Source organism: Myotis nattereri, assembly GCF_964212035.1.
Source record: "Myotis nattereri genome assembly, chromosome: 15".
Taxonomy (NCBI): Eukaryota; Metazoa; Chordata; class Mammalia; order Chiroptera; family Vespertilionidae; genus Myotis; species Myotis nattereri.
In genome coordinates, this window is record NC_138090.1 from 43,589,552 (window position 1) to 43,661,640 (window position 72,089).

Sequence of the window (72,089 nt, forward strand, 5' to 3'; positions counted from 1 at the left end):
AACTAATAATTAAAGGGATCAGGGAAGCAGTTCCCCGGTTTCAGAACCTAAATAAAGCCTTTAATATTCAACAAGGCAAAGAAGAAGGGCCTTCTGAATTTTACCAAGGCTAAAAGACCAAATGAGAAAGTACTCTGGGCCAGACCCCAAGTACCTGTTGGGCCAAGGAATATTAAAATTACATAGTGTCACCACTAGTTGGCCTGACATCTCAAGAAAACTTCAAAAGTTAGAGAACTGGAAGGATAGAAGTGCAGAAGAGCTGTTAAAAGAGGCTCAGAAGGTCTATGTACATAGAGTTAAGAAAGGCAGAAACAGAAAGCTAACATAATGTTCACAACTGTAGAACAAGTGGCCCAGAAAAGGGCTGGCCCTGAGGGCCAGAAACAGAAGCCACAACAGTATGGACATCCCAAAAAAGGGGGAGCATATGGGTCAAAGAGAAAAAGGAAGGGACCCCTCACTGAGCCTTTAGAATCCCAAGCATTCTCACCCCCTTTCCCAAAGAACAGTTTCTTTACTTAACAATCCTAATACTATCAGAAGCTGAACTTATTATCACCCAAACCTTAGCATGTTATCGCTAAGGAAAAATGTGGCAATTTTAAGTCCAAGCAGCTGGGGACCTGGAAACTGAGTCCTAGAACAGGCTGCAGGGCCTTTTCCCTCCCCCCTCTGCCTTTTCTCCAGCCTCATATGCCTAATTGGTAACTTAAAAACTTTGGAGCATTGCTGGGTTACATAGAAAAAAAAATAATACCTAGGTATCTATAATAATAAAAAGCATAATATGCAAATCAACTGAACCGCTGTACAGTGGAACAACTGTCCGGACAAAGCTGAGGCTGCAAGGGCCGAGGCAGTCAGGGCTGCAAGGCCTACTCTTGCATGAGTTTCATGCATCAGGCCTCTAGTTTTGAAATAACAGGATACTGAAACATTAATTAATATGAGTTTGTCTCCGCTAGAGAATCTAGAGGATAAAATTGAATCTGTTAATGAATAAGTCTTGTATTTTATTTTTACTCTCTCTTAAAATATGAATGTAATTCTAACCTGGGAAATGTTAATTACTTACATATCACCTAAAAATTAAGGTTAAAATTTCTAACTAATTGGAGAGAAAGTATGGCTTTGGTGTAATAGAAAAAGTATAAGGCATGGAAATGCATTTTGAAGGAGAAAGAAGGCAGTTTCTAAAGCTGGTTATTTCTGAAAGTTGTAAGGTTTTTGAAAGTTGTAAGGTTTCTGAAAAAAGATTTATAAAAGTTGTAGGATGTTTGTAAAAAGAAATGTTAAAAGGAAATTGAATAAATAACACAGGCCAGTGAGCCAGGATAAGTAGAATAGAGAAACTGAAATGGTTAAACAGCAATTTGAAGACATCTAGTAAATCCTATCTTCTCTAAACCAAGGACACTTCAGAGTAAATGATTTGCATTTTGCCTCCCTAAACAGAGGGTAAATAGCTTGTGTCAATGTACTCAGGGAGACTGATAGCAGAAATCCAATTAATGTCATTTTTTGTCCACACCCAAGGACAAATGAAGTTAGAAAATAAACCTTATTTTGGTTAGTTCTTTTCTAGTAAAATGGTTATGTTATATTAATCAGGTATTTAATTTTTAAAAAGGCCATCTTGTAATCATGGAAACTGAAGTTTGCTAGCTTATGTTTGTGTCTAATACACTTTGATATATGGTCTTTTGGTAAGATCAAGTTTGACAACCCTTCAAGGGTTTGAATTTTAAGAAACTTTCTTCAGACCTAGAATTGGCTTTAGATCATCCCAATAGGCTCTGAAATGCCTAGAATGTTTGTTTTATCTCTCATGAAGGAAAATTTTATACTGAAGGTACATAAGAACCTTTGTCAAATCTATAATAGTAAAAGCATAATATGCTAATTAGACTGAAGTCCTTCTGAACAACCTTCCAGACAAAGCTGGGGCTGCAGCTGTGGTATTGAGGCAGCCACCACAGCTGCAAGAAAGGGATCCAGGGAGCCACTACAGCTGCAAAGGCCTTTTCTTGCACGATTTTTTTTTTAAGTCTACATGGTAGGTTCTAGTTAAACCTTCTTTTTTTCTTTATATATTTTATTGATTTTTTTACAGAGAGGAAGGGAGAGGTATAGAGAATTAGAAACATTGATGAGAGAGAAACATCGATCAGCTGCCTCCTACACACTCCCTACTGGGGATGTGCCTGCAACCAAGGTACAAGCCCTTGACTGGAATCGAACTTGGGGCCCTTGAGTCCGCAGGCCGACGCTCTATCCACTGAGCCAAACCAGTTAGGGCTCTTGCACAAATTTTGTGCATCAGGTCTCTAGTATAGTTATAGCTACTGGTTATCATATATAATAAAAGCCTAATATGCTAATATTAGCCAGTCAGCCAGTTGGCCGTTCAATGAATCAATGCATAATATGCTAATGATATGTTAAGGCTGCTCAACTGCTCGCTATGATGTGCACTGACCTCCAAGGGGCAGACAGTCAATCAGTCAACCAGTTGCTATGATGTGCACTGACCACCAGGGAGCAGATGCTCCAACCAGTAGGTTAACTTGCTGCTGAAGTCTGGTTGATAGGGATTGAGCAAAACAGGCCAGACACGCCCTGGAGCCCTCCCATGGTCCCTTCAGGGTGGCAAACCTCCCACGTCCCTCCCTGGCTCTAATCATGCACCAGTGGAGTCCCTCAGCCTGGCCTGTGCCCTCTCATAATACAGGACTTCATAGGGAATGTCAGAGAGCCAGTTTTGGCCTGATCCCACATCCAGGCTGAGAGACCCCACTGCTAGCCAAATTCATGCACTGGGCCTCTAGTTGGTTACAATATTGTAGAATGTTGGGTTTTGCAGAAAGGATAACATTCCACGTAATCTGCATTATAATGGAATCCATAACTGTGTCATTTTAAATTTCTTCTTGTCATTTGGAGACAGCTACTGTTTTATTACAATGCATTTGGAAAAATGTTACATCTTCTGAAGACTGGCAAGGAAAATTAGAAGATCTTAAAGCAAGTTAGTGTATTTTCCTCCCTATATGAGCCCTCCGAAATTTGGCAATTCTTAAAGAGTGAATCGTGGCAATGTATTTCTTTGCATAAATTCAATAAGACCAGTTACCAATGGTGGTTTTATTGGCCAATAACTTTAACTGGAGTGTCATGTTTAAAAGATTCATGTCTGGACTATGAAGACTTGAATCCAATAAGTGTGCCATGGAAAAAGCCTGGTATCTTGCTTGGTAGCCCTGAAAATTGATGGCACTGGAACTCCAGGCCCATACCCTGCCATCACTGGTGGATGGTCAGAGTGGAAGGAGAGCAGCGAGGGTGCCTCTGCATCCATGCTGAACTCCCACACCGTCTAGGCCATGACAACTAGGAGGGCTTCTGAGGTGAGCCTTGAAGCCTAGGGAGCAGTCCTGGATGGAGCCCCTGCAGGTACAGATCTTGGTGAGAAATTCACCTAACCCAGCATATATTGCAGGCAGGCCTGATGGCAGTGGATGGCTTGGCTTCTCTGCCGTGAGGGGCACATTGAGACTCAATCATGAAATTTTGGCAAAGGTGGTTAGTTGCCATTCTTGTTGTGTTTATGCAAACGATCAGGCCAAATTGAAACTAGACTTAATGCAATAGATAAATTGGTCTTTTTTTTAAAATATACTTTATTGATTTTTTACAGAGAGGAAGGGAGAGAGATAGAGAGTTAGAAACATCTATGAGAGAGAAACATCGATCAGCTGCCTCCTGCACATCTCCCACTGGGGATATGCCCGCAACCCAGGTACATGCCCTCGACCGGAATCAAACCTGGGACCTTTCAGTCCGCAGGCTGACGCTCTATCCACTGAGCCAAACCAGTTTCGGCTAGATAAATTGGTCTTAATTTAGCTCTTTAATAAAAATAAGGGTGATTTTAAGGAGAACATTTTTATTTCAATAGGGAAATATTAGAACTGAAATGTTTTCTTTTCCCTTCCACCAGACCATTTGTTGTAATTCTTGCTCTTCTAATTGCTCAATAATGCTAAATTTTATAATACAGTTTGTCTCTGCCAGGTCACAAGCCCACCTCCTTCTGTGCCCAGGGCTCATCGTCCCTCTGACAGAGAGCAAGGATCTCTTGGCTCTGAGAGAAACCTTCGCCCCTCCTCAGCATGGAAGCAGTTAAGAGGTCACTGACACCCCCTTTCCCTGAAAGAATTTAGAGCCAAGATCCTTGAGGGGATGTGTTAGGCAGTTAGACAGATATGAGCAGAGCAAGGATGATGGGCCAGCTGGAGGAGAAATGGACGGGACCCTGAGACATGCTTCTCCCCACTGCAACTGCTCTGAAGCTGGAAATACAGAAACCTGTGTAGATTCTCTCTCCCTCTCCCTACCTCTAAGAAAGCCTACAAATTTTAGAACAGCTAATGAAGATAGAATCAGTAATCCCTGAAGCTCCAGATGTTACTCCAGATGTTACTCTGGAATGCCATTACAATCTCTTAGGTGAAGAAGACTCAAGCTGCTGAACCCCCACATCATTACTCCCTAACTTTGAGTCATCTATTAAATACCCAAGGCTGTAAATCAGCTTGTGGATCAAGAGGGGTGAATGTGAAGGCAATTTGGAGTGGCAGCCTAGGTCTGTGTCCAGTCAAACCTGCATTCCAACACCGCTTGTGTCCTAGCCAGTCTTGCAAAACCTGTTTCCCTGAATGCTTATCTTTTGTTTTTTAAATATATTTTATTTATTTTTTACAGAGAGGAAGGGAGAGGGATAGAGAGTTAGAAGCATCGATGAGAGAAACATCAATCAGCTGCCTCCTGCACAGCCCCTACTGGGGATATGCCCGCAACCAAGGTACATGACCTTGATCAGAATTGAACCTGGGACCCTTCAGTCCGCAGGCCAATGCTCTATCCACTGAGCCAAACTGGTTAGGGCCTGAATGCTTATCTTAATAGGAGCTATAAACCATACACAGCCCCACCACGGGGTCTGAATGCCAGCACCAGATACCAGGGCTTTGGTGGCTATCTCACTTTCCGCCTTACAACCATCACAGGGGCTGCAAAAGCCCGCAAAAAGTCTGGAAGCCTAGTCCATATTTGGGAGACAAAGAAACTAAGGGAATAAACTAAGGGCTCCGCCACATTTGGCATTCAGCTTTGGGTACCAATTCCCCAGGGCCAGCACCAGTGCTTCCTGTAATAAAAAAAAAAATGCATTTTCTGAATCTTCTCTGTGCCTGCAGTGAAAATGAGTATGGAATGAGAACACTTTTTATGGTTAGGTCATGTCTTCTCAGATCTGGTGCAAAGGCCACTCAGAGGCAACCTGGGAAAGATCTGGGGAGTCAGACCATCTCCTGCTGTGAACCCCACTTCAGAAGAGAGGAAGAAAAGTGGGAAACCTTTATTTGGAGGATTGTAGCCTCATAAGGAAAGAAATGGGAAAATTTGAAAATATGATAAGGATTGACACTGTAAGATGACAGGTTCAGCTAATTACAGGTTGATGATGTCAAAGTAAAACTTGATCCAGACAAATTTAGGGAGGCAAGAGAGTCCTTATTTAAGACCATGCAATAGGGCAGTGAGACTGACCTCAACACCCCCCAAAATAAACAGCTGGGGAGATTTTAAGAACAGGAGAAGGAATCATAGGCATCTGCATTTGCTAACTGGGTTGATAAAAAAGAAATAAAACTCACAAAATCTTGACAGGAGGGTTTTCATTATTTTTTATTTACCAGTATTATTATTTTCAATTTTCACCCGAGGATACGCTTTTATTGATTTGAGAGAGGGGAGAGAGGGAGAGAGAGAGAGAGAGAGAGAGAGAGAGAGAGAGAGAGAGAGAGAGAGGAGAAACATCAATTGCTTGCCTCCCATAAGTACCTCTACCAGGCAATTGAACCTGCAAACTTCTGGTGTACAGGACGAAGCGCCAACCAAGTGAGCAACACTGGCCAGGGTAAGTAAGGTTTTTTACATCTTGGTTTTAAATGGCCCCACACAAGTTAAGTTCCTACCCTTCCTCAGAGACTGGGACACAGCAACAACAGAATTATATTTTATCAAAATGGACCCAAACCCTCCCATTGGTTCTCAACCTGTGGGTTGTGAACAATGAAAATACATCCTGCATATCAGATATTTACATTACGGTTCATCACAGTAGCAAAATTGAAGTTATGAAGTAGCAACGAAAATAATTTTATGACTTGGTCACAACATGAGGAACTGTATTAAGGGTAATGGCATTAGGAAAGTTGAGAATCACTGCATCACTGGCAAGAAGTTGTGTGTGTGTTTTTAATATGTTTTTGTTGATTTCAGAGAGAGGAAGTTAGAAGGGGAGAGAGACAGAAACATCAATGATGAAAGGGAATCATAGATCGGCTACCTCGTGCACACCTACTACTGGAGATCAAGCCAGAAATCCAGGCCTGTGCCCTGACTTGGAATTGAACCGTGACCTCCTTCCTGAGTCATGGGTCGACGGTCAACCACTGAGCAACTCCACCCAGTCAGCAAGAAGCTTTTAAGGAGACTTAGGTATATTTCAAAAGGGCAGAGAAAGAATCTGCAATTACAATTACATTTCTAAGAGAAATGCTTTAAAAAAATAAAAATTGAGGCCAGAGGCCTATAATCTGGAAGAACCCGTATAAAAGTTAGAGACTCTGAGGGAATAATGAGGGCTCTGGTTCATAACACAACTGCTTTCTGCACAGCAGAGGGAAACACAACTAAATCCTTTCAGTCAAGACCCAGTTTGCATCGCCACCAGTTCCTGCGATTTATAAAGAAGTACAAGTTCCCAGTCATTTATAAATAGATACCAAATAGTTGAGAGACTGAACAGAGATGGCATCTGATCTCCCAGAAGGCTGTCCTTCTGGAGTTTTCCAATGAGACACTACATTTCTCTCTACAGTCACCTTCCCTTTGATCAAACCTCACCTCCAAGGAAGACAAGTATTTTGATCCTATCATATATATATATATATATATATATATATATATATATATATATATATATATATATGCCTGGTGTCATTCAATTTAGCCTGATTAGTGACCTAAGTGCAGAGGAATGACATTCACCTTATAGTTTACTCTGATGAAGGTTTTTCTACTGGGAGATTTAATAGCCTCTTGAGATTAGGCAGCCTCACCCTCACACTTCACCTGCAGTCTCTAGCTTTGGGTGATGCCCTCCTCTCAAACAGATTATGAGTCTTCAACAGGTCAAAATGAGCTCCATAAAAGGTGAGGTTGTTTATAATTCTGTGTGCATCAGTTTGAACTAAGACATGTGCTAAAATTCTTGGTTGTATTGCCAACGTTTCCAATTCTAATCTATTGAAAGAAGGACAGAGTGCTACTGAACTTATGCAAATAAGTCTATTGCCATAAGCATAAGAATACCCTAGAAGGCATAAGTAATTTTTTGGGAGAAGTCAAACAGGAAGGCACAGTCACTGTTGCATCTCACATAGGTGTTCTCTTGTCTATTCCCATTAATACAAGTGTCCAGGCACCCTCCACAGGCCTCCCTGGAAAAGGGAGAGAGCTCATGTTCCTGTGAGCTTATCTCTTACTCCTGCCAGTCATCACACAATGACTGCCCCTCCTGTGAAGCACATTGTGTCCCCTCCATTGTGGAGATGGTGCAAAAGGGTCCAACCAGAGATGGGATCCAATGAGGAATGTTACCTTACATCAACAATAATGACAATGCCAGCTCACATTTTTTAGTATTTATTGATTCAAAGCAAGTCTTCTAAGCAATTTCCACCACCCCAAGAAATCTAATAGGTACTTTTTTGTTTGTTTGTTTTTTTTGTTTGTTGAAGAACATAGGGGAGGGGAGGAGGATCATTAGTACTTGACATCTAACTCTATAGGCGCACTTTCAATGGAGCTGACGAGGTTGGAGACTTTACACTGGTAGTTCCCAGCATCCTCTCTCCTGACAGGGTCTATGTTCAGGGTTCTGTGGTCCTGGGACAGCTTCATCCTCTCCCTGAGCTGCAGACTCTCAGCATTGAATAACCCGTTGGTGGAGCTCGCATTTCGCAGGTTATGACCACCGCATCCTTTTTCTCTGTGGCTGTTGTGATGCTGGGCAGGAGTGTGGGCACTTTCACTCGCTCTGTGAAGAAATAGAGCATGAGAATGATTGAGTGTGGGCTTGGGACCTGGCGCCATGCTCCTTCCTCAAAGATCTCAGCCCTGACTCTGATGGATCTGAGGGTAATTTGGTTCCACAGTAAAAATTAATTAATTCTAAACTTTCCAGCATTCTCCAAACCAAATCTATCCCTCTGAGCTGAAGATCCTAGGAAGGAAGGATCTGAACCAATGTTTGATCTAGAGATCCATAGACACCTAACAATGCCCTGGAGGTAGAAGGAAATATGGGTCTATGGCTGCAGATAGACCTCAAGTGGCTCGGGTCAAATTCTCATGGTCTGTGTGACTCTGCATAGTGATTGTATCTCCCTGTACCTCAGTTTTCCCTCAATGAAGTAAAATGAATATTTGACTGCCAGGCTGTCAATGTACTAATCATAAAATATTCACAGGATCTGACATAAACCCTGCGAAGGAAAAGTGCTCAAATAAGAGGCATCTGTTATTGATGGACTGAAAGAGAGAATCCCCTGGGCTGCTCCCTAGTGGACGAGGAGCTGCCAGGAGCATCTTTTCTCCTGCTTCTACCCTGGGACCCTGACCTTTCTCTGGACTCTCCTAAGTCACCCAGAACAGTCAGCTAATAATCTGGAGAGCTTGTCCAGTTGTGTTCTCCACACACAGTCTCAGGTGAAGGACCAGGCTCCATCCCTGGCCAGGTGTGGCTCTTAGGGTTGAGCTCCAACTGGTGACCAGCTCAGGAGCCTTGTGACTCCGGCACATGGGAAACAGTCTCATTCAGCCCTTCCCCGGAGGCAAAACCCAACCTGACACAAGCTCCCCAGGGTCCCAGGAGTCAGGACATTGTGACAGGGGCCTGGAGAGGGGATGCCCAAGCTGAGATTCTCTGTGAAGCACCCATGGAGCCCCTCAGGCCAGGTCCTTACAGAGCCCTGCAGGGTCTACCTCAGGGTCATGGTCAGGGAAAGGGGCCCAGGGACCTGGACTGAGTCGGGTCTCCCTCTGCTGACTCACTCCCATCAAACTGGCCCTTTTCTCTCAGGCGAATGTCTGTAGGGCTGGAATCTGGGTAGGGAACCCGGATCTTAGGATGTTTGTCTCCACTGAGTGTGTCCTGCACTAAATGCCCAAACCCAGCTTGGGACATGAAGCAAAGGAGGATGGAGGAGAGTCCAGGGGGTCAGTCCTGAGTGTGAGGTAGAATTCACCCCACCCAACACCTAGAGGTCAGAGAGCAATCACTCACGGTATACATTGAGATGTCCAAATGATGCTTCTATTTTCAAATTTCGAAGGATGGCTACTACCATGTACATTCCTCTGTCCTTCAGGGTGACATTCTTTATGATCAGGTGTCCTTTAAGATTTGCTGCCTCTCGACCACTGTATGCAGATCCTGTTCTATATCGTCTTAAATGAGTTACATACATAATCAAATTTTTGGAGTTAGTCCTTTCACCCCTGTACCACATAAAGCGAGCAACATTGGGAGGCTTATTGAGGGTATGTAGAATCACATCCTGCCCTTCAGCAGCATTGGTTGAGACAATAGCAAATTGAGCAGTGGTGGGCGGGATCCAGAAGGCTAAGAGGAAGACTAGAAGGGAGGAGAGAGATTGATCAGTATTTCATCTGTGTATTGGGATGGAGAGATGAGGCATTTCTCTTAATCTCTCAGCCTTAGTCTGCATGTGAGTTCGTGTGTGCATCTCCTTGGTCAAGGTCAGCAACATGGCCACCATGGCTTCAGCAACTCAGAACCTATGATTTTTGTTTTGAATTCTATTTCCCAGCTGTCTGTGTGTCTGTCCCCCTCACTGCCCTCAGATTCCTGTTGACACTCAGTGGCCTTCTAGGGAAGACCTTCCCTGACTATGTTCTCTAAAGAACCTCTATCTTCACTCTCTGACCTGTCCCTGCTCTGTTCCCTTCAGGGCACTTGTGGGTACCTAATGTTACAAGTAAATCTCTTCTCATATATTTTCTCCCCAAATAATGTGAGCTGCATGTGGGCAGGGGATTTTGTGATCTTGTGCCCCCAGTGCCTGCAATAGGCTGCAAACACTTGTGGGTGCATGAATGAGTGTTTCCAGGCTTGTCCACGTCCCATGTTGTATTTTCCCATATTTATTGTTGGTGGTGAGGACAATATTTAGTGCCCCTGGTTAAAATGTTTCTGGTATCACCTGAAATAAATTGTTATTACTATCTTCAGTTGTCAAAATTCAATACTCAGTGATAAATAACTTAGCAAATGAATGACAATTGAGGTTTTTCTGCCCCTCACCACTTCCACATCATGAGATTTTCCTGTTGCTGAGCCCCCTCTCTCATCCTACTCTGTGCCCCTGTCCTTTCACTCAGGTCCAAAATGAAGCCCTTCCTCTCCTCCGACAGCGCTGTCCTCCCCAGAAGATCTTGGCCAGTCTCTGACTCCCAACCTCCCTTCCATTCCCAGGGATTGTCCCCTCCTTACCGGCCAGCAGGAGCCCCGGCCACGGGACACGTCCTCTGTGGGTAGGGGCTGCAGGGAACTCCATGGTGACTGCTGCCTGCTCTGTCCCTTCCTCTAAGAGAAGAGCTCAAGGTCCAGTAAGACTCCCAGGCACCTCTGTCCAGACTGGTAGGATGTGCTGTCCCTCCTCCTTGTGTGCTGAGCCTCCTTCTGGGGCAAGATAACCTCCCTGGTCATGTGGGCCAGGGCGGGGTCAGCGCTCAGGACCCTCCCTATCCCTCCCCTTATTTTTGCCAACCCTGTTGCCCCTTTCAGTTTACCTTTACTCTACATTTTGGTTTCCTGGAAACTGCTGAAGTCTCTGACAACATACACACACACACACACACACACACACACACAAACCTCAAACACACACAGGCACAGGCACACAAAGGCACAGGCACACCGTGTCCAGAAAAGCACCAGCTGGGGTGTCTGGTTTCTGGACATTCTCCACGGCTCCTTCCACCTGCCTTCCCCACAGCCCTCCCTCTTTCACATTTGACTTTTCCTCTTCAGAGCAGGAGTTCTGGGGCCACCTCAGGAAAATTGTCACAGAGATGCCTCGGCTCTGCATTGAATCTCCTTTGAAACTTCGTAAGGATTGGGATGCCCAGGTGACATTTTAGAAAGGCTGCTTCAGCAGCTGCCCAGCTACATGGATGCCAGGTTAAGACCCAATGATGTGAGAATTGGTCGGGGCGGGGGAGGGGGGAGTCCTTCCCCTCTCCTGTGCACAGGGAGGGTCTCCACATCCTGTTAAAATGCAGATTCTGACTCAGCAGGTGTGTGGTGGACCAGAGACTCTGCATCTAACAAGCTCTCAAGGGAGGTGGGTCTTACTGGCGTGTGGAGCCCACTTGCAACAGCAAGGCCTCTGCTGTGTCTTGGTCTTGGGTTTGTCAGCACCACACAGAGAGCCCCACAGGCCCTTAACCTGGGGATTATTTCTGTTTGTGACACAGAAACCCATCTGGGCACTGGGTTTTTCCTGTGTTCTCAAATGTGCTGGGAAGGTTGGATTTCCTCCCAGTAGGAAAGCCATAGAGGCAACTGGTGATGAGAAGGGGTCAAGCCAGATGATGACTGCAGAAGGGGCCTAACTTCTATCTCAGGTTGTCACCTGCCTGGCCATTGCTTCCACGAGCTGAGACCCCATTACCATGGGTCTCAGAAGGACCAGTACTTTCCAGGTGTGAAAAATAATGTGTCCTGTGTGCCCTGGGAAGACAGGACTGTGGTGGGAGCTCAGGTGGCTGTGGGCTTCATGGTCCTTGGGGAATGTTTTCAAGGAGGCCCTCCCTCTCTTTGTTGCTTGAGCCTGTCCGTGTGCACCCTAATTGTTTAGGTAGCCTCTGTCCTCTGCCTGGGGCATGTTTTTGAGGTCACCTCAGCTTGCCATGTTTGGTTCCAGTGTTGAGTTGGGGAGCAGCATAGAGATCCCTGAAAAAGCAGCTGCCCCGAGACCCTGTCAAGTCAGAAATGTCCAAACCTGTGGAGGATTTTTATGAGTATTTCTGCCAAACTGATGTCATATGACTGCAAGCAAGATCTCAAATCCTGAGAAGAACGGCAGTTTTTCAGCTTTATACACTAGAGGCCCAGTGCACGAGTTTGTGCAGGGTGGGGTCCCTCAGGGTGGCCTGGGGGGATCGGGCCTCAGCTCATGCCCCCAGCATCGAAGCCCCCAGCCCTGCCTGGCACCCTGCTTGGCCTGTCCCCGCCCACACACCTGCTCCACCATCCCACCCATAGGGGCTGGCAGCGCATCGTCAATGCCCGCCATGTTCTGCGCCACCCCTGGTGATCAGCGCAGGTCATAGTGAGTGGTTAAACTCCCAGTTGAACGAGTACCTGAGGGGACAATTTGCATATTAGACTTTTATTATATAGGATTATAATCAAGGAAGATGAAAAAAAGTTGCATGGAATCCATTGCGAATTGAGGGAAAGCATAGCAGGGAAATCTCCAGAATTGAATAAAAGGCAAAATGGAGAAAAACATATATTTTTTTTTACATGGGAGAGTCCCGGATAGTTAATATTTACAGCAGGTACAGAGGCTGTGCAGGGAACCAGGGAATACAAGGGCTCTGTGGCCTCCTAATCAGGTCCCAGAGGCTCTGACTTCAATTGGTCTAGCAAAGAACATTACTCTGACGGGCAAAAGGTATGTTATCCAAGATGCATAAGAACAGGGAAAGGGCTCACTTAAGGTAAAATCTGACATTTGCTAAGGAAGCTGTAGGCCTGGGACATGACTCCCTGCCATCTCCTGCCCAGTTAGGCATTTGTGATCAGACCACACTGTGTGGTTACTTTTGGTCACTGAGGTTGTCAGGCCTGCCATGTGGCCCCCTGGGCTTATCAGGTTTCTTGCACAGCCCCCTTTTCATTCACAGTTTCTGGATAAAGCAGGTGGGACAGCGAAGGCATGACGGAGGGGCTCAGAGAAACCTATTGGAGCAGAAAATGGAAATGAGTATCCTTCTGCACCTCCTTAGCCAAAGCCCAGTTCAAGTGTGGATTTCCTGTGTTTTGTAGGTGCGTCTCTATGTTGCCCCCTGGAAGGCAAAAGGAGACCTGCAGCCAATGTCAGTACTGCACTAGGAATGAGGACAAGGCTTCAGAAGGTGGGAGCTCACTGTGAGCCCTAGACAGAGGTGGGCTGTGACCTCTAGACTTAGAGACAGCCATCCGTGGCCTGGTTCCAGTGTGTCTCATGCCTCCTGACTTCATTCCAGGGCAGGCTGCGCCCAGTGAGAGGGCTGGCTTTGTCCAGAGTATTATGAGGCCAGTGTCCGGAGAGCTGTCCCCTCTTATGGATGTGCTGTTTCAAAAGGAGCTCTATGTCCCCAAGTTTTCAAATCCAGAGCCCGGTGAGGGCTCTCCTGAGTCTTTTGGGAAAGGGGTGCTGACCTGGGTGGTTGATCCCCAAAATGCCCTGCGTTTCCCATCACTGCATTGGGATGTTGCATCCAGTCCCCTGTGTCCCTCTCTGTCATCTGATCTAGGCCTCCCCATGGGGCCCCGGATCTGGAGCAGCTTAACATGGAGTGTCAACCAGGGGACTCTGTGGGTCCCTCTGTTAGGGGAGGGGAGGCCCCCGTGGGATTCTCAACACTTCTGATATGGAAGCACCCCCATATCCTAGATTCTCCTCTCCCATCCTGCTGAGGACATTCCCCTTGTTCCCTAGGACACCGTGGGCTGGTGAGATGGCTTTATGGGCGACAGGCAGCTGTATCCAGACCAGTGACCCTGGGGATAGGGAGTCATCCCCTAATTCCCTTGAGGGGATTCTATCTGGGATGGAGAATCCAGAATGTCTGAGCACGGGCTGCTTTCCAGACCCTGAAGAGATGAGACGCCACTCAGAGGGTGGGGGTGGGGAGGACTGTGATTTTCTGGGAATAAAGAGGGGTCTGACCCCTCAATGTTAGGAGGTTCCTATCCCTCTTCCTGACTGTAAGTGGGGTAAAGACCGGACGCTGGGACATCCACGTGCCCAAAGGGGCTGTGGCCCCCTCTCAGGCTGACAGCAAGGCCTTCATGTGGATCAGGAACATCATCTGACTGCAAGTGTCACACAGGGTGACAGGCTTCCATTGTGTGGTTTCCCTCATCCCTTTAATGACTGTTTACTGAGCACCTGTGAACTCCACAGAAAACAGAACTACATGGTCCCTGCACTCATGGAGTTTACCTTATAAGGAGAGACAGGCTCTCAGATAAATCATAGCACTAAGAATACAATTATAATCTAGAGAAGGGCCATGAGTAGAAAGTTCTGGTGCATCCAGAGCATGTACTTGAGTCTCAGCTGGTCAGGGGATCCCAGAGAGAACTGATTAATTCATCTTCTGGCTGAGATCTGAAGTGTGAGTGGTCCTGTGCCCCTTGAAGGACAGGGGGTGTTGGGGAAGAGCTGCCTGCAGAGCACTGGTCTTTTGTGGGCAGATGCCTGGCTGGATGTAGGAGCTGAGGGAGTACAGTGTGGCAGTGGAGAGAGAGAAGTACTGAGTGATGCTATTGAGGTTGGGCCCTGCTGGGCTGTGGGTGCTGCTCAGGACAGGTCAGCAGCCACCTGGGGAGGCTCCCAGCTTTGGACTAGCTCTGCTGCCCTCTGGTGGACTAGCAGCTAAATGTGCAAGAAAAGGTCATGTTACAGTTGGGTATTTTTTGAGTTTTGTATTTTTCATTCAACTTACACTTTAAAAAATATTACATATGTATATAAATATATATAAATTTAACATATTTATTGAATTTTAGTTGACATATAATAAAATTAACATATTGAAAACATTCAATTAATTAAGTTTTGCTAGTGTATGCACCAGAGAATTTCTTACAATGAAAATAATTAACATGTCCCTCATTCTTTTTTTAAATTCTTTATTGTTGAAAGTATTGCATTTGTCACCTTTTTCCCCCATTGAACTCTCCCAGCCAGCCCCCACCCCCCAGCACAGGCCTTCACGCCCATATTGTCTGTGTCCATTGGTTATGCTTATATGCATTCATACAAGTCCTTTGGTTGATCTCTTACCACCCCCTCCAACCCTCCCGGCCTTCCCTCTGAAGTTTAATAGTTTGTTCAATGCTTCTCTGTCTCTGGATCTATTTTTATTCATTGATTTATGTTGTTCATTATATTCCACAAATGAATGAGATCATGTGATACTTATCCTCCAACTGTCTCATTTCACTTAGCATAGTCCATCCATGCTGTTGCAAATGATAAGAGTTCTTTCTTTTTTACAGTGTGTAATATTCCATCCTGTACATGTACCACAGTTTTTTAATCTACTCATCTGCTGCTTGGAATTTAGGCTGTTTCCAAATATTAGCTATTGTAAATTGTGTTGCTATGAACATAGGGATGCATATATCCTTTCTGATTGGTGTTTCTGATTCCTTGGGATATATTCTGAGAAATGGGATTACTGGGTCAAATGGGAGTTCCATTTTTAATTTTTGAGGAAACTCCATACCGTTTTCTACAGTGGCTGCACCAGTCTGCACTACCACCAGCTGTGTACAAGGGTTCCCTTTTCTCGCCAGCACTTGTACTATGTTGATTTTTTTATGACAGCCAGTTTGATACATCTGAGGTGGTACCTCATTGTCATTTTTATTTGCATCTCTTGGATGATTAGTGACTTTGAGCATTTTTTCATATGCCTTTTGGCCTTCTGTATGTCCACTTTTGAAAAGTATCTATTTATGTCCTTTGCCTATTGTTTTATTAGATGGTTTATCTTCCTTTTGTTAAGTTGTGTGAGTTCCCTATAAATTTTGGAGATTAAACCCTTATTGGATGTAACATTTCAAATATGTTCTCCCATGCATGGGCTCTCTTGTTGTTTTATAGATGGTTTCTTTTGCTTTACAGAAGCTTTTTATTTTGATGTAGTCCTATTTGTTTATTTCCTCTTAAGTTTCTTTTGCCCTAGGAGATGTGTCCATAAACATATTACTATGAGACATGTCTGATATTTTTCTGTCTATAGCTTTTTCTAGGACTTTTATGGTTTCGTGACTTACATTTCAGGGTTTTATCCATTTTGAGTTTATTTTTGTGTATGGTGTAAGTTGGCGGTCCAGTTTCATTTTCCCAGCACCATTTATTGAAGAGACTGTCTTGAATTCATTGTATGCTCTTACCTCCTTTGTCAAATATTAATTGAGCACAATGGCTTGGGTCAATTTCTGGGTTCTCTGTTTTGTTCCATTGGCCTATATGTCTGTTCTTGTGCCAGTACCAGGCAGTTTGAGAACAGTGGCTTTGTAATACAGCTTGATATCTGGTGTTGTGATCCCTCCAACTTTGTTCTTCTTTCTCAGGATTGCTGCAGCTATTCAGGGTCTTTTTTTATTCCATATGAATTTTTGGAGATGTTGTTTTAGGTCTGTGGAATATTCCATTGGTATTTTAATGGGGAATGCATTAAATCTATAGATTGCTTTGGGTAGTATGGACATTTTAATGATGTTGGTTCTATGGATCCATGAACATGATATGTTCTTTCACTTGTTTATATCTTCCTCTATCGCTTTTTTCAACATCCTGTAGTTTGCCAAGTAGAGGTTTTAACCTCCTTAGTTAAGTTTATTCCTAGGTATCTTAATTTTTTTGTTGCAATGGTAAATGAGATTGTTTTTTAGTTATTCTTTCTGTGAGTTCATTATTGGTGTACAAAAATGCCAGATTTCTGGGTGTTAATTTTGTATCCTGCTACATTGCCAAATTCATTTATTAAATCTAGTAGGGTTTTTTTTTTTTTATGTAGTCTTTAGGGTTGTTTATGTACAATATCATGTCATCTGCAATAATAACAGTTTTACTTTTTCTTTTCCAATTTGGATATCTTTTAATCTTCTTCTTGCCTGATCACTATGGCTAGCACTTCCAATACTATGTAGAATAGGAATGGTGAAAGTGGGCATCCCTGTCTTGTTCCTGGGAAATGGTTTTAGTATTTGTCGTTTGAGTATGATGTTGGTTATAGGTTTATCATATAAGGCTTTTATTATGTTGAGGTATGATCTCTCTATTCCCACTTTGCTGAGAGTTTTTATCAAAAAAGGATGTTGGATTTTGCCAAATGCTTTTTTTGCATCAGTTGATATGATCATGTTGTTTTTGTCTTTCAATTTGTTTATGTGATGTTTCACGTTTATTGATTTGCGGATGTTGTACCAGCCTTGCATCCCTGGAATAAATTCCACTTGGTCATGGTGTATGATCTTTTTACTATATTGTTGGATGCAATTTGCTAATATTTTGTTGAGGATTTTAACATCTTTGTTCATCAGGGATATTGGCCCGTAATTCTTTTTCTTTGTAGTGTCTTTATCTGTTTTTGGGATTAGGGTAATGCTGGCTTCATAGAAAGAGCTTGGAATTGTTCCTTCCTCTTGAATTTTTTGGAATAGTCTGAGGAGAATATGTTTTAGTTCTCCTTTGAATGTTTGGTAAACTCCCCTGTGAAGCCATCTGGACCAGGGCTTTTGTTTGCTGGAAGTTTTTTTTTTTTTTTTTTTTTTTTTTTTTTTTTTTTTTTTTTTTTTTTTTTTTTTATTACTGCTTCAATTTCATTGGTAGTTATCGGCCTATTCGGGTTTTCTTATTCTTCCTGATTGAGTTGTGGAAGATTGTATTTTTCTAGGAATATGTTCATTTCATCTAGGTTGTCCAGTTTGTAGGAATAGAATTGTTCATAGTGTTTTTTCATAATTCTTTGTATTTCTGTGGGGTTGGTTGTTACTTCATCTCTTTCATTTCTCAGTTGTTTATTTGAGTCCTCTCTCTTTGCTTCTTGGTGTGGTTGGCTAGAGGCTCATCAATCTTGGTTATCTTTTCAAAGAACCAGCACTTGGTTCTATTTATCTTTTGTACTTGTGGCCCAGTGCACAAAATTCATGCACGGGTGAGGGATAGGCCCCTTCTCCCAGACTGTGTCCTCTCGCAATCCAGGACCCCTCAGGGGATGTTGGGGCTAAACCGGAAGTCAGACATCCTTTTCTCAATCCGGAATGCTGCATGCACCAGGGACCATACTTTTCATACAGGTGAAAGGTATCTTTCTACTGTATGAGCAGCTACATTTTTTGGCCCTAATTATAAAAAGTAGTACATAACATGATTCTTCTGAGGCAGTAGTACCATTTTCCCCATCTTATGGGTGGAAAACTGAAGCTGAGACAAGTTAAGTAATTGGCTTTGTCACAAAGTTACAAGTTTCAGAATCAGGGCTAACCACAAAATGTGCAAGCTAGAGTCCATGCATGTCATCACTGCATTATCTTGTTTTTTCAGTGTAAGAGTAGTCTTGTCAGGTTTTAATTTTTAAATCTAGGAGACTATTCCCAATATATAGGTTAGGGTCCACAGCTCTGGCTGGAGATCAGGGCCATCAACAGGCATGGTGATCAGGGGGTCCCCATTGGTCCCTGCCTTAGCTGGTGGCCTGGCACTGCCCACTGGCCAACTCCACCCCCTGCTTGCCACTGCTGGTCGCCTCCCTCTCAGGGGACAGTGTACATCATAGTGACCAGTCGTTCTGCCAGTTGTTCTTCCGTTCGGTTGATTTACATATTAGGGTTTTATTATATAGAATTTTTGTTTGTTTGTTTGTTTTTGGTCTCTAAGTCATTTATTTCCTCTCTGATCTTTATTATTTCCTTCCTTCTACTTACTCTGGGCTTTTCTTTTTGCTCTCTATCTAGTTTCTTAAGTTGTAGGGTTAGATAATTTATTGCCAGTTTTTCTTGTTTTTTGAGGTTGACCTGTAATGCTATGAACTTTCCCTCTCAGGACTGCTTTCCCTGTGTCCCATAGATTTTGGATTGTTGTGTTTTCATTGCCATTTGTTTCTAGGGTGTCTTTTATTTATTTATTTATTTATTTATTTATTTATTTGATCTCTTTGGTAACCCAGTCACTGTGTTTGATTGTTTTTGAGCATTTTTATTGTAGTTGATTTCTAATTTTATGCCATTGTGATCTGAGAAGATGCTTATTATGATTTCAATCTCCTTGAATTTATAGAGACTTAGCTTGTGTCCTAATGTGTGGTATTTCTTTGAAAATTCCTCATGTGCATTTGATAAGAATGTATATTCCATTGCTTTGAGGTGAAATGTACTGAAGATGTCAACTAATTCTTTCTGATCTAGTGAGTCATTTTGAATTGCTGTTTCTTTGCTTATTTTTTTTGTCTATAAGATTTATCTAGTGATATCAATGGGGTATTAAAGTCCCCAACTATAGTTGTATTGCTATCTATCTCTCCCTTGATATCTTCCGGAAGTTTTTTTTTTAAATGTATTTTGGTACTTCTGTATTGTGTGCATCTATGTTTAGCAGTGTTATAGCCCCTTGTTGAATCAATCTCTTTAGAATTATGAAGTGGCCCTCCTGATCTCTTGTTATGTTCTTCACTTTGAAGTCTATTTTGTCATAGATAAGTATTGATACTCCAGCTTTTTTTTTTTTCATTTCCATTTATCCATTCAGCTACCCTATGTCTTTTCATTGAGCATTTAATCCATTTACTTTTAAGGTTATTCTTTTTTTTTTGATAAATCTTTATTGTTCAGATTATTACAATTGCTTATCTTCCCCCCCCCCATAGCTCCCCTTCACCTGGTTCCCACCATACCCCATGACCTTACTCCCCACCCCCATTGACCTCATCCATAGGTGTAAGATTTTTGTCCAATCTCTTCCTGTACTTCCCACACTCCCTTCCCACCCCTGAGAATTATTAGTCCACTCCCTTTCTATGTCCCTGATTCCATTATATTCACCAGTTTATTCTGTTCTTCAGATTTTTTATTCACTTAATTTTTAGATTCATTTGTTGATAGATATGGATTTGTTGTCACTTTATTGTTTGTAATTTTTATCTTTACCTTTTTCTTCCTCTTCTTAGAGAATACCCTTCAGCATTTCATATAATACTGGTTTAGTGGTAGTGAATTCCTTTAGTTTTCTCGTCTGTGAAGCTCTTTATCTAACCTTCAATTCTGAATGATAGCTTTGCTGGGTAGAGTAATCTTGGTTGTAGGTTCTTGCTATTCATCACTTTGTATATTTCTTGCCACTCCCTTCTGGCCTGCAAAGTTTCTGTTGAGAAATCACCTGACAGTCATATGTTCACTTCCTTGTAGGTAACTAACTGTTTTTCTCTTGCTGCTTTTAAGATTCTCTCTTTGTCTTTTCCCCTTAGCATTTTAATTATGACTTGTCTTGGTGTGGTCCTCTTTAGGTTCCTCTTGTTTGGGGTTCTCTGTGCTTCTTGGACTTGTAAGTCTATTTCTTTCACAAGGTAGAGGAAGTTTTCTGTCATTATTTTTTCAAATAGGTTTTCAATATCTTGCTCTCTCTCTTCTTCTGGCACCCCCATAATTCAGATGTTTGTATGCTTGAAGTTGTCCCAGATGCTCCTTACACTATCTTCATATTTTTGGATTCTTTTTTCTTTTTGCTTTTTCTGGTTGGGTGTTTTTTGCTTCTTCATATTTCAAATCTTTGACTTGATTCTTGGGATCCTCTCGTCTGCTCTTGGGTCTCTGTATATTATTCTTTATTTCAGTCAGTGTATGCTTAATTTCTAATTTGTCCTTTTTCAGATCCTTGAGGGTCTCACTATATTTCTCGGAGGTTTCTAGAAGATTCTTGAGTAACCTTATAACCGTGGTTTTGAACTCTATATCCAGTATTTTGCTTAGATCCATTTTTTTTCATTTTGACTTTTTTCTTTGTCTCTGCATTTTTGCTGCTTCTCTGTGTTTGTTTCTATGTACTGGGTAGCTGCTAAGTCTCCTTGAGTTGATAGAGTGGCCTTGTGTGGTTGGTGTCCTATAGGTACCAGTGGCTCAGCCTCCCTAGTCACCTGAGGTGGATGCTCTTGGTGCATCCCTTTGTGGGATGTTAGCACAATCTTATTGTAGTTAACCCTTGATTGCTGTTGGTATCCCTGGGAGGAATTGACCTCCAGGCCAATTGGCTGTGGTGTCCAACTGTGTCTACACTGGAAGATCTGTTGTGCAGGAGACACCCTTATGGTGCAGGACTTGCTTCAGTAGGGCTTTAGTGCTCACTGAGTCGGCCCTTTGAGTGTGTCTCTTATGGATGTGAAAAGTTGTAATCCATTATCATCTCCAAGGAAGTGCAAGGTCAGCCATTGTCTGGGGCCACCCCACAGGAGCTACAGAGACATCTGTAGATTCCTCCTCTTTGTATGCGGTTTGGAAGTACCCATACAAGGCCCAGCTGTGAAGCAAGGACACTGCTGCTGCCAGGTAGTGGGCCTTCTTTTGGAATCTCTGGGGCTCTCTGAGCCAGCTGCAGTGTGTTTTAGGCAAAAGGACAGGCCATTCATATGCAAAAGCCGATGCACAAAGCTTGGGTGGGGTTGTAAATTGGGTGGGGCGGGATCTCTGGGAATCACCAGGGTGGAACAAACAACAATGGCTTCCCTGAACCAGAGAAGTTCCTGGTTCTCCGCATCCCGCGCACACGTGCAGGAACAATGATTGCTACGAGCACCTCTAAGAGTAAGCTGTCCTCACGTTCCTGTCCCAATGACAGACAGACCAGTTTCACCCCGTATGTGCCTGGGTCCCCCAGAGTCTCACCTGTAACTGGAATTCAAAGCAAGAGTGAGCTTGTATCTCCCTCTCAGTTTAAAGAACAGCACATCCAGGTGCCAGCACTTTCCGTACCTCTGCACCTCTTACCGGTCTCAATGCGCTTTCTTCTAGTTGTAGATTTTCCACTCAGCCAGCTTTCCTGCAGTTCTGGGTGGTAGTTGTTGTTCTGTTTAGTTGCAATTTTGCTGTGGTTGTGAGAGGCAACAAGTATAGATGATTACCTATGCCACCATCTTGTTTCTTCTAAGGTTATTCTTGATAGGTAATTGTTTGTTGCCATTTTCATTCTTTATGCATGTGTTCCTTGTTCCCTTTCTATTTCTTCTTTTTACAGCAGTCCCTTTAGCATATCTTGCATTGCTGGCTTGGTGGTGATAAACTCCCTTAGCCTTTCTTTGTCTACAAAGCTCCTGATTTCACCTTCAATTTTGAATGATAGCCTTCTTGGATAGGGTATTCTTGGATTCAGTCCCTTGCTTAGCATCAATGTGTATACTTCATTCCATTCCCTTATGGCCTGATGTGTTTTTGTTGAGAAATCAGTTGCTAGTCTGATGGGAGATCCTTTGTAGGTAACTTTCTGTCCCTCTCTTGCTGCCTTTAATATTTATACTTTGTCATTGACCTTTGCCAAATTACTTACTATATGTCTTGGTGTCAGTCTTTTTTAATTCATCCTGTTTAGGTCTCTCTGTGCTTCTTGGAGTTGTGTGAGTTTTTCTTCCCAATATCAGGGAAGTTTTCTGTCATTATTTCTTCAAACAGGTTTTCTATTCTTTCTTAGTTTCCTCTCCTTCTGGCACCCCTATTGTACAAATGTTGTTTTGTTTCATGTTGTCCCAAAGCTCCCTTAGGCTCTCCTCCAGCTTCTTAATTTGTTTTTCCAGTTGCTGCTCTGCTTGAGAGTTTTTACTACCTTGTTTTCTAACTCGCTGATTCAGTCCTCAGCTTCTTCTAGTCTACTGTTGAAATCTTCCATTGTCTTCTTTACTGCACTTATGTCATTCTTCATTTCCTCTTGATTCTTACACACGTTGGTGAACTTCTCATCAAGACATTTGAGCATCCTTAAACCATTATTCTGAATTTTTTCTCTGTGAAATTGTTTGCCTCCATTTTATTTAGGTCACTTTCTGATGATTCCTCCTTTTCTTTCATTTAGGGTTGTTTCTTTGTCTCCCCATTATTGCCTCTCCTTTGTAACTGTTTCTATGTATTAGATCACACTGCTATGACACCCAGACTGTTTGAATTGGTCTTATGTAGTAGATATTTTGTGGGTCCCAGTGGTGCAGTCTCTCAGGTCTCCTGGGCTGGGTGTTCTAGGGAGGCCCCCTGCTGGAGATATTTGGGTTCTTCTGTTGTAGTTGGGTCTTAAATGTTATTGCCCCATTCATGGATGGAGTCTCCTCTCAGGATGTCTGATTTTGTGACTCACTCCCTACCACATCATGCCAACTGTTGTGGAGGTGTTGACCAAACAGGACAAAATACAACATGACAAGACACGACACAGAAGGAACAGAACATGAATGTACACGAGACACCTATAACCCAAATAAAAATGACCACCAGAGAAAAGAGAATTAGTAAATAGAAAACAAAACAAGAATGATAGTTAGAGAAAGGAAAGACTATGGGGAGAAAACCCAACAAAACAAACAAAAAAGCACAAACAAAAAACACCCAGAAGAAAAGGGTGAGGAGCAGGAACTATGGATGCAGAGCTTAAATAGGGAAAATAAGGTTGAGAAATTGGATGAGTGGGGAAGGACCATGGTTTAGAATAGATGAGGGGGAAAAGAAATGTGAAGACTAGCAGAAAAATAAAAATAAATAATTTTTTAAAAAATTTTCTCAGAGGAGAGTGTAGATAGGCCTATATGTAGGAAGTGAAACAAGTTAAAAATTAGTAAAAGAAAATATCAAGAGAAGAGAGAAAAAAAATGAGTAGTGAAGAGAAAGGAAAAATAAGGGGAAATGGAGTAGGAGAAGTAAGGAGGAAATTAGATATTTGAATAAACCAACAGAGACTAGAATACTAACACATCAATAAAGCATATAAAAAAAGATCCATTTTTAAAAGGGGGTGAAGAAAGGAGAGAGAAAAAGTAAAATGGGGATTGGAGAAGAAAAATGGGAGGAAAAATCGGAAGTGAGGAAGACAAAGGTGCCAGAAATTAAATAAGATAAAGTGAAAAATAAAAAAAATAATAGTTAAAAAAAAGCGGGGGGGGCGTCATTTGCTTCAGCTGAGTTTTAATGTCCCATGGAAGCTCCTTTAGGACCTCACTCTTCTGTTCTGTCTGCTAATTCTGGGCTTCCTGTTAGGTACTTAGATGCTGGCCACTGTCAAGCACTTTCTTTCTGCTTTTAGCCCCCTGCTTGAAGCTCCAGGTAATCCACAGGACCTCTGCTTGTGTCTGTCTCCATGGGCCTTGGCTGGAAGCTGATGGAGCCAAACTGCCCTCATTTCCTGTCTTCCAGCTGTCAGTCTTAATCACTCAAGAGTCTGTTTCTGACAGGGCTTTAGGTGGGGTTGGTGCTGTTTCACTTTCAGGAAGTAAGATGGGTGTTGTTGTGTGTTTTTTCTGACCTAGCCTAGAGCTACTCCTCCTTGGTGGCCCAAAATATTACTCTGGCCTTGGTTGGTCAGAGAACGTTCTATGGAGACCACTGGGATTGGCTAACAACCTGGAGTTTTAATTAGTCTGGTTCCCAGAATAGCAGGGTGGACCAGCCCCTCTTCCAATCCAGTTACTGAGGGATCTATTCAGACCTATAAACAATGCAGGCAGGGTATGGCAGACTGTATTGCCTGCCTTGAGGCTACAGGGAGGGGCTAGCTCTTCTGGAGATAAATGGCCACTTAGGTTGGGAAGCTTGAGAATATCCCAAAGCAGGATTCCTGGCCACAACTCCCTGCCCTGCTTCCCTCCCCAGCCTCTTCTCAGGCACCTCAAGTCTATGCCTCTCTGCCTGTGCTGAGGCCTTGGGTGAGTGTTTGAAATTGAAAATTCCTGTGTTCTGGGTTTAACAAATAAAATCAAGGACAAACAAAACCAAAGCAACCATGAAACTGTGGGTTTCTCTCCCCCCACTACTGTGCTGCTCAGGCAGCCTTTTCGGCTGCCTTTTGCAGTACAGCCTTTTGGGGCTGTGGTCTTAGGTCCAGATTCCCAGGTGCCAGCAGCCCTGTGGCATTTCCTTTCCACAGTTGTATGTTAAGCCTGTTGCCAAGGGATGCAACTTTGGTGCAATGCAGCTTTCTCCTGGCCCTCTTGGCCCACTGGTCAGGTGTCCCTCTTAAGCCCACATCCTTGATCCTATTATTCTCCAGGCATCCTCTGCCATTCCTGGTAAATTGTCTTCTCAGCTCTGTCTAATTTGTTTATTCCAGGTGGATGTTTTCCAATGTGGTTGTTATTCAAGTCTGGCCCTGGGACAAGGTGCATAAGATGTCTGCTTACTCAGTTGCCATTTTCTCTCCTCTGTCCCACACTCTTAAAGACTCCTTAAGCCCTCTTATGTCTTTTCATCCTGTCCCTCTTCCACCCTCATTCCCTGTGGTAAGGAAACTCTCATTTCTTTCTGTCATTATAGATGGAGTTTGCATTTTCCAGAATTTCCAAAAGTTGAATCATACAGTATGTAATTTTGGGCAGAGTTTGGCTTCTTGACTCAACATGATTTTATTTGTTTAATAGGAACCAAGGAGCATTCTGAAGCCTAATAATTTGGCTGTTTAATGCTGCCTGTCAAGCTGCAGCACCAGCTAAGTGGTTTCCTTTTGCTTTCATGGTGGCTGCTTCAAATGTTCTGGAATTTTTATAATTGCCAATTGTTTTGATTTCTTTGACATCCAATAAGTCTGCAGCCTATTTTCTATTCTTTATGCATTGTCATGAGAAGATTAAGAACCTTCACTACTTCCATGGCATTCTAGAGTTGTGAGCTATACCAAGGGCATAGTTACTATTAGTTCAAATATTGGCTATTTTATTTTTGGTCAATTGAGAAGCCCAAATTAGAACAATTAATTAAGCTTGTTGGGCATATCTTATTCATTTAGATGAGAATTTTCAATTGTGTCCTCATAGAAGTTGTTGCATATTCAGCTGGGTAACATACCTGATTATCTATAACATGTCCATCTGTAGACCAAATTAAGTCAGCATTAGCAAGGACTTTGCTATAAACCATTCCTAGAATCAAGAAGCTGGTCAGTGGACAAAACACAATTGTGGATGTCTTCATCCTGCAAAAAAATGTAGCAAAGTTGTTGGGTTAAGACCTTTACATCGATTTAAAGCCATTTTAATAAGAGCCAGTTGACTGACATAAATGTTGAGTGTGATGAGAATTCGGCGAAGATTTAACAGAATGAGGAACATAAACAAAGGAGAGCCCATAAATACCTTTTGTTAGTTTGCATACCTGTCTTCAGCAGAGATGACTTTCATGCAGGGAGGGAGCCCTTTGGCTATTGAGTCTAACTGCTGACTGTAATATTCTACAAGTATATGATAATCTCTGTTTCTTATCTAAAACTTCCTAAATATTTTGTTTATTTTCATGTATAAAAAGAAAATTTATACTTAAGGTGTCCCAGAGCATGAGCTTCAGATAATTCTTTAAAGATTTTACAGCTTATTTTCCTTCTCAGGTCCACTGAGGTAGAACAGGTCAATTTGACTTTAATAGGATATATAGACTCTGGGACACTAATGAAAAACATGAAACCCCATTGAAACAATATCCAGTCACAAACCCAGGAATCCTCTAAGCTTTTTTCTTGGTTTTGGAAGAGGAAATGATAGAAGTCCTCTGATTCTTTCAGAGTTAATCATTAGCCCATCCCATATAATAAAAGCCTAATATGCAAATTGACTGAACAGAGGAATGACCGGTCGCTATGATGTGCATTGACTACCAGGGGGCAGATGCTCAATGCAGGAGCTGCCCCTATCCCACAGGCCCCAGGTCAGCCAAGGTAGGTGCAGCGGTAACCCCCTGGTCACCCCTCCAGTCGCTTCGCAGTTCAGCCCTGATCGCCAGCCAGGCCTAGGGACCCTACCCATGCACAGATTTTGTGCTTTGGGCTTCTAGTCTTTATATAAGAGATGGAAAAGGTAATTTACTTGAGCAAAGCAAAATAAAAACTTGTCCTTTGAGACCTTATGTCCTTTTATAGCTAGCTGTTATAATGGGTAAATTGTGTCTTTTGGGGAGTTTAGTAATGTCCTAAAGAATTAAAGTAAGTCATCCACAAATAGGATGAGAGGGGAATTTCTAGGAAACTTAATATAATATCAACTTTTAATATCTTGGAGAAATAGGTGGGACTCTCTCTATATCCCTGGGGCATTTCAGTACAAATAAATTGTGGATCTTTTCAGGTGAAAGCAAAGATATATTGACTGTCCTTTTCTGCTGGAATGCTGAAAAGGCAATCCATAAATCTATTACTGAAAAATATTGGCAATCCATAGGCATAGCTGATAATGAGATATGTGGATCTGGAACCAAGGATGTCTGGGAATAACTATCTTATTTAAAGCTCTTAGATCCTGTACAAATCTTTACATTTTTGCCTTTGGAGTCTTCACTGGAAGGATAAAAGAATTACATGAATTATAAATCCCCCTTTGAGGTAATATTGTATAATGTGCTTAAATGCAACGGGCACATCAAGTCTTAAAAGATATTGGTGAATATTTGGAAAAGGCAAGGTATTATCAATAGTTATTTTAATAGGAGTGGCTGACTTAACCTTGCCAATGTCCATACTAAAAAGGGGTCAAAGTTGCACTGGAATGTCCTGCAATGAACGTTCAGTCTCAAGATTATGTTTTTCTTGCAGAAGTTCCTTTATAATCATCTACCCACTTGGTTTATAATTGGTTCAGTTAGTTCTAAATACATTTCACCCATTCAGGAGAATGATATGTGAGTTTCAAGAAAATCTCTCCCTACCAGGTGAATTGGAACTGGTATGACCACTAAAAGTATATGTTGCCTCATAACACTCCAGAGCTGGAAATGAACGGGTTCTGATTTAAAAACAGTCATTGGTTGGTTAGATATCTCTACCATTTGCACAGAAGCTTTGCTTCAAAGATGAAGGCAACTTAGTTGGGGATAGTTTAAAATAGATAAAGTATCCACAGTATCTGCAAGGGCCTTCATAAGTTCCCCTTTTGTGCTAATTTCAACTTCTCCTAAACTATTAGTAAGGAGAAGGAGAAACACCCTCTCATAGATTTCAGAGGAGCCACATGCTTGCTTCTGTTTCTCTTCTCTTTCTAAATCCCACTTTGGTTTTCTATAACCCTTCTTATGTTGAACAGACTGCACTACAAAAGTTTCCTGGTGAACCTTACTTAGTAATTCTGTTGCTTTGCTCCCAGAAACCAGTGGGTATATTCATTGAAATAGGTCAGAATAGTCAGGATCACATGTTCTGACGGTTGAATTAAATTACTTTACAAACCCATCAGGGTCTCAAATAAAACAGAGAAAATCTTTAGGTAGATTTCTTAATTCTGGTCCAGTCCAAGGGATAAATATATATATAATCATTGGTTCCCTTTCACCAGAGGATGGCTTTACTGTGAAGGCAGCTGCTAAAATTCCTGGATTAACTTTGTCTGAATTTCTATTCTCATTTTCTCTTATGTTAGTAGGGAGTGGTAGTGGAAGCAATATAGTGGAGATAGAACTAAAAAAGAAAAAAGCGGGGAGAGAAAATCCAGACTCGGAAACTCAGATTGCAAAGGATATTGTGGAGGATCTGTAGAAGGGACAGAAATGGGGTGTTGGCATTTATTAGCTTCAGAAGCCTTCTTTAGTTTAGAGACAGTCTCTAAATTTGCTATTAACTTCTTTTACAAAAAGAGAGTTTATCTATGCTCCTTCTAAACGCTTTTAATTTCCACCCTCGCTGGTTTGGCTCAGTGTTTAGAGCGTTGGCCTGCGGACTCAAAGCTCCCAGGTTTGATTCTGGTCAAGGGCACATGCCCAGGCTGCAGGCTCAATCCCCAGTGTGGGGTATGCAAGAGGAAGCCAATTGATGATCCTTTCTAATCAGTGATGTTTCTAGCTCTCTCTCTTTTCCTCTCTAAAATAAATGAAAACATATTTAAAAATGAATAAATAAATAAAAGCTTCTCATTTCCAATAAAGATAAGCTTCCCATCTATTCAGTTTAATTTTAGATCCATTTTTTTTTACTTCCGCAGGCAAAAAATCAACTAAGTGTCCAAAAGTTTCCATTTTGGCCATCATCAGTTGATACCACTTTCAGTTAAATCTTCTTATATCTATAATACTTGTGAGTAAAGACTTCCTATTACCTGTATATGTGCTGAGTATTAATGGGGGCCAAGGGCTGGAAATTTTCAACCTTGTATGTATGATTAATATTAATTTTCTTTTAATAAATGCAGTCTGAACAAATGTCTAGAGATATTGTGTAGTGGAATAAAGCATGCTATTTATGGAATGAGATACAAGGGGCTGTAACCTTCTGAGTCACATAAACTTTTTTTATGTGTCTTAGTTTCTCTCCCTCACAACCTAATACAGCCATAGGACTCAGAGCACTAGGTAACTGACCTTTAGGTGTGCATCCTAATATGCGTCAATGCTTTAATTACAGCTGAGTTGCAATTCCCTACGGAATTACTGTACATCATGAGAGATGCCCTCTGACACCTCCACAGAGATTCTTATTCACTTAAGAATACTAGAGATTCAAGCTGGAGAAAGGAAGTGCCCCTTATCTTTGGAGCCGAATGACTTCAGGCTATCATTTATCCAGCAAAATGTTTTGTTCTGGCCTAACCAGTTTGGCTTAGTGGATAGAGCATTTTGGCCTGCGGACTGAAGGGTCCCAGGTTTGATTCTGGTCAAGAGCATGTACCTTGGTTGTAGGCATGTCCCCAGTGGGGAGTGTGCAGGAGGCAGCTGATAGATATTTCTCTCTCATCGATGTTTCTAACTCTCTATCTTTCTCCCTTCCTCTCTGTAAAATATCAATAAAATATTAAAAAAAAAATTAAAAACCAACCACCACCCAGCAGTGAGGCTCAATGATTGAGAGTTGAGCCATGTACCAAGAGTCCCAGTTGGATTCCCAGTCAGGGCACATGCCCAGGTTTCAGACTTGATCCCCAGCAGGGGGTATGGCATGCAAGAAGTAGCCAATCCATGTGGATGCATTGATGTTTCTATCTTTCCCTCTCCCTTCACCTCTCTCTAAAATCAATAAAAACATATTTTAAAAATAAAATTAACCACCTATTTTTCTCTTGTCCTGGGTTGTCAACTCTTATATTTTGTTTGGGTTCTCTCGACGTTTAATCTTTAATCACACATCAAATAAATTTTTTAAAGGACTTTTTAAAAACCCTCAAATAAATGTAGGCCTCTTTGCTTAAAACAGGAAGGTCGGGAATTGCAAGAAAAACTGCCTCAAGCTCACCTAGAGGAGCCATGTGGTACAATGGACCACTGCTGTTACATAGCACAGGTCTGAGTCCTGGAGGGCTTTTCTGAAATTCTGACACACTACCCCAAATAATTGTCAACATAAGAAATGTTTAAACCTGTGGAGAATTATTATTCTGGATTTTTAAGGCAAAACTGATAACAACTACCTTGAAGCAAAATCTGAAGGGATTGAGAAAATGCTCCAGAGAATGGCAGTTTTGCACCTTATTTTATAAATTACCATAAAGAGAGAAACGTAAGGAGTGACATGAAATCCATTGGTCATACATTAGAGAGGTGGTAGAAAATATAACAAGGGATAGGGAGTGTCTCTGGGATTCAATAAAAAGTAATAGACACATACTTCTTTTGCATCGGTTGTACAGGAATAGCTAGCAGTAAACAATTAACATGATAAAAATAACAATGAAGGGTTTTGTGGTCTCTGCTCTGAAGTTGTGAGGGGCTTAGAAAAAAGAAAATCACCCTGACATTCCAAAGGTATGTTATTGTAGATGCAAAAAGTCAATGGATGGGCTCAGTTAAGGTAAAGACTTACCTTTGTCAGGAAAGATACCAGCCTAGCACATGACTACCGACCATGACTTACTTTAACTTAGAAGGTTATATTTTCAGACCATCCTATGGGGTTATTTCAGGTTTCTGAGTTTGTAAGCCCCCCCCCCCCAGGCCTTTTCTGAGCTCATCAGGTTGAGTATGTGGCCCCTTTTTCATTCACACAGCCCAAACCTTTAACCTCTTGGGAAGAGAGAGGAGCTAGAGATAATTACCAATGGCTGATTATTTAACCAATTATGCCAACATAAGGATACTTCCAATAAAATCCCTAAACATGGGGTTCAGAAAGCTTTATGTTGATGCTGGATAACTGGGAGCTCAGGGAAGATATGGAAGTTTGACCCCTCTCCCCATGCCTTCATCTGAGCGTCTCTGAGTTGTATACTTTCAATAAACCAGTAATAGTAAGTAAAGCCCTTTCCTGAGTTCTGTGATTTTTTTTTTTTTAGATAATTATGAAACATAAAGCCAGAGTAATGGGAATCCCCCAAATTTGGAGTTGATTAGATAAACATATGAGTTACCTGGGCAACCCATTTGTGATGGCATCTGAAGTGGGGCAGTTTATGTTACTGAGACTTGAACTTATGGGGTCTGCACCCACTTTGGGTAGTTAGTGTCAGAACTGAAATTAATTGTAGGACACCCCATTGGAGAATTGGTTGTTGATGGGAAAAAGCAAAAACAAAACCTTTAACTCATATAAAACTACCCGGCAGGGTGATGCTAGAAATGATTATGATATTGTCGGTGGTCTGCCTATATTAGAAGCTCAGGGAGTTTGAGAAGACTTTACTTTCACTCCCCTCCCTCAGTGAGCCCTCTCTCTCCTTCAAAGTCCACCTTCACCCTTTTCCTTCTCCTTGTTCTCACAGAACAAGGCCTGAGGCAGTGTTTCTGATCCCAGGAGCAGTGGAGGTACAGGTCTGTAAGTCTATTCATATGGTTGTCCATCCTGAGGTAGGGTCTGTTCTCATAATGCCTAGACAGCCAGGAAACTGACACCAGGTTGCAGTGAAAGGAACGAAAGCATATGTTTCAAAGGTACCAATGAAGGGGAATGGGGCAGCTGATGCTCAAAAACCAGAACTCACAGTGGTTTATATTTAGGGTCTTTCAAGGGACAAAAGTCAAGACTTGGGGTTCAGTGTCATGGGCTTTGAAGATTGGTCAGTTATAAGTACTCATAAGGTGACTTATTTCTCCCGGCATCATCCTGGCTGGGGTCTTTGGTTATTGGGGCCTTAGAGGTCTTACTTCATGCAGACAACCCAAAGTTCTGCAACCCATCTTGGGGTTGGGTTGGTTATGTTACCTTAAGAGCAGAAAACATCTATCCATCTTGTGCTTAGCAGACAACATCTTTCTCTTATCTCAAGCAAGATATCTCCTGCAACCTGTTTCACTGACTAGTTTCCAGGCTCCAGGCTGCATCTGCATTCTTTCCTATCACATCTGCCAGGTTAAATTTTCTATTTATTCTTTAACTAGAAATCATAACATCCAGCTATGGGAACATAGGGTATCCTTCCTCTCATCTTTTAAATTCTTCTATCTTGGCTAAAAGTCAAATTAACAGAGACAGAGTAATAGGAGACAATGTACAAAGTCTGTTATAAGAATGAATATTCTGGGGCTATAAGAATAGAGACCAAAGGAAGCACTGGGTAGTGTTGGCTTATGTCATTCTGAAGCAAAGGGTAAAGAGAGTTGTGCTTTGAGGCTTCAAAGGGCAGGAACATTGGCGTGGAGATGCCAAAGCAAATGCGAATGTCCTTCCTGGAGCTGGTCCTCCATCTGAACACATTCTAGGCAGTTTAGTGGGAAGGTCCAAGGCTTATTTCTTAAACCTTATTTTTCCCAAAAAAGGATATCAAAATCAATACCCTAGAAGGCACTTGTGGGGTAAATCTCAGCTTTCCTTCACAGGAGAGCCATGACTCTTAGGAAGGTTTAAAAGTCTAACTAAAAGCTCAATCCAAGTTACCTAGTTATTGTGTACCTAACTCATTATCAAAACAAAACATAAAAATACTGAAACATTGCTGTTTCAGTCTAAATGTGTCCACTTTTGAATTCTGGTTAGAAAAAAAAACAAACTGAAAGATACATTGGAATCTGCTAATAAAAAATGTCTTCATTCCTGGAAAGCAACTTGACACACTCACATCATCCATAGATGTTTAGAAAGAACTAGGAGTCCTGAGACCCTGACTCATGTCTCAGATTAGTGTTTCCGCCATCACTACTCACTGCTTAAGCAGATCCTTTGCTGTGTTTGTACATGTCCCTAATTTTGACTAGTATGTACGCTTCTTGCCTGCCTGAAGGACTCCAGTCATGTCTCTATTGTTGAAGAATTGGGAGCAGGAGTCTCGCAGAGGGTTGCCAGCTAGGCTTCAATATCACCCATGCACTTTCATGTTTAACTTAATTTAGTCCCAAAATGTGTACAGCATGAATGCTGGAGAAAGGTCCTGATGTGATTTACAAAAACAAAGGGATTCATTAAGGCCCCTGTGATCATGGTAATTTTATGGCATCTATGCATTTAGGATCTGATTGTTCATTTGTTGATTCTGGAAATGAGTAATAGACCCCTACTATGTACCTATTAGTCACTATCCAGAGCCCTAGGGGCAGAAGAGTGGATGAGAGAGACAAACTGGACATTATTGTCAATATCCAACTATTTATTTGACAACTAATATCTAAAAGGCACTTCAAGATGCCCTGAGATCCTTGATCCAAGCCAAACTTCTAACCTTTGTGTGTTCCTCCAGAATTTTCCTGAATCTCTTTGTGTTCTCCCAATTTTTCTCTTTCTCCCACACCCCACATCCAATCTTTCAGCAAATCCTCTTGAATCCATGCTCTGACCAAATAAAGAAACTGACCACTTCTTCCCACACTTGTCTGACCACCCTCACCTGTCACCTGGATGACTGCACTTGCCTCCTCACTGGGCTCCCTGCCCTCCACGCAGCAGCCACACAGGTGCTGAGGAATGTAGGCTAAGGTGAACATCCTGATTCTTTTCTTGAGCAAGTTTTTCTGTCTGAATCTATGGCAGGAATGTGAGTGTGGGGGGAAGGGTCAAAAGTTCTTTCTGAGTTTTAGTTTCTTAAAAGCTTGAAATCAATATCCCAAAATAGGAACTTCAGAGAGGCTAAATTTTGGATGCCTTCACTAAACACAGATGTCTCACGCCCACTGGGGCTCTCAGCCCTCCAGAGGCTCCTCAGGTCACTCAGAGGGAAGCCAGACTTCTGGCTATGGCCCCGCCCTCTATGACTCCATCTCCTCTCATCTCCAGCTCTGTCTCTTCCAACCAGCTTGTCTCCATTTTGCTGTTCAAACATTTTAAATGGAAAGAAATAAAAACACCCCACACATCCTTATTTCACTCTAACGTACTATCACATTATTACTGTTGTTGCTGTGTGGGTTACTGGGCGACTCCCCCACCAGCATGCCATGTCCATGAGGACTGGGATTTTGTCTGTTCTGTCTCACACCTGCACCCCCAGTGCTTAGAGCAGTGTCAGCAGATGGTGAGCAGTAGGTTGGTCTTCTTTGATAAGTGAGTAAAGAAGTTACACATGTGATCATGGTTGAAAGGGTGAAATATGGAGCATCATTACCTCATCTAACTGAGATTCTGACCTAGACTGAGGGACCAGGGAGACTTTCCTGAAGAGAGGCATCTAATAGAGCAAGAGCACAGGCTAAGCTAGAGTTGATGGGGGCAGGAGTAAGAGGTCCAGGCAGAGGGCATAGGAGATGCAAAGTCCAGGAGGTGGGAAAGTCAAGGGAAGTAAACAAGTTAAACTGACTCATTTGGGTGATTAAATGAGCTAATAGACCTGAAGTGCCCAGTACACAGTGCCTACTAAAGAAAAAAAAAAAAAAAAAAAGGCCAGCTGCTTATTATTGCACATCCAGGGTCTGCCCACTTGGGAACAGCACTAACAGAGAAAAAATATCTTCCGCTCCCCAACTACACAAGCAAGTCATGACATCAAGCCTTGAATACAGCTTGACTGAGGTATAAGTGACAGGCAATAAACCACACATATGTAAAGTGTACAATCCAATTAGTGCTGACATGCGTGCACACTCGCTGTCACCCAAAAGTTTCTCATGTGCTTTTGTAACCCCTCTCTCTGTACACCACCCCTCAGTAATCAGGAAATCACTCATCCTGTCTTTCTTGATAGATTATTTTGCATTTTCTAGAATGTTATATACATGGAATTACATCATATGTTCTACTTTTAGTCTGGTTTCTTTCAGTAAGCATAATGATTTTTATGAGGTGAAATACTTATAACAAGATATTAAAGTGAACATTTCACTGGCAGTATAGGCACAATTTTGTTCAGCCACCATGTTACCTAGTACTAAACATTTTCATCTCCCAAAATAAAACTCTGTACCCAATCAGAGATTGTTCCCATCTCCCCAGCCCCTATCCCTCAAAACCACCAATTTGAATTGCCTCCTTCACTTTCTTATCCCCTGTTTTCTGTACCATCTATCCTGTCAGCCTGTACATCTGGTGCCCCACTTGTCCCAATGTCAGGGCACTAATCTAAGCCTTCAAGACCTTATTCTTCCTCTGAACCATGTTTCTCACCCCTCACATCCATCTAGCTCTGGGGGAATGGCACCCCAATTCCACTGCACCAGCTCCAGTGGCTGCTTTCTCAACAGGTAGGTCAGCCCCTCTCATGTTCCTCAGCCCAACCTAAACCCACACATAGAGAGCCTTCCTATTTTACACCCCCAGGTGCTATTGAACTCATTAAATTCCTGACACCCCCAAACCTCTCAAGCTTTACAATTTCTCTTCCTGACTATGAACAAACCCCATCCCTCCATGACCCCGTCCTATGCTCCCTTCTGCTTACCCACCATCCAACTTTGGTCAGGTCTCCAAAACTTTCCACCAAATACCCCAGAGGCCATAATGAGCAGGAAGCAAAACAGAACCAGAGGAGAGATTTATTTCCATTTCCCAGGTTCTGTTTGTTGACTCTCTAAGGCAGTAGTTCTCAACCTATCAGTTGCGACCCTTTTGGGGATCAAACGACCCTTTCACAGGGGTCACCTAAGACCATCAGAAAACACATATTGGTTTTGTGATTAATCACTATGCTTTAATTATGTTCAATTTGTAACAATGAAATTGGGGGTCACCACAACATGGGGAACTGTATTAAATGGTCACGGCATTAGGAAGGTTGAGAACCACTGCTCTAAGGCCAGCCACATCGAGTTTGCAAAGCAACAACAAAAATGAGACAAAGAATGAGGACCCTGATGTCTGGCCTGAGCTCTGGGTCATGGAGGGCTGGAAACAGGGTCGTCCAGTGCTGGCCTGCTATTGGCTGACATCACAGGGACGTGCATGATTACTGGAGTTGTTCTTTTATCACTGAATATTTGTTTAATTCTCTGTGATATTGTTCTTCAAAGGTGCAGTGAAAATGAATATAGAATGACAACACTTTTGATGGTTAGGTCGCATCTTCTCAGATCTGGTGCAAAGGCCACTCAGAGGCAACCCGGGAAAGATCTGGGAAGTCAGGCCATCTCTTGCTGTGAACCTCACTTCAGAGGAGAGGAAGAAAAGTGGGAAACATTTATTTGTAGGATTGTAGCCACATAAGGAAAGAAATGGGAAAATCTGAAGATATGATAAGGATTGACACTGTAAGATGACAGGTTCAGCTAATTAAAGGTAGATGATGTCAGAGTAAAACTTGATCCAGAAAAATTTAGGGAGGCAAGAGAATCCTTATTCAAGACCATGCAATAGGGCAGTTAGACTGACTTCAACACCCCCAAAATAAAAGGGTGAGGAGATTTTAAGAACAGGAGAAGAAATCAGAGGCATTTGTGTTTGCTAATTGGATTGACACAAAAGATAAATAAAACTCATGAAATCCTAATAGGAGGGTTTTCATTATTTTTTATTATTGTTATTACTACATTTAAACCTAACTCTAGGATAAGTTTTTATTGATGAGAGAGAGAGAGAGAGAGAGAGAGAGAGAGAGAGAGAGAGAGAGAGATGAGGGAGAAAATAATCAGTTGCCTCCCATAAATGCCTTGACCGAGGATTGAACATGCAAACTTTAGGGGTTTGGGAAAAAGTGCCAACCAACTTGGCCACACTGGTGAGGATAAACCTGTTTTTTTACATCTTGGTTTTAAATGTCCCCACCCAAGTTAAGCTCCTACCCTTCCACAGAGACTGCAACACAGAAAACAGGAGAATTAAATTTTAACAGAATGGACACAAACCCCCTAGGCAGATTTTCTATGAATCATATCACTGGCAAGAAGGTGTACTTTTTAAAAATATACTTTTCTTGATTTCAGAGAGAAGAAGGAAGAAGGGGAGAGAAATAGAAACATCAATGATGAAGAGAATCATTGATTGGCTGCCTCCTGCACACCCCTACTGGGGATCAAGCCTGAAATCCAGGCATGTGTCCTGAATGGAAATTGAACCTTGACCTCCTGGTTCTTGGGTTGATGCTCAACCACTGAGCCATTCCAGCTGGGCGGCAAGAAGCTTTTAAGGAGGTGAAGGTGTATTTCAAAAGGACAGAGAAAGAATCTGAAGTTACATTTCTAAAGGAAATGCTTTAAAAAAAAATCGAGGTAAGAGGCCTATAGTCAGGAAGAAAGGTTAGAGACTCAGGGAATAATGAGGCCTCTTGTTCAGAACACAACCGCTCTCTGCACAGTGGAGGGAAACACAACTAAATCCTTTCAGCCAAGACCCAGTTTTGTTGTTGTTGTTGTTGTTGTTGTTGTTGATTTTTCATTTATTTTCATGTACCTTTCATGTCCTTTTTGTTTTCAAAGTGCTTATTTATAGATTAAACATTAGGCATGTACTGTATGTGAGAAAGATTAAAGCAGAGGATCATTTGGGGGTCTGGAACGGGTTAATTCAGTTACATTATTTCTAATGGGGAAAACGTGATTCAGTTTTTGAGCAGCCTTCCCAAACAAATTAAGTTTGAGAATTGAGGTTCCACTGCACTGGGCTGGCTGCTTCGCCTCTGTGTAGTCTTAACACGCTGCCGCCTCCTCTGCTCCTGTCTGCTTTTTTGTTGATTTCCTGCTGTATAAGCTAGGAATGCTTTCAGCTGTAAGTAATTGTGAAGACCTAACAGTGGGCTAAAGGGAATCTGAGCTATTTTCCTCTCATTCTAATGAGCACAGGGGTAAGCGATTGCTTCTATTGGCTCAGCCACTCAGAGAAACCATTTCTGCTCTGCTGTCCTTACTCTGTTGGCGTTTGTCCTCCTGCATGTTGCCTCTTGGTTGCAGTAGAGCAACTCAGAACATTCGCCATCGTTTGGCTTCAAAGAAGGAAAAAGGGAGGGGAGGCAGTGCTAGCCCACTTGTTCCCTTTTATCAGGAACACAATCTTTCCTCAGCCCCAGAAGTTCACTTGCACCTTATTGGCTGGAGCTGGGTCACAAGGCCACTCTTCATTGCAAGGAAGTCTGGGAAATGGGGGGGGGGGTAGGATTATAATGGGTGACTTGGCCTCAGGCACAGGTTCCCAACCCCAGGTTCCCAAAACCACAGTTCTGTGACCGGTATGAGTGGAGACATGGGTATAGGGCTGGCAAACAGCAGCATCTGCCACACTGACCACCAGCTTGCTTTCCTTTCTAACTAAGCACCTCTTATTTAGTCTTTACTTTCTGCCAGGCACTGGGCTAAGTGTTTATTTGCTCCAGGTATGGTAGTGCCCTGGGTATGGTTTGCCCCACTGTCCAGGGAGGAAGCTGAGTTTCAGGCAGGTGTGGAGACTTGTTCAGCGCTGCCTGACCCGGAGCGGGGAGATGAGACAGGTGTGTCTGGTCCAACTTGTTCTCGTGCTTTGCTTCACTGCTAGTCTCTCCTCTCGGAGCCGAGGCAACCCAGCCGTCCGCATCTTCCTCAGGCTGCTGGTGCTTCTTATTCCGACTCTCCAAGAGCTGGGTTCTGTGGGAATCCTGCCTCCTGCCCCCGGACATGAAGTAGGAGGGACTGGTGCTGGCAAACGGGCCGCAGTGAGGGTCCACTGTTCAGATCTTTGAACCACGTTCATTTCCGGGCCCCTTTGCCTGTGAGTGATTTCCCTGGGCTCTTTACTCAGAGCAGAATGAGCAGGTCAGAGAGGTCCAGCATTATCCGAGCACTTGGCTTGCATCACCAGTCCCCCCTCCCCCCTTAGGCATCAACAAAGCGAGGAGTTTCATCTTTGGCAGCTGGGTAGGTGTCTGTGCACTTGAACCGCAGTGGGGAGGCCGTTTCCTGCTCATGCTCTACAGCAGCGGTTCTCAACCTGTGGGTTGCGACCCCTTTGGTGGTGGAACGACCCTTTCACAGGGGTCACCTAAGACCATCCTGCATATCAGATATTTACATTACGATTCATAACAGTAGCAACATTACAGTTATGAAGTAGAAATGAAAATAATTTTATGGTTGGGTCACATGAGAAATTGTATTTAAAGGGCCAGGAGGTTGAGAACCACTGCCTACAGGCAGTGGCGTTGGCCAGAAAAGATGATACAACCAGGCAAGACCCAGGCGTCTCTGAGACTGTGGGGCATGCACCTGTACCCTTGGCAGGGCCCCAGCCCAGGAGGGCAGGGTGGTGGGTGCAGCTGGCTATGGGGGGTTCCTGTGGGCACTAGAACCTCAGCCTGCTGGCTTCGCTGGGATCCCAGGAGCGGCTTGTCTTCCCCTTTCACTGTGCGTTCTCCTGCGGAGGTGCTGAGTTACCCTTGCTCACTTTCTGTCTCCCTGCGGATTCCCTCTGGGTCCCACAGAGCAGGGCCTGGCTTTGGCACTGTGTTTGTAGCCTCATCACTTTGCAGGCCACAAATCTGGCCTTCCAGCTGGAACCCAGTAATTGGCAACGCTGATGGAGAACTGAGAGTGTGATCAGCTCCCCGAGGGGCTGGAACCCCCACAAGATGCCTCTGAAAGTCTCTTTCTCGTTTTCCTGAAGGCAAATGGCACCTTGGGCATCACAGCTCTTATCACTCCAACTTCAGTGGTAAAAATTCTTTGGGGGCTTTGTTACCTAGGTTGTGGGTTTGCTCTCTGTCCCTGGTCGGGGCGCCTGTGGGAGGCAACCAGTTGATATGTCTCTCTCACATCAATGTTTCTCTCTCTCTGCCCATCCTTCCCTTCCTTCCACTCTCTCTCTTGGTTTGCAGGCTAGATCTCCAGCCCTGGTCTGGGCGTGTGCCGGAAGCAACCAGTTGATATGTGCCTCTTGCATTGATGTTTCTCTCTCTGCCCCAAGACACAGTTTGCATCGCCATCATTTCCTGCGATTTATAAAGAAGTGCAAGTTCCAGCCATTTACAAATGCAAAATAGTTGGGAGACTAAACAGAGGTAGCATTTGATCTCCCAAAAGGCTGTGCTTCTGGAGTTTTCCAAGGAGACATTTCTCTCTACAGTCACCTTCCCTTTGATCAAACATCATCTCCAAGGAAGAAGAGCATTCTCCATCTTCCAACATAGCTGGTTTCTGATTAGTGAGCTAAGTGCAGAGGACTGACATTCATCACATAGTTTGCTCTGATGCAGGTTTTTCTATGAAACCTGAGATGGGAGATTTAACAGCCCCTTGAGGTTAGGCGGCCTCACCCTCATACTTCACCTGCAGTCTCTCTAGCTTTGGGTGATGTCCTCCTCTCAAACAGATTACAAGTCTTCATCAGGTCAAAAGTAGCTCCATAAAAGGTGAGGTCGTTTATAATTCTGTGGGCATCAGTTTGAACTAGGACATTTGCTAAGTCTTGGTTGCATTACCAACGTTTCCAATTCTAGTCTATCAAAAAAGAGACAGGGTGCTACTGAATTTATGCAAATAAGCTGATTGCTATAAACATAAGACTACTCCAGAAGGCATTAGTAATTTTTTGGGAGAAGTCAAACAGGGAGACAAAGTCACTGTTGCATCTCACATAGGTATTCTATTGTCTATTCCCATCGTCACAAGTGTCCAGGCACCCTCCACAGGTCTCCCTGGAAATGGGAAGGAACTCATGCTCCTGTGAGCTTATCTCTTACTCATACCAGTCATCACACAATGAATGCCCACCCCCCGCTCTCCTGTGAAACACATGGTGTCCCCTCCATTGTGGAGATGGTGCAAATGGGACCAACCAGAGATGGGTTTCAATGTGGAATGTTATGTTATGTCAACAATAATGACAATGCCAGCTCACATCTCACATTTTTTATTATTTATTGATTCAAAGCAAGTCTTCTAAGCAATTTCCACCACCACAAGAAATCTAATAGGTACTTTGTTGGTTTTTTTTGTTTGTTTGTTTGTTTGTTTTTTGTTTAAGATCATAGGGCAAGGGATGAGGATCACTAGTACTTGACATCTAACTCTACAGGCTCACTTTCAGTGGAGCTGACGGGGTTGGAGACTTTACACTGGTAGTTCCCAGCATCCTCTCTCTTGACAGGGTCTATGGTGAGGTTTCTGTGGTCCTGGGACAGATTCATCCTCTCCCTGAGCTGCAGACTCATAGCATTGAATAACCAGTTGATGGAGGTCGCATCTGTGTAGCAGGTCATGACCACAGCATCTTCATTCTCTGTGACTGTGGTGTTGCTGGCTAGGAGTGTGGGAACACTCACTCGCTCTGTGAAGAAATAGAGGATGAGAATGATTAAGTGTGGGCTTGAGACCTGGGGCCATACTACTTCCTCAAAGATCTCAGCCCTGACTCTGATTGGTATGATGGTAATTTGGTTCCACAGTAAAAATTAATTTATTCTAAATTTGTCATCACTCCCCAACCAAACGTATCCCTCTGAGCTCCTGACCCTTAAGAAGGAAGGATCTAGCCGAAACCGGTTTGGCTCCGCGGGTAGAGCGTCGGCCTGCGGACTGAAAGGTCCCAGGTTCGATTCCGGTCAAGGGCATGTACCTGGGTTGCAGGCACATCCCCAGTAGGAGATGTGCAGGAGGCGGCTGATCGATGTTTCTCTCCCATTGATGTTTCTAACTCTCTATCTCTCTCTCCCTTCCTCTCTGTAAAAAATCAATAAAATATATTAAAAAAAAAAAAAAGAAGGAAGGATCTAAACCAATGTTTAGTCTAGGGATCCATAGACATCTAATAATGCCTTCAGGGTGGAGGTAAAGATGGGGCTCTGGCTGCATAGACCTCAGGTGACTCAGATCAACTTCTCAGAGTTTGTGTGACTCTGTTAGGGACTGTATCTCCCTGTGCCAAAGTTTCCCCTCATGAAGTAAAATGAATATTTGACTGCCAGGTTGTCAATGTATTAATCATAAAATATTCACAGTATCTGACAAAACATTGGGGAAGGAAAACTGCTCAAATAAGAGGCATCTGTTATTGATGGACTGCAAGAGAGAATCCCCTGGGCTGATCCCTGGTGGATGAGCAGCTGCCAGGAGCATCTTTTCTCCTGCTCTTCCCCTGGGACACTGACCTTTGTCTGGACTCTCCTAAGTCCCCCAGAACAGTCAGCTAATAATCTGGAGAGCTTGTCCAGTTGTGCTCTCCTCACACAGTCTCAGGTGAAGGACCAGGCTACATCTCTTTCCAGTCGTGGCTCTTAGGGCTGAGCCCCAACTAGAGACCAGCTCAGGAGCCAAGTGACTCTGGCACATGGGAAACAGTTGGTCTCACTCAGCCCTACCCAGGAGGCAATACCCAACCTGACACAGGCTCCCCAGGGTCCCTGGAGTCAGGACATTGTGACAGGGGCCTGAGATGGCCTGCACAAGCTAACCTTCTCTGTAAAGAAACCAGGGATCCCCTCAAGCCAGGCCCTTACAGAGCCCTACAGGGTCTACCTCAGGGTCATGGTCAGGGAAAGGGGCCCAGGGACCTGGACTGAGATGGTTCTTCCTCTGCTGACTCACTCCCATCAAACTGGTCCTTCTCTCTGTGGTGAACATCTGTAGGGCTGGAATCTGGAACGGGAACTCTGACCTTAGGAATTTTGTCTCGACTGTGTGTCCTGCACTAAATTCCCAAACCCAACCTGGGACATGAATCAGAGGGGGAAGGAGGAGAGTCCAGGGCTGGCAGTCCTGTGTGTGAAGTAGAATTCACCCCACCTGACACCTAGAGGTCAGAGAGCAATCACTCACGGTATACATTGAGCCTTCCAAATCCTATTTCTCTTAGTGAATTTTGAAGGACGGCTATTACGGTGTAGGTTCCTGTGTCCTTCAGAGTGACTTCTCTTATGATCAGGGATCCTTCAAGGTTTGCTGTCTCTCGACCACTGTATTCGGGCCCTGTTCTATATCGTCTCACACGCCATGCAACAGACACAATAAAATGATAGTAGTCCGTCTTTTCTCCCCTGTACCAAATAAAGCCTGCACAACTGGGAGGCCTGTTGCGGGTATGTAGAATCACATCCTGCCCTTCAACAGCATTAATGGAGACAATTGAAAATTGCGCAGTGGTGGGCGGGATCCAGAGGGTTAAGAGGAAGACTAGAAGGGAAGAGAGAAATTGATCAATATTTCATCTGTGTATTGGGATGGAGAGATGAGGCATTTCTCTTCATGTCTCAGCCTTGGTCTACGTGTGAGTTCGTGTGTGCATCTCCTTGATCAAGATCAGCAACATGGCCACCATGGCTTCAGCACCTCGGAACCTATGCTTTTTGTTTGAATTCTCTTTCCCAGCTGTCTGTGTGTCTGCCCCCCTCACTGCCCTCATATCTGTTGACACTCGGTGGCCTTCTTGGAAGACCTTCCCTGACCATGTCCTCTAAAGACCCTCTATGTTTACTCTCTGACCTGTCCCTGCTCTGTGCCCTTCAGGGCACTTGTGGGTACTTGATGTCACAAGTAGATCTCTTCTTCTTTCCTTTCTCCCTATATAATGTGAGCTGCAGGTGGGCAGGGGATTTTGTGATCTTGTGCTCCCAGTGCCTGCAATAGGCTGCAAACACCTGTGGGTGCATGAATGAGTGTCCCCAGGCTTGTCCACGTCCCATGTTGTATTTTCCCATATTTGTAGTTGGTGGTATGGACAATGTTTAGGGCCCCTGGTTAAAATGTTTCTGGTATCACCTGAAATAAATTGTTATGACTGTGGTCAGTTGTCAAAATTCAATACTCAGTGATGAATAACTTACCAAATGAATTTCTATTGAGGTTTTCCTGCCCCTCACCACCTCCACATCATGAGATTTTCCTGTTGTTGAGCCCCCTCTCTGATCCTACTCTGCGCCCCTGTCCTTTCACTCAGGTACAAAGGGAAGCCCTTCCTCCCCTCGCAGAGCGCTGTCCTCTCCAGGAGATCTTTGCCAGTCTCTGACTCCCAACCTCTCTTCCATTCCCAGGGACTGTCCCCTCCTTACCGTCCAGCAGGAGCCCCAGCCAGGGGACAAGTCCTCTGCGGGCAGAGGCTGCAGGGAACTCCATGGTGACTGCTGCCTCTTCCTCTGAGAGAAGAGCTCTAGGTACAGTAAGGCTCCCAGGCATCTCTGTCCAGACTGGTGGGATGTGCTCTCCCTCTTCCCTGTGTGCTGCGCCTCCTGCTGGGGCAAGATAACCTCCCTGGTCATGTGGGCGAGGGCGGGATCAGGGCTCATGACCCTCCCCTCATTTTTGCCAAACCTATTGCCCCTTTCAGTATTTTGGTTCCCTGGAAACTGGTGAAGCCTCTGACAACACACACAGATACAAACACAAACTTACACATGCACAGACACATGCACAGAAAAGCACTGGCCTGGGGCATTTAGTTCCTGGTCATTCTCCACAGCTCCCTGTCTGTGCACATTTGACTTTTCCCTTCAGAGCAAGAGGTCTGGGCCCTCCTCAGGAAAACTGTCACAGGGATGCCCCGGCTCTGCATTGGTTCTGTGAAATTTTCTAAGGATTGGGATGCCCAGGTGACATTTTAGAAAGGCTGCTTCAGCAGCTTTCCAGCTTACATGGATGCCAGGATGAGACCCTGTGATGTGAGGGTGTGGTGCCCTGCCCCTCTCCTATGTACAGGGCGGGTGTCCAGATCCTGCTAAAATGCAGATTCTGACTCGGCAGGTGTGCCGTGGACCAGAGACTCTGCATCGGAGGAGCTCTCAGGGGAGGTAGATCTTACTGGCCTGTGGAATATATTTGCAACAGCAAGGCGGATGGGGGAACATGTCCCCCTAGGGGTTATCCTCTCACCCCAGCATTGGCCCCTGCTGCATCTTGGTCTTAGGGCTGTCAGCACCACACAGAGAGCCCCACAAGCCCCAAACTGGATATTATTTCTGATTGTGACACAGAAACCTAGCTGGGCACCGGGTCTTCCCTGTGTTCTCAAATGTGCTGGGAAGCTGGGAATTCCTCCCAGCCATAAGGCCACAGAGGTGACTGGTGGTGAGAAGGGGTCAGGCTGGGTGATGACTGCAGAGGGGACCCTCCCTCTATCTCAGGTTGTCACCATCCTAGCAGTCGTTTCCAGAAACAGAGATCCCATCACCATGGGCCTCAGAAGGATCTGCAGTTCCCGGGTGTGAAGGGTAAGGTCTGAAGCAAGGACTGTGGTGGGAGCTCAGGTGGCTGTGGGATACATGGTCCTTGGGGAATGTTTTCAAGAAGGCCCTCCCTCTCTTTGTTGGTTGACCCTGTCCATGTCCTCCCTTACTGTTTGGGCAGCCTCTGTGCTCTGCCTGGGGGACTTTTCTGAGGTCACCTTGCCTTGCCCTTGTGTGATTCCAGTTATGAGTTGGGGAGCAGTGTGGAGATCCCTAAAAAAGCAGCTGCTCCTAGACACTTTCAAAGTCAGAAATGCCCAAACCTGTGGAGGATTGTTATGAGTATTTCAACTGAATTGATGTCATATGACTGCAAGCAAGATCTCAAATCCTGAGAAAATAGCAGTTTTGTAGCTTATTTTATACATTATAATCAAAGGAGTAGATGAAAAAAGTTGCAGGAAATCCATTGGAAAGTGAGGAAAAGCATAGCAGTAAAATCTCTAGAAATAAGTAAAGAGAAAAATGGAGAAACATATATTAATTTTACTTTGGAGGGTCCAGGATAGTTAACATTTACAGCAGGTACAGAGGCTGTGCAGGGAACAAGGCAACATGAGCTCTCTGTGGTCTTGTACTCTGGTGCCACAGGCTCTGCCTTCAATGGGTCTAGCAAAGAAAATTTGCTGGAGGTATGTGATGTCAAAGGTATGTTATCCATGATGCATAAGAACAGGGAAAGGGCTCACTTGAGGTAAAGTTTGACATTTGCTAAGGAAGCTGTAGGCCTGTGATCTGACTACCTGCCATCACCTGCCCAGTGAGGCATTTGTGATCAGACTACACTGTGAGTCACTGAGCTTGACAGGCCTGCCATGTGTCCCACTGGGCTGATCTGGTTTCTTTCACAGCCTCTTTTTCATTCTGTTTCTGGAAAGAGCAGGTCGGATGTCCCAGGCATGACAGAGGAGACCAGAAAAATCTTTTAGTCAGGGAATGGAAATAAGTCTCCTTCTGCACCTCCTTAGCTAAGGCCAGTTCAAGTGTGGATTTCCTGTTTTGTATTTGCTTCTCAATATCGCCCCCTCCAAGGCAAAAGGAGACATGCAGGCAATGTCAGGTACTGTACTAGGAATGCTGACCAGGCTCCTCATTGTGAGCCCTGGATACAGGTGATCTCTGATTCTAGACTAAGAGCCAGTCATCTGGGGCTTGGTCCCTCTGTGTCTCATGCCTCCTGACTGCATCCCACGGCAGGCAGAGCACAGTGAGAGAACTGGTTTTGTCCAGAGTATTATGAGTCCAATGTCCGGAGAGCTGTCCCCTCTGGTGGATCTGCTGTTTCAGGAGGATGTGCAATTCCAGCTTTTCAAAGCCAGGGCCTGGTGAGGGCTCTTTTCGGAGAGGGTGCTGGCCTGGGTGGTTGATCCTCAAAATGCCCTCTGTGTTTCCTATCACAGCATTGGGATGTTACATGCCATCCCCTGTGTCCCTGTCTGTCATCTGCTCTAGGCCTCCCCACAGAGCCCAGGTTCTGGAGCAGCTCCACATGGAGTGTCAACCAGGGGACTCTGCGAGTTCCTCTGTTAGGGGAGGGGATGACCCCATGGTACCCTCAGCACCACTGAGATGGAAGCAACCCCAGATCCTGGGTTCAAATTTCCCATCCTGCTGAGAAAGTTCCCCTTGTTCCCCAGGACAATGGGAGCTGGTGAGATGTTTTTAGGGGCCACAGGCAGCTGTATCCAGACCATGGACCTTTGGGATGGGGAGTTATCTCCTAATTTCCTTGAGGTGGGGGTGAGCACCCTCCTGCCTTGGTAGAAACTCTAGCTGGGATGGAGAATCCAGAATGCCTTCCAGGTCAGGGATCTGTGATAAAAGGAAGAACATGGGCTGCTTTCCAGGCCCTGAAGATATGAGGGTTGGGGAGGGCTGTGATTTCTTGGCAATGAAAGCAGAGTTGTCTGACCCTGTACTGTCAGGAGCTTCCTGTTCCCATTTCCTCACTGAAAGTGTGGTAAACACCTGGCCCTGGGATTTCCCCTTGTAAAAAGGGGCTGTGGCCTCCTCCCACCCTGACACCAAGGCCTTCGTGTGGATAAGGAACATGATCTGACTGCAAGTGTCACACAGGGTGACCTGCTTCCATTATATGGCTTCTCTCATCCACTTAATAAGTGTTTACTGAGTATCTGTGGTGTGTGCTGTCAGGGCTGGGTCTTGAGAACACCACAGAGAGCACAAAATACATCGGCCCTGCGCTTGTGGAGTTTAACTTGTGAGGAGAGACAGGTTCTCAGATAAATGTTCCATAAACATTTGTGTAGAAAAGCCTTTCACGCAAAGAATTAGGTGCTTCTAAAATTATCAAAGGGCTAGAGAAATAGAAGTTGAAGAGTTGCCAATGGAAGTTGGGTTTCAAGGTCACGTGGCACAGCCCCCTCCAACAGGTAAAGAATTAGCTGTGTCTGCCAGAGGCCACCCATCAGTCAACACAGTAACAGAAATAATAGGCCGACATCCTTTCCAGCTTCCAAATTACACACAAGTGCATCTCAGAGGCTGAGTTAAATTCACATCTAGATTCTCAATCACAAGGAGTGGGGGAATGGAGTATTTAACCTTTCCGTCTACCTGATATCAGAGGGAACATGGAAAGGGGTGGAACATAAATCCCATGTTCCAATACATGGCATGTCTGAGCCCACATGCAGGATGTGGGACTCTAGGCTATTGATCACACCTCAAAAATCTGCAGTTTCCCTATGTGATATTACACACAAATAATTGGTGTTATTTCCTGGTTCTTAGAACTGAGCAACAAAAAATACTTGGAATTTTCTGATTTATAAGGGTTGATAAGAGTGTCTTTTGTGATGATGAAGAAACTCTGACAGGCCTCTGGATAGATGCAAGGTAAGGGCAGGTCACCATAAAGACAAAACCTTGCTTAGAAGCTGGAATTTTCCTGAAGAGACGAGGGTACATAAAATGTGTAGGAATTTTTGGCTGCCAATGTAAGAAGTGTTTAAACCTGTAGAAAATTTTTATGAGTTTATTTGAGCCAAACTGATGAGAATTGCTGAAAAGCCAAAACTCAATGGACTGAGAAAATACTTCAGAGAATGGGAGCTTTACTTCTTATTTTATACATTACAATCAAAGCAGAAGGAGTAAGGGGTTACATGAAATCCATTGGTGAAATATTAGTAGGTGGGAGAAAACAAAGTGGGGAAATTTCTGAGATTTGATAAAAAGTAAAACAAGTAGACACGTACTAATTTTACATGGGTGGGTGCAGAACAGCTAACAGTTAACAATTAACACGATGACAATAATAATGAGGGGTTCTGCAGTGCAGTAGGAAGTCTGGAAATAAAGAAATTACACAAACATTCCATAGGTATGCTATTGTAGACAGGCTCCATTAAACTGAAGATTGGCCTTTGTTAGGGAAGAGATTGGCCTAACACATGACTACCCACCATGGCTAGCTTTTGTTTAGAAAATGTTCATTTCAGACCATCCTATGTGGTTACTGTAGGTCTCTGAGTTTGTAAATTCCACCACAGGCCTCCCCTGAGCTTGTCAGGTTGAGTATGTTTCCCGTTTATGTCAACAATTTCAAATGTTGATCATAAGTCAATCTAAAGGATGCATTAATGACCAACATTTTGATTGGATAATGTGCCCCCACAGGGCTAAGAAGGCTCATTCCAAGAAAGCCTTAGTGTAAGCATTTGTCTTGCTGAACAAAGGACCATTGGGGATGGGCCAAGACTGTAACCTTGGATGAAAGTCAAGGCTGCATTTTCTCAAAACTGAAAAGCAGGTAAATGAGAGTCAGGCAGGTTCCATGGGCCTTCACTAAGAAAAACACTCTGGATTATTTCTAACCTATAATCCAAGTTTTGCTGTCTGTATCATTTCTCTGTATTGTGCCTTAGTTTCACATTTACTCATAGTTTGAGGATAAACTGTACAACTCTTCAATTATTATCATCTGACCATGATTTGAGTTCCCATTTACTACTATGGCCCATATATTTCCCATTGGAAATGCTCAAGTGCTATTCTGATTCCTGCTAGTTTTGCAATTGGAAGCTATAATCTTAAGGAGTATGCCGAAACAAGGCTATAAGAATACAATGCTATGAATTACAATTACCATCTAAACATTCCAAAGTCAAGGAAGTCAGTAAGAGTTTAATCAGTAAATTTTCTATGTCTCAGCAGCAGTTATAGTGGGCCTTGTTTGTAAAGCTTCTTTTTTTAATTAATATAATTAGTAGTGCTTGCTAGGTTAAAGTATAAGCATATTCCCATAATCAGGTTCTAGCATTCATACAAAAAATACCTTTCTCAACATTTCTTTTCCACTAACTCTCTACATCTTCCCTTGTTCTTCTTGGTTTATCTCTTTTTTGTCATTCAAAAATAACCAACTCATTTAAACATGCTCAAATTTGCTAACCATCCAAGAAATGTAAATCAAAATGACAATGAAGTACCATCTCACACTGTCAGAATGACTATCATCAACAAATCAACAAATAACAAGTGTTGGCAAGAATGTGGAGAAAAAGGAACTCTCGTGCACTGCTGGTGGGAATGCAAACTGGTGCAGCCACTGTGGAAAACAGTATGGAGTTCCTCAAAAAATTAAAAATGGAACTTCCATTTGACCCAGTAATTCCACTTCAAGGAATATTTCCCAAGAAAACAGAAACACCAATCAGAAAGGATATATGTACCCTTATATTCATAGCAGCACAACTTACAATAGCTAATACCTGGAAACTGCTTAGGAGGTACAGGCCTGTAAGTCTATTCATATGGTTGTTCACCCTGAGGTGGGATCTGTTCTCCTAATGCCTAGACAACCAGTAAACTGACACCAGGTTGCAGTGAAAGGAAAGAAAGTATATGTTACAAAGGTACCAATGAAGGGGAATGGGGCAGCTGATGCTCAAAAACCAGAACTCACAGTGGTTTATATTTAGGGTATTTAAAGGGCAAAAGTCATGACGTGGGGTTCAGAGTCATGGGTTTTGAAGATTGGTCAGTTATGCTATAAGTACTCATAATGTGACTTATTTCACCTGGCATCATCCTGGCTGGGGTCTTTTGTTATTGGGGCCTAGAGGTCTTCCTTCTTGCAGACAACCCAAAGTTCTGCAACCCATTTTGGGGTTGGGTCGGTTATGTTACCTTAAGAGGAGAAAACATCTATCCATCTTGTGCTTAGCAGACAACATCTTTCTCTATCTCGAGTACAATAACTCCTGCAACCTGTTTCACTGACTCATTTCCAAGATACAGGCCACATCTGCATTCTTTCCTATCACACCTGCCAGGTACTATTTTCCATTTATTTTTTAACTAGAAATCATAACATCCAGCTATGGGAACAAAGGGTAATCTTCTTCTCATATTTTAAATTCTTCTATCTGTGCTAAAAATCAAATTAACAGACAGATTAACAGGAGACAATGTACTAAGAATGATATATGAACAAATATTCTGGGGCTATAAGAATAGAGAACAAAGGAAGCATTGGGTAGTGGAATCTTATATGTCATTCTGAAGCTAAGGGGAAAGAGGGCTGTGGTTTGAGGCTTCAAAAGGCAGAAACATTGGCATGGAGATGACAAAGCAAATGTGAATGCCTTTCCTGGAGCTGGTCCTCCATCTAAACACATTCTAGGCTGTTTGGTGGGAATGTCCAAGGCTTATTTCTTAAACCCTTTTTCCCCCAATAAGGATGTCAAAATCAATACCCTAAAAGGTACATCTGGGGAAAAACTCGGCTTCCCTTCACAGCAGAGCCACGATTCTTAGTAAGGTTTAAAAGTCTAACTAAAAGCTTAATCCTAGTTACCTAGTCATTGAAATAACTCATTACCAAAACAAAATATAAATACTGAAACATTGCTCTTTCAGTCTAAATGTGTCCACTTTTCACTTCTCATTAGGAAAAAAAAAAAAAAAAAAAACACCTAAAAGATACATTGGAATCTTCTATAAAAAATTTCTTCATTCGAGAGCACCTTGACACACTCACATCATCCACACTGTTCAGGAAGAACTAGGAGTCCAGAGACCCTGACTCATGTCTCAGATTAGTGTTTATGCCATCACTACTCACTGCTTAAGCCAGTGATTCTCAACCTTCTGGCCCTTTAAATACTGTTCCTCCTGTTGTGACCCAACCATAAAATTATTTTCGTTGCTACTTCATAACTGTAAGGTTGCTACTCTTATGAATCATAATGTAAATATCTGATATGCAGTATGGTCTTAGTTGACCCCTGTGAAAGGGTCATTCGACCACCAAAGGGATCGCAACCCACAGGTTGAGAACCGATGGCTTAAGCTGTTTTTTTTGTTGTGTTTGTACATGTCCCTAATTTTGACTAGTATGTGAGCTTCTTGCCTGCCTGAATGACTCCAGTCACGTCTCTATTGTTGAGGAATCGGGGGCAGGAGTCTTGCCGAGGGTTGTCAGCTAGGCTTAAAAATCACCCATGCACTTTCATGTTTAACTTAATTTAGTTCCAAAATGCGTACAGCATGAATGCTGGAAAAAGGTCCTGATGTGACTTACAGAAACAAATGTGTTCATAAGGGCCCCTGCAGTCATGGTAACTTTATGGCATCTCTGTGTTTTTCAGTTACTAAGAGATATTGTGTATGAGTGTCCAGGATAGGATCTGTTTGTTCATTTGTTGATTCTTGGAATAGGTAATTGCCGGAAGCCAGTCCATCCTTGCTGCTTGACACAGTCGCTTCAGGGAAGAAACATCTGCACAGCATATGTTTCAAGGGACCTGGCATATATGGCATACTGTTCGTAATATGTCTGCTCCCCTTCCTGGCGCTATGTGTTTTAACCAAGGTCACCTCTCCGAGAAAGGTTGTTTCCCCAGGTAGGGATTTTTCCCTGAAGTTAGGGAGGGAATAAAACCCCTTAACTAAGTGCCCGGCAGGTAGTTAATCACTTTAACTACAAACAATCACGCTTAAGCTACATAATCTTTACTCCCTGGAATGGAGATAAGAAACTCCTTAACCTTTGGAATAGAAGTTGATAGGATTAAAATCAACTGGTATAAATACAGATGTAACAAGACAATAAAACACAGAACTTGGCTGGAGATCCTGGCTAGAGAACCTGGCTAGGCTGCTGATCAATTGACCGCTGTCTCCATGTCATTCATTCTTCACCGACTCCGTCCACAACTTTGGGAACCCCTGGACCTGCTGGCGTTGTACCCCAACATTTGGCGCCCGAACAATGACTCCTACTATGTACCTACCCATCACTATCCAGGGCCCTAGGGCAGTGGTTCTCAACCTTCCTAATGCTGCGAACCATTAATACAGTTCCTCATGTTGTGATGACCGCCAACCATAAATTATTTCCGTTGCTACTTCATAACTGTAATTTTGCTACTGTTATGAATCCTAATGTAAATATCTGATATGCAGGATGTATTTTTATTGTTACAAATTGAACATAATTCAAACATGGTGATTTATCACAAAAACAATATGTAATTATATATTGTGAAATATTTATTTCTAATTACAAATAAATGAAATTTTGTCTTGAAGCATGGTGTAGCATGGGTAGCAGTCTTAATATAACAACAGTAAACTATGTTGCTACATTTTGTAACAGTATGCGTAAAGTTCCAACGTCAGTGCGAAGGTTGAGATTGCTTCTTTCTCACCAGATCAGAAATTCTTGGGGCAGTCTTTGAAAGAGCACAGTGAAGACCATCTTCCACAACAAGTCTACTTCTGTATTTAGACTTGATAACCAACAAGCTGGAAAACCCTGTTTCACAAAGCTATGTTTTTGGAAATGGAAGAGAAAGGCACAACACAGTCTCAGACAGAATAGGATATGACTGCAAACACTTGATCCAGAATTTTGTAACCGGCATTGAAGAGAAATCAGTTCTCGCTGCATTATTGTGAATAATTTCAATGAACACCTCTTGTGCTGTCTCAGGAACATCTTCAACTTTGACTGTGAATGGGCTTCTGGCAAGTGCAAATGGGGTGTCAGGTAGATTTGGAAAGTATGATGAAATTTCGTCTTCAAGCATGCGCGAGTGTTCTTTCACAGAAATTACCATCGTAATCCTTTGGTCTGGTTCAATGTCATGTTCCCCAAAGAAAGCAGATAAGGTAGGCAACATGTAAAAAAATTTTATTTTCATCCAATTTATATGTTTGACAAAGCTGAAGTTTCATTTGAAGTGTTCAGATCTTTTCACACAAATCGAGGCATGTTGCATTTGGTCCTTGCAGTGATAAATTTAACTCATTCAAGATGGCAAAGATGTCAACCAAGTAAGCTATTTTCTGCAGTTCACTTTTCTCACCGAAAAGTGCTTCAAACTGTGGTCTTACTTTCTGATTAAAAAACGTTTTGAGTTTATCACAAAACTCAAAAACACGTTTTAAAATTTTCCTTTCGACAACCATCTCACTTCAGTGTGAAATATCAGAGCATTGTTTGGCGCATCCAACTGGTTGCACAGTTGCGAAAACAGTTGACTATTTAAAGTGCTTGCCTTTACTAAATTGACACAACTTATGACACTTTTCATTGCTTCTTGTAATTCTTGTGGCAGTGTCTTTGTTGATAATATTTGCCGAAGAATCATACCGTGAGTTCCGATGACTTTTGGTGACTCATTCAGTACCAAATGTTGAAATGCAGATTGACATCCTAGTATAGCTGGAACACCATCTGTGCAAACACCACAAACCTTTTCCCAAGAGATTTTATGCTCTTTCAGAAATGAACCAACTGTGTCAAATACATCATGTGCAGTAGCTGTCATTTCAAGAGGTTTTCAAGAAAGAAACTCATCTTTAAAGTTGCCATCATTAATATACCTCACGTAAACCAGTAACTGAACAGTTTGCAACATCTGTAGACTCATCAAGCTGGATACTAAATATTGGAAGTGGAGCAGATTTAATTTCCTGGATTGCCTGATCAAGAATATCAGCAAACATGTCATCTATTCTTGTGCGGACAGTGGCGTTAGATAAGGAAATTACACTCACTTTCGTAACAAATTCGTGTCTGATCATAACTCGAACAATGTCTTTGGCCGCTGGCAACAGTAAATCCTCAGTAATGGTGTGAGGTTCATAGCTCTGGAGATTTTGAGTGCCATCAAATATGAAGCTTCAATGGCTGCTATGTTTTGTTTGTGGTACTTACCACCAGTGTCAAGTCTGCCTTTCTTGAGTCCATGAGCTTTGCTTCTAAAATAGTTGGTATCCTTGCTGGCAAAGCTCGGATGCTTGCTATCAAAATGGTGTTTTAGTTTGTTCGGATTCATAGATTCAGCTGATAGAACTTCACAGCAAATAACACATCACAGTTTCTCAATTCCTGCTGTAATTATTGAGGTAAAACCATACTGTAAAAAATCCTCACTATATTTTCTTTTCTTAACCGCATCTGTACATGAACCATTGTCATGGTATGGTTTGCTAAAGAAAATAATATATAATAATAGATTTAATAATACAAAAGATGATACATGGCATAGTTCAGTAAATACAGAGCATTAAAGTTTCCTATGATTTACCATTCTCTGTGTTGTTTTTTTCTTTACATACCTGTTACTATCACAAGGTGGCAGTATTCACATTAACCACAGCTGTATTTAAAAAGAAAGATCAGCATCCAGATTAAGTTCCCATGGTACAGATTTTTTTGTGCAGTAGTTGATGATTTTACAGTACATGATTTTACATTTACCCAGTAATCATAATTCATGAAGTGTCGTTTTACATCCAATACTACTGCTTTCTACAGAGCAGATGCTCTCGACACATGTGTAGCTGGTCTGCATAAGTACATTATGGCGCCTACCGTGTCACATATACCTGTATTTGTACCAGGTGTTTGTGATGGGGTTGGCTCGATGATGTCATCACAACCGGTACTCAAATGTGGGCAAATATTCATGTGGGCAGACCTACCTTCAGACAGATAGAGGAGCAGTGTCTAGGTTCCTATGACCCTGGAAAATATGTGTTTTCCGATGGTCTTAGGTGACCCCTGTGAAAGGGTCCTTTCATCCCCAAAGGGGTCGTCCCCACGGGTTGAGAACCACTGTCCTAGAGGCACGGGAGTGGATGACAGAGATAAACTGGACATTATTGCTGAGGTCCAACTATTTATTTGAAAACTAATATCTGAAAGGCACTTTAAGATGCCCTAATATCCTTGATCCCCGCCAAACTCTGACCTCAATGTGCTCCTCCAGAATTTTCATGAATCTCTTTCTCTGTCTCCCACACCCCACATCCAATCTTTTAGCAAATCCTCTTGAATCCATGCTTTCAACAAATACAGAAACTGACCCCTTCCTCCCATGCTTTTCTGACCACCCTCACCTGTCACTTGGATGACTGCACTTGCCTCCTCACTGGGCTCCCTGCCCTCCACCCACCAGCCACACAGGTGCTGAGGAATGTAGTCTAAAATTAACACCCTGATTCTTACTTGAGCAAGTTTTTCTGTCTGAATTTATGGCAGGAATGGGGTAGGGGGGTGGGGGCGGGGAGGGGTCATAAGTTCTTAGTGAGATTTGTTTCTTAAAAGCTTGAAATCAATATCCCAAATAGGAACTATAGAAAGGCTAAATTTTGGAGGCCTCCACTAAACACAGATCACTCATGCTCACTGGGGCTCTGAGCCCTCTACAGGCTCCTCAGGTCACTAAGAGGGAAACCAGATTACTGGCTATGGCCCCTCCCTCTCTGATTCTATCTCCACTGATCTCCAGCTCTGTCTGTTCCAACCAGCTTGCCTTCTTTTGGCTGTCCAAACATTTTAAATGGATAGAAATAAAAACACCCCACACATTCTTATTTCACTCTAACGTACTATCACATTATTACTGTTGTTGTTGTGTGGGTTACTGGGTGCCTCCCCCACTGGCAGGCCTGTCCATGAGGACTGGGATTTTGTCTGTTCTGTCTCATATCTGCACCCCCAGTGCTTAGAGCAGTGTCAGCAGATGGTGAACAGTAGGTTGGTCTTCTTTGATAAGTGAGTAAAGAAGTTACACATGTGATCATGGTTGAATGGGTGAAATATGGTGCGTCATTACCTCACATAACTCAGATTCTGACCTAGACTGAGGGATCAGGGAGACTTTCTTGAAGAGTGGCATCTAATAGAGCAAGGGCCCTGGCTAACCTAGAGCAGATGGAGTGGCAGGAGTAAGAGGTCCAGGCCGAGGGCACAGCAGATGCAAATGCCAGGAGGTAGGAAAGTTGAGCAAAGTAAAGGAATTAAACTGACTCACTTGGCTGATTAAATGCGCTAATAGACCTGAAGGGCCCAGTACACAGTGTGTGCTGGAGAAAGGCCAGCTGTTGTCATCATTGCACATCCATGGTCTGCTCTCCTGAGAATAACAATAACAGAATAAAGGGGTTCTTCCCTCCCAAACTACACAAGCAATTCATGACATCAAGCCTATTACAGCTTGACTGTGTGTATGTAGAGCTCGGGAAGTATGTCTCAGCGCTGTGGCTGATGCAATGGTGTGAGCACACTCCACCATGACATGCTTCCTCAGCACACCAGGAAGTAGCAACCCCCGCCTGGAGGAACTCCTAGAGCCACTTGCACAGTACCCCAGCCTTTCAGCCATTGGTTGCCTGTAGCAACGTGTCTCCCTCTGATTGGTCCCCTCATGCTTTATATACCCCTGTAATTCCACAATAAAATGGATCTGTGTTGCTGAACCTGGTCTCCAGAGTCATGCATGCAGAAGCCCTAGCGCGTTGGGGCTCCATCATCCTCACCCCCGAGGGAACCCCTGCTTCAACTGTGGTATAAGTGACAATCAATAAACCACATATACGCAAATACACACTCTCTGTCACACAGAAGTTTCACATGTGCTTTTGTAGTCCCTCTCTCTGCACCCCACCACAAAGTCATCAGGCAATCACTCATCCTATCTTTCTTGATAGATTATTTTACAATTTCTAGAATGTTATATACATGTAATTATATCTTATGCTCTCCATTGGTATGGCCTCTTTCAGTTAGCATAATAATTTTTTATGAGGTGAAATTCTTATAACAAGATATTAATTCTTTTAAAGTGAACATTTCACTGCCAGTATAGCCACAATGTTGTTCAGCCACCATGTTACCTAATAGTACTAAAACATTTTCATCACCCCAAATAAAACTCTGCACCCAATGAGAGGTTGCTCCCATTCCCCAGCCCCTATCCCTCAAAACCACCAATCTGAATTTTGTCTCCTTCTCTTTCCAGTCCCCAGTTTTCTGTACCATCTATCCTGTCAGCCTGTACATTTGGTGGCCCACTTGTCCCAATGTCAGGGCACTAATCTAAGCCTCCAAGACCTTATTCTTCCTCTGAACCCTGTTTCTCACCCCTCACATCCATCTAGCTCCGGGGGAATGGAACCCCAATGCCACTGCACTAGCTCCAGTGGCTGCTTTCTCAATAGGTAGGTCAACCCCTCTCGAGTTCCTCAGCCCAACCTGTACTCACACATAGAGAGCCTTCCTACATTACACCCAAGGTGCCTTTGAACTCATAAAAAGCCTCTCACCCCTAAACCTCCCAAGCTTTATAATTTCCCATCCTGACTCTGAACAAACTCCAACCTTCCAAGTCCCCTTCCTATTCTCCTTTCTGCTTATCCACAATCCAACTATGGCCAGTTCTCCAAAATATTCCACCAAATACCCTAGAGGCCACAATGAGCAGGAATCAAAACACAAGGAGAGGAGGGATTTATTTCCATTTCCCAGGTTCTTCTTATTGACTCTCTAAGGCCAGGCATATTGAGTTTTCAAAGCAAGTACAAAAAAGAGATAAAGAATGAGGACCCTGATGTCTGGCCTGAGCTCTGGGTCATGGAGGGCTGGAAACAGGGTCGTCCAGTGTAGGCCTGCAGGTGGCTGACATCACAGGGACGCGCATGTTTACTGGAGTTGTTCTTTAATCACTGAATATTTGTTTAATTCTCTGTCATATTATTCTTCATAGGTGCAGTGAAAAGGAATATAGAATGAGAACACCTTTGATGGTCACTCAGCAGGGCAGTGAGACTGACCTCAACACCTTTGAAATAAAAGGCTGCAGAGATTTTAAGAACAGGAGAAGGAATCATAGGCATCTGTGTTTGCTAATTGGAAAGACACGAGAGATAAATTAAACTCATGAAATCCTGACACGAGTGTTTTCATTATTGTTACATTTAAACCTCACTCATGGATAAGTTTTTATTGATGAGAGAGAGAGAGAGAGAGAGAGAGAGAGAGAGAGAGAGAGAGAGAGAGAGAGAGAGGCGAAGGAAATAATTAGTTCCCTCCCAAAAAAGACTTGACTGAGGATTGAACATGCAAATTTTAAGTGTTTGGGAGAAAGTGCCAACCAACTTGGCCACATTGGTGAGGGTAAGCAGGATTTTTTACATCTTGGTTTTAAATGTCCCTACCCAAGTTAAGCTCCTACGCTTCCTCAGAGACTGAAACACAGAAAACAGGAGAATTAAATTTTAGCCGAATGCACCCAAACCCTCTAGGCAGATTTTCTATTAACCATATCACTGGCAAGAAGTTGTGTTTTTTGAAAATAGACTTTTCTTGATTTCAGAGAGAGGAAGGAAGAATGGGAGAGAAATAGAAACATCAATGATGAAGAGAATCATTGATTGTCTGCTTCCTGCCCACCCCTACTGGGGATCAAGCCTGAAACCCAGGCATGTGCCATGACTGGGAATTAAACCATGACCTCCTGGTTCTCGGCTTCATTCAAAACCACTGAACCACTCCAGCCGGAAGCAAGAGGCTTTTAGGGAGACTTAGGTATATTTTGAAAGGCTATTAAGAATCTGCAATTACAATTGTAGTTTCATTTGTAAAGGAAAAGCTCTAAAATAATAGAGACAAGAGTCCTAGTCAGAAAGGAAAATTAAAGACTCTGAGGCAATAATGAGGCCTCTTGTTTATAACACAGGTACTTTCTGCACAGTGTAGGCAAACACAACTAAATCCTTTCAGCCAAGTCCCAGTTTGCATTGCCATCAGTTCCTGCAATTTATGAAGAAGTGCAAGTTCCTAGCCATTTAGAAATAGATGCCAAATAGTTGAGAGATTGAACAGAGATGGCATCTGATCTCCCAGAAGGCTGTGCTTCTGGAGTTTTCCATGCAGACATTACATTTCTCTCTATAGTCACCTTCCCTTTGATAATCGTCAGCTCCAAGGAAGAAGAGTATTTTGGTCCGATCACATATATGCCTGGTGTCATTCAATTTGCCCTGATTAATGACCTAAGTGCAGCAGAATGACATTCACCTTATAGTTTGCTCTGATGCTGGTTTTTCTATGAAACCTCAGATAGAGGATTTAACAGCCTGTTGAGGTTAGACGGCCTCACCCTCACACTTTACCTGCATTCTCTAGGTTTGGATAATGTCCTCCTCTCAAACAAATTATGAGTCTTCAACCGGTCAAAAATAGCTCCTTAAAAGGTGAGGTGTTTATAATTCTGTGGGCATCAGTTTGAACTAGGACATTTGCCAAGCCATGGTTGCATTAACAACATTCCCAATTCTATTCTATCAACAAAGAGGACAGAGTGCTACTGAATTCATGCAAATAAGTCTATTGCTATAAACAAAAAAATACTCCAGAATGCATTAGTAATTTTTTGGGACTAGTCAAAAGGGGAGACAAAGTCACTATTGCATCTCCCATACGTGTTCTCTTGTCCAGTCCCATCATCACCAGTGTCCAGACACCCTCCACAGGCCTCCCTGGAAACGGGAGAGAGCTCTTGTTCCTGTCATCTTACTCCCGAGGGTCATCACACAATGACTGCCACTCCTGTGAAGCACATGGTGTCCCCTCCATTGTGGAGATGGTGCAAACGGAACCAACCAGAGATGGAGTCCAATGTGGAATGTTACATTACGTCAGCAATAATGACAATGCCAGCTCACATTTTTTAGTATTTATTGAATCAAAGCAAGTCTTCTAAGCAATTTCCTCCACCACAAGAAATAAAATAGGTGCATTTTTTTTAAGAGCATAGGGGAGGGGAGGAGGATCACTAGTACTTGACATCTAACTCTACAGGCGCACTTTCAGTGGAGCTGAAGTGGTTGGAGACCTTACACTGGCAGCTCCCAGCATCCTCTCTCCTGACAGGGTCTATGAGGAGGGTTCTGTAGGCCTTTGTTAGCTTCATTCTCTCCCTGAGCAGCAGACTCATTGAATTGAATAACCAGTTGGGGAAGCTCGCATGTGTCTGGCAAGTCATGACCACAGCATCCTCAGTCTCTGTGACCGTGGTGTTGCTGGCTAAGAGTGTGGGCACACTTACTTGCCCTGTGAAGAAATATAGGAAGAGTTTGATTGAGTGTGGTCTTGAGACCTATGGCCATGCTCTTTCTTCAAAATATCAGCCCTGACTCTGATGGTTCTGAGGTCATTCGGTTCCACAGTTAAAATTAATTAATTCTAAATGTGCCATTACTCCTGAGACCAAATCTACCCCTCTGAGCCTAAGACCCCTAAGAAGGAAGGATATGAAACAATGATTGACCTAGGGAATCCAAAGACATGAAATAAGCCACTGGGATTGGAGGAAAAGATGGGGTATGGCTACAAATAGAACTCAAGTGACTCAGATGAATTTCTCATGATCTTTGTGATTCTGCTTACGAACTGTACCTACCTGTGCCTAACCTTCCCCTCAGTGATGAAAAATGAATATTTGACTGCCAGGCTGACAATGTACTAATCATAAAATATTCACAGTATTCGACATAAATATTGGGAAGGAAAACTGCTCAAATCAGAGGCATCTGTTACTGATGGACTTCACGAGAGAATCCCCTGGGCTGATCCCTGGTAGATGAGCAGCTGTCAGGAGCATCTTTTCTCCTGCTCTTTCCTTGGGCACTGATGTTTCTCTGGACTCTCCTAAGTCCCATAGAACAGTCAGGTAATAATCTGGGGAGCTAGTCCAGTTGTGCTCTCCACACACAGTCTCAGGTGAAGGAGTGCTCAGCCCAAACTGGTGACCAGCTCAAGAGCCTTGTGACTCTGGCACATGGGAAACTGTTGCTTTCACAGAGCCCTCCACAGAAGGCAAAACCCAACCTGACACAGGCTCCCCAGGGACTCTGCAGTCAGGACATTGTGACAGGGGCCTGGAGAGTGGCTGCCCAAGCTGAGTTTCTCTGTGAAGAACCCAGAGAGCCCCTCAGGCCAGGTCCTTACAGAGCCCTGCAGGTTCTATTTCAGGGACATGATTAGGGAAAGGGGACCAGGGACCTGGACTGAGACTGGTCTCCCTCTGCTGACTCACTCCCATCAAATTACTCCTTCTCTCTGAGGTGAATGTCTGTGGGGCTGGAATCTGGGAAGGAAACTCTGACCTTAGGATGTTTGTCTCCACTGTGTGTATCTTGAACTAAATTTCCAAACCCAGCTTGGGACGCGATGAAGAGGGGGATGGAGGAGAGTCTAGGGCTGGCAGTCCTGTGTGTGAAGTAGAATTCACCCCACCCGAAACCTAGAGGTAAGAGCGCACTCACACATGGTATACTTTGAGCCGTCCAAATCCTATTTCTCTTCTTGAATTTGGAAGGACGGCTACTACCATGTAGCGTCCAAGGTCCTTCACAGTGACGTTTCTTATGATCAGGGATCCATCAAGGTTTATTTTCTCTCGACCACTGTATTCGGGACCTGTTAGATATATACTAAAATGCCATGCAAGAGACCCAATTAAATTCTGGTACTTCATCTCTATTCCCCTGTACCAAATAAACCCTGTAACATCTGGAGGCGTTTTGCAGAGATGGAGAATCACATCCTGCCCTTCAGCAGCACTCCTGGAGACAATAGCAAATCGTGCAGTGGTGGGCGCGATCCAAAAGGTTAAGAGGAAGACTAGAAGGGAAGAGAGAATTTGATCAGTATATTGATCTGTGTATGGGATGGAGAGATGAGGAATTTCTCTTCATCTCTCAGCCTTAGTCTTCATGTGAATTTGAGTGTGCTTCTCCTTGGTCAAGGTCAGCAACATGGTCACCATGGCTTCAGCAACTCAGAACCTATGCTTCTTGTTTTCAATTCTATTTCCCTACTGTCTGTGTGGCTGTCCTCCTTACTTCCCTCAGATCCCTGTTGTCACTCGGTGCCCTTCTTGGAAGACCTTCCGTGACCACGTCCTCTAAAGAGCCTCTATATTCACTATCTGACCTGTCCCTGCTCTGTGCCCTTGAGGGCACTAGTGGGTACCTGATGTCAAAGTGGATCTCTTCTGGTTTCCTTTCTCCCCATATAATATGAGATGCAGGTGGGCTGTGGATTTTGTGATCTTGTGCCCCCAGTGCCTGCAACAGGCTTCAAAAACCTGTGGGTGAATGAATGAGTGTCCCCAGACTTGTCCACGTCCCATGTTGTATTTTCCTATATTTGTAGCTGGTGGTGGGGACAATGTTTAGCACCCCTGGTTAAAATGATTATGGTATTACCTGAAATAAATTGTCATGACTGTGATCAGTTTTCAAAATATAATACTCAGGGATGAATAACTTAGCAAATGAACCGCAATTGAGGTTTTCCTGCCTCTTACCACTCACCACTTCCTCATGATGAGATATTCCTGTTGCTGAGCCCCCTCTCTCATCTGCCTCTGCACCCCTGTCCTTTCACTCAGGTCCAAAGGGAAGCCCTTTCTCCCCTCACAGAGTGCTGTCCTCCCCAGGAGATCTTGGCCAGTCTCCGACCCCCAACTTCCCTTCCATTCCCAGGGATCGTCCCCTCCTTACCGGCCAGAAGGGGCACTAGCCAGGGGACATGTCCTCTGTGGGCAGAAGCTGCCGGGAACTCCATGGGGACTGCTGCCTGCTTCATCCCTTTCTCTGAGAGATGAGCGCGAGGTCCAGTAAGGCTCCCAGACACCTCTGTCCAGATAGGTGGGATGTGCTCTCCCTCCTCCTGTGTGCTGATCCTCCTGCCGGGACAAGATAACGTCCCTGGTCATGTGGACCAGGGAGGAGTCAGAGCCCAGGAACCTCCCTCTTCCTCCCCTCATTTTTTGCAACCCTGTTGTCCTTTTAGGTTTACCTTTACTCTGTATTTTGATTACCTGGAAACTCCTGAAGCCTCTGACAACACACACACATACAAACACAAACTTACACATGCACAGACAGGTGCCCAGAAAGCACTGGCTTGGGGCATCCAGTTCCTGGTCATTTTCTACAGCTCCATGTCAGTGCACATTTGAGTTTTCCCTTCGGTGCAAGAGGTCTGGGGCCACCTCAGGAAAATTGTTGCAGGGATGCCCCAGCTCTGCATTGGATCTCCTGTGAAACTTTGTAAGGATTAGGATGCACAGATGACATTTTTGAAAGGCTGCTTTAGCAGCTGCCCAGCAACATGGATGCCAGGATGAGACCCTATGATGTGAGGATGGGGGGGGGGGTCCTTCCCCTATCCTGTGCACAAGGAGGGTCTCCACATCCTGTTAAAATGCAGATTCTAGACCTAACAGTTTTGACTCACTGGAGAGAGCATCGGCCAGCGGACTCAACGGTCACAGGTTCGATTCTGGTCAAGGGCATGTACATTGGTTGGGGGCACATCCCCAGTGGAGATTGTGCAGGAGGCAGCTGATCAGTGTTTCTCTCTCATCGATGTTTCTAACTCTCTATCTGTCTCCCTTCCTCTCTGTAAAAAATCAATCAATAAAATATTTTTTAAAAATGCAGATTCTGACTCAGCAGGTGTGCGGTGGACCAGAGACTGCATCTAACAAGCTCTCAGGTGAGGTGGTTCTTACTGGCCTGTGGATCCCACTTGCAACAGCAAGGCTGATGGAGGTGCATGGCCTCCTGAGAGAATGACACTCTCACTCCAGCATTGGCCCCTGATACGGCTTGGTCTTGCGTCCATAAGCACCACACAGAGAGCCCAACAGGCCTCAAACTGGAGTTTTTTTTTTCTGGTGGTGACACAGAAACTAAGCTGGGCACCTGGTCTCTTCTGTGTTTTCAAATCCCTTAGGAAGTTGGGATTTTCTCCCAGCAGGAAGGCCACAGAGGGTACTCGGGGTGAGATGGCATCAAGATGGATGATGACAGCAGAGGAGACCTTCCCTCTATATCAGGTTGTCACCAGCCTGGCCGTTGTTTCCAGAGACAAAGACCACATCAGCACATGTCTCAGAAGGATCTGCAGTTTCCAGGTATGAAGGGTAAGGTGTGAAGCAAGGACTGTGGTGGGAGCCCAGGTGGCTGTGGGCTCCGTGGTCCTTGGGGAACGTTTTCAAGGAGACCCTCCCTCTCTTCGTTGGTTGACCCTCTCCATGTCCTCCCTTATTGTTCGGGCAGCCTCTGTCCACAGCCAGAGGGACTTTTTTTGAGGTCACTTCGCCTTACACATGTATGATTCCAGTTATGAGTTGGGGTGCAGCATAGATATCCTTGAAGAGCAGCAGCTCCTAGATACTGTCAAGGTATGAAATGTCCAAACCTGTGGAGGATTGTTATGAGTATTTCAGCTGAATTGATGGTATATGAATGTAAGCAAGATCTCAAATACTGAGAAAAACAGCAGTTTTGTAGCTTATTTTATACATTAAAATCAAAGAAGATGAAATAAGTTGCATGAAATCTATGGGAAAGTGAGGGGAAGCATAGCAGGGAGATCTTTAGAAATAAATAAAAAGCAAAATGGAAAAACACATATTATTTTTACTTTGTAGGGTCCAGGATAGTTAACATTTACAGCAGGTACAGAGGCTGTGCACATATACAGGCAACATGAGCGCTCTGTGGTCTTGTATTCTGGTGCCACAGCCTCTTCAATGGGTCTAGCAAAGAAAATTTGCTAGAGGTATGTGATATCAAAGGGATGTTATCCATGATGCATAAGAACAAGGAAAGGGCACACTTGAGGTAAAGTCTGACATTTGCTAAGGAAGTTCTAGGCCTGTGACCTCACTACCTGCTATCATCTGCCCAGTGAGGCATTGGTGACCAGACCACACTGTGAGTCACTGAGCTTGAAAGGCCTGTCATGTGGTCCCCTGGGCTTATCAGGTTCCTTGCACAGCCCCTTTTTCAATCACAGTTTCTGGAAAGAGCAGGTGGGACAGTGCAGGCATGACGGAGGGGCCCAGTAAAATCCGTTATTCAGGGAATGGAAATAGGTCTCCTTCTGCACCTCCTTAGGCAAAGCCCAGTTCAAGTGTGGATTTCCTGTGTTTTGTATTTGCTTCTCAATATAGCCCCCTGTAAGGCAAAAGCAGACCTGCAGGCAATGTCAGGTACTGCACTAGGAATGCTGTCCAGGCTCCAGAGGACAGAAGGTCACTGTGAGCCCTGGACTGTGGTGAGCTCAGATAGCTAGACTAAGAACCAGCCATCCGGGGCTTGGTCCCTGTGTGTCTCATGCCTCCTGACTGCATCCCAGGGCAGGCTGAGCCCAGTGAGAGGACTGGCTTTGTCCAGAGTATTATGAGTCCAGTGTCTGGGGAGCAGTCCCCTCTGGTGGATATGCTGTTTCAGGAGGATGTGCCATTCCAAGTTTTCAAAGCCAGGGCCTGGTGAGGCTCTTTTGGGAGAGGGTGCAGGCCTGGATGGTTGATCTGCAAAATGCCCTCTGTTTCCCATCACAGCATTAGGATGTTGCATCCAGTCCCCTGTGTCCCTGTCTGTCATCTGCTCTCGCCTCCCCACAGGGCCCAGGATCTGGAGCAGCTCCACATGGAGTGTCAACCAGGGGACTCTGTGAGTTCCTCTGTTAGGGGAGGAGAGCTCCCCATGGTACCCTCAGCTCCTTTGAGATGAAAGCAACCCCAAATCCTGGGTCCTCCTTTCCCATCCTGCTGAGGAAGTTCCCCTTGTTTCCCAGGACACCGTGGGATGGTGCGATGTCGTTAGGGGCCACAGGCAGCTATATACACACCAGGGACCTTGGTGACGGGGAGTCATCCCCTAATTTCCTTGAGGTGGGTGTGAGCATCCTCCTGTCTTGTTAGAAACTCTATCTTGTATGGAGAATTCATAATGTCTGCAAGGTCAGGGATCTGTGATAAAAGGAAGAACATGGGCTGCTTTCCCTGCCCTGAAGATATGAGGGTTGGGGAGGGCTGTGATTTCCTGGCAATGAAATCAGAGTTGTCTGGCCCCTAACTGTTAGGAGGTTCCTATCCCGCTTCCTGACTATAAATTGTGTAAACACCTGGCCCTGGGATATCCCCTTGTAAAAAGGGGCTGTCGCCTCCTCCCAGGCTGACACCAAGACCTTCGTATGGATAAGGAACATGATCTGACTGCAAGTGTCACCCAGGGTGACCTGCTTCCATTATATGGCTTCCCTCATCCACTTAATGAGTGTTTACTGTGTATCTGTGGTGTGTTTGGTCAGGGCTGGGCCCTGGGAACACCACAGACAGCAGGAAATACGTGGTACCTGCGCTCATGGAGTTGACCTTATAAGGAAAGACAGGCTCTAAGATAAATGTTCCATAAACATTTCTGTAGAAAAGTATTCCACACAAAGAATTAGGTGCTTGTAAAATTATCAAAGGGCTAGAAAAATGGAAGTTGAAGAGTTCCCAATGGATGTTGGGTTTAAAGGTCACACTGGCACAGCCCCCTCCCACAGGCAAAGAATTATCTGTGTCTGCCAGAGGCCACCCATCAGTCATCACAGTAACAGAAATAATAAACCCATCTCCTTTCCAGCTTCCAAAGTACACACAAGTGCATCTCAGAGGCTGAGTATAATTCACATCTAGATTCTCAATCACAAGAAGTGGGGAAATGGAGTATTTAACCTTTCAGTATATATGATATCAGAGGGAACATGGAAAGGGGTGGATCATAAATTTCATGTGTCAATACATGGCCTGTCTGAGCCCACATGCAGACTGTGAGACTGTAGGCAGGTGATTGCACCTCAAAAATCTTCAGTTTCACTATGTGATATCACAGAAAGATAATTGCTGTTATTTCCTGGTTCTTAGAACTTAGCAACAAAAATACTTTGAATTTTCTGATTTATAAGGGTTGATAAAAGTGTCTTTTGTGATGATGAAGAAACTCTGACAGGCGCCTGGATAGATGCAAGGTAAGGGCAGGTCACCATAAAGACAAAACCTTGCTTAAAGGTGAAATTTTCCTGAAGAGATGATGGTACATAAAATGTGTAGGAATTTTTGGCTGCCAATGTAAGAAGTGTTTAAATCTGTAGATAATTTTCATGAGTTCATTGGAGCCAAACTGATGAGAATTGCTGGAAAGACAAAACTCAATGGACTGAGAAAATGCTTCAGAGTATGGGAGTTTTACTTCTTATATTATACATTACACTCAAAATAGAAGGTGTAAGGGGTTACATGAAATCCATTGGTGAAATATTAGAAGGTGGGAGAAAGCCAAGTGGGGAAATCTCTGAGATTTGATAAAAAGTGAAACAAGTAGACACGTACTAATTGTACATGGGTGGGTGCAGAATAGTTAACAGTTAACAGCATGATGACAATAATAATGAGGGGTTCTGCAGTGCAGTATGAAGTCTGGAAGTAAAGAAATTACACAAACATTCCATAGGTATGCTATTGTAGACAGTCTCCGTTAAACTGAAGATTGGCCTTTGTTAGGGAAGAGATTGGCCTAACACATGACTACCCACCATGGTTAGCTTTTGTTTAGAAAATGTTCATTTCAGACCATCCTATGTGCTTACTGTAGGTTTCTTCGTTTGTAAATCCCACTACAGGCCTCCCCTGAGGTTGTCAGGTTGAGTATGTGGCCCGTTTGTCAACACATTCATATTTTCATCATAAGTCAATATAAAGGATGCATTAATGATGAATATTTTGATGGGATAATGTGTTCCCACAGGGCTAAGAAGGCTCATTCCTAGGAAGTCTTAGTGTAAGCATTTGTCTTGCTGGACAGCCAACCATTGCAGATGGGTCAAGACTGTAACATTGGATGGAAGCTAAGGCTCAATTTTCTTAAAAGTGAAAAGCAGGTACATGGGAGGCAGGAAGGTTCCATAGGACTTCACTAAAAAAATCACTCTGGATTATTTCTAACCTATAGTCCAAGTTTTACTCTCTGTCTCATTTCTCTGTGTTTTGAATCTAGTATGACATATACTCATAGTTTGAGGACAAACTATACAACTCTTAAATTATTATAATCTGAACAGGAGATGGGTTCCCATTTTCTATGGTCCCTATGTTTCCCATTGGAAATGCTCAAGTGCTATTCATTATTGATCTGATTCCTGCTGGTTTTACAACTGGAAGCTATAATATTAAGGTATATACAAAAACAAGGCTCTAAGAACACACTGCTATAAATTACAATTACCATCTAAACATCCCAAAGTCAAGGAAGACAGTAATGTTTAATCAGAAAATTTCCTATGTCTCAGCACCTATTATAGAGGGCCTTGTTTGTAAAGCTTCTATTTTAATTAATATAGTTTAGCAATCCTTGATAGGTTGAAGTGTAAGCTTATTCCCATAATCACGTTCTAGCATTTTTAAAAGAAAAATATCTTCCTCAATTTTTCTTCTCAACTAACTTTCTAGATCTTCCCATGATCTCCTTGGTTTATCGCTTTTTAGTCAGTCAAAAATAACCAACTTATGAAAACATGCTCAAGTCGCTAATCATCCGAGATATGCAAATTAAAATGACAGTGAAGTACCATCTCACACTGTCAGAATGACTATCATCAACAAATCAACAAATGACAAGTGTTGGCAAGGATGTGGAGAAAAACAAACCCTCGTGTACTGCTGTTGGGAATGTAAAATGGTGCAGCCACTATGGAAAACAGTATGGAGTTCATCCAAAAATTAAAAATGGAACTTCCATTTGACCCCGTAATTCCACTTCTAGGAATATATTCCAGAAAAACAGAAACACCTATCAGAAAGGATATATGCACCCCTATTTTCATAACAGCACAATTTACAATAGCTAAGATCTGAAAACTACGTAAGTGCTCAAGAGAGGACGAGTGGATTAGAGAACATTGGTACATTTACAAGATGGAATACCACGCTGCTGTAAAAAAGAAGGAATTCTTACCATTTGCAACAGCAGGGATGGAACTTGAGAACATTATGCTCAGTGAAATAAGCCAGTCAGAGAAAAATAAATATCACATGACCTCACTCATTTGCGGAATATAATGAACAACAAACTAATGAACAAAAATAGAACAAGAGACATAGAAGCATCAAACAGACTGTCCAACCGATGAGGGATGACGGTGGATGAGAGGGTCAGAGATCAACCAAAGATCTTGTATGTATGCATATTAGCATAACCAATGGACACTGACAGTAGTGGTGGTGAGGGCATGAGCTGGTGGGTGGAATTGGCCGGTTGGGGCGAGGGGTGGGGGCAATGGGAGTAAAAGGAAACTCATGTAATACTTTAAACAATAAACAATTTAAATTTCTTTAAAAGCATAAAAGTGCTTTTAATCTTCAAAAAAAATTAACCAACCTGCTCAGCCAGTGTGGATGAGTGGTTGAGCACCTACCCATGTACCAGGAGGTCACAGTTCAATTCCCAGCCAGGGCACATGGCTATTCTTTGGGCTCCTTCCCCAGCAGGAAACTTGCACAAGGCAGCCAATCTATGTATGATTCTCTCTCATCATTGGTGCTTCTCTCTCTATCTCCCTCTCCCTTCCTTTCTCTGAAATCAATAAAAATATTTATTCAAAAAACCTACTGATTAGGAAAAATTACTTATTTTTAAATTCTCTTAAAAACACACACACAGAACCCATTCCTTTCCTTTGCAATAGCATCCCTTCTAAATTTCAAAATGTTACCAGAAATGGAGCCAGGTCCTGAATTGACTTGTTATGGCCGGCCTGAAGTGTGTGGGTTTTTGATTTGGTGCAAGAAAGATTTTACAACATGAGTTCAGGTGATTTTGAAAGTATTTTTTTTTAAAGCTTGGAACAGTGAAACAAGGAAAGGCTTAGGATAGAGACAGTAGGAGGGAGAATAGGCAGGACTGTTTGGGCTCTCTAGCAACATGGGAATGAAGTGAGTCTAGGTGGGGCTGCTGTCAGCTCACAGGTAAAAGAGTTTGGGGTACACGTCAATGGAATTAGTCCCGGACAAGATGCTGCTGCCCATTGCTCCCCTGGTTGCAAGATTCATGGGGACCACATACTGATTAAAAGAAAGAAAATTCACTCAAAAAGGAGATTTGGGGGGGTGGGGGTGCCAGGAGGAGGGCACACACTGGCTTCTTTGTCTTGAGCGATTTTATTTACTTTCCAAAGGTGCAGATTTAGCGGAGGTCTCAGGGGAAGATCTCAATAGAATTTTCTTCAGCTTTCCAGGTGTTCCTTTTAAGGGTCATGTTCTCTAATAAAAGGCCAGTGGCAGGGAAGGCAGTCTAAACCTCATTATCAGCAATATTACAGGGAAGGGAAGGCCTCACTGGGGGCAGTTTTGCCCATTACTGGACACCCGGAGCTCTCCACCGTGATGGCCCTCTGTATCTGGCTGTAAATTGCTTGGCCAGTTTGTTCAGCTGTCTGTCTCAGTTGCCTAATTCCACTTGACAGGAATTTTCCTAATTTCTTACTATCCTGTCTCAAAAAGAGAAAACATAAAAAAGTATCATTAATAATACAAATGTTATCATATACACCTTTATTCATTATTAAAAATCGGGCTATATATACAATGTTTGAGAAAAGTCCAATGAACAAGTGTAACTATTATTATCACTAGTATTCACAGACAAGTAAAGGTAATCAATTAGTAGTTATACAGGCCTTGTCGGTGTCTTGGGATCGTTGTCTATCTCTGATGTCAGTGACCTCTCATTCTCAAAAGTCTTTGTTCAATATAGGTGGAGGCAAGTGTAAGAGACAGGGCAGATGTCCGTTTGTGGTTGGGCACCTGATAAAGTCCCTTCAAACAATGCTGGGGAGTCTTTCATTGATGTCTTTTCCAGTTGACAAAAGAAGTCACAGTCTTTGAAGTCTTTATGCGCTGAGAGCATTCCTATAAATAAATGTCACTAATTATCTCTCCCTATAAGCTGGTTAATAAGTTCTTAATAATGATGCAGAATGTCTCCTTTTTCATAAGGTTGATTCATATGTCCCTTCATCTAGGTACATGGGGTTACTGGTGTTTACTTAATGAAGAGAAAAGCTATGTGTTTACCAAAAAAGGAGATTCCAGGTTGAGAAGAACCAAAAGGAGGGCTTTAGGCCAAGGGAGATTAAAAGCGTCTGAAAATTCACTAATTCGGTCCTCTGCTTCTCCTATTCTACTGTTGATACTTTCAATGGTGTTTTTTTTATTCCAGCTATATTGCTCTTCATTTCTTCTTGGGTCTTACTTAAGTTGTTGATTTTTTCATCTGTTTCTTCTTGCTTCTTGTATATGTTGTTGATTATTTCTTCCATCTGGTTTATGCACTCTAGGACCCTTATTCTGAATTCTTTTTCTGTCATGTTGCATGCCTCTGTATCACTTAGCTGCTTTTCTGGCGAGTCCTCTTTTTCTTTCCTTTGGGGG

The 72,089-nt window shown here is 43.4% G+C and overlaps 1 protein-coding gene across 1 annotated transcript; it reads right to left on the reverse strand.

The window, feature by feature from the left end:
• Nucleotides 1-9,410: 9,410 nt before the first annotated feature.
• Nucleotides 9,411-44,383, reverse strand: LOC308530609 (cell adhesion molecule CEACAM16-like; the record flags this gene model as incomplete). The annotated part of the gene is made up of 7 exons (XM_081107318.1): nucleotides 9,411-9,769; nucleotides 33,838-33,971; nucleotides 37,157-37,169; nucleotides 39,723-39,935; nucleotides 41,358-41,603; nucleotides 43,091-43,372; nucleotides 44,320-44,383. 7 exons carry the CDS (start codon nucleotides 44,381-44,383, stop codon nucleotides 9,411-9,413), a joined length of 1,311 nt encoding a protein of 436 aa, XP_080963444.1.
• Nucleotides 44,384-72,089: the final 27,706 nt, after the last annotated feature.